The following is a 72,089-nucleotide window of genomic DNA, read 5'->3' as shown; positions in this document are numbered from 1 at the left end:
ATAATGATACTTATTAACAAAATAATGTTTAAACGAATAAAAAAAAAAAGAATAATGGAATTTTTCTAATTGAAAATTTGAATTAGGGCGTTGGATTTTTAAAGGATTAGACTTTGAATAAATAGGTAGGTATGGGATTATAATACTAATTAACGAGAATAATACTTAGGCGAATGAAGATGAGTAGTAGAATTTTGGATTGAAGTTTTAATTCAGGAATTGGAATTTTGAGGAATTGGATCTTATATAAATAAATAGATGTGGAACAAGAATCCAAATTAACAAAAATAAAATCTAGACGAATAATGAAATTTCTGGGATTGAAAAGTGAATTAAGACATAGAGTTTTCGAAAAATTGGACTTTAAATAAATAGGTAAATAGGGGAGGGTAATTCTAATGAAAATAAGATTTAAGCGAATTGTGGGATTTTTAGAGTTGAAAAATTAAGTTAGGGAGTTAGATCTTTGAGGGATTAGACTTTAAATAAGTAAATGAATATAGGATATTAATTCAATTTAAAGAAAATAACATTTAGACAAATAGTAAAATTTTAGGATTGAAAATTAAATTATGACATTGGAACTTTTAAAGGATTGAATTTTGGATAAATAAACTAATATAAGATGACAAAACGGGATAAAAAGAATAGCGGAATTTTTAGGGGTTTGAAAATTAGATTTAGAATTCAGATTTTTGAAGAATGGAAACTTTAATGATTGGAGTTTTTTTTTTTTTTTAAATGAGATGAATAAATATATATGACATAAAAATAATTATTGACAAACATAATATCTAAACATATGAAATTGAATGGTTGAATATTTGAAATTGAAAATTAATTTAGGAAGATATTGGAGTTTCGGAAATTAGATTAAAATCTTGGAATATTGAAAATTGACTTTGGAATTGGGGAGCTAAAAAAAGAACATTATGAAATAGAACTCTAAAAATTAGAAAAGGATTTTGGGAAACTAAACTTTGAAAATGAAATTTTGACAATTAGATTTGAAAGTTAAAAAGGTGAGGATTTATGATATTGAGAATGGAGAGGTTGCACAAATAAGCAAATATATATGCATGAGTGACACTCTCACTGACTGCATGCATGAAGGTAAGTGGGGCAAACGGGCTTTGGAAATGGGCTGGAGGGGGGTCCATGCAAAACAGTCTCCATAAGAGAATTCGCCTTCCTCATCGCTTAGCTGCTACGTGTTGCATATAGAAGACGACGTCGGACCACCGCCGCTGCCAGTGCCGTCGCCACCAAGAGCAACGTCGCCGACATCTGGATAAAACCCAACCTCTTTCGCAGCTCCGAACCCCATTTTATCGAACCTTGGACCAAGCTTCAGGCTGATATCATTCAGCCCAAGGAACCCATTTCAGCTGCTTTACAGCCACATCCATCTTTGAATCGGGAGCTTCATCAGCATGAACCCTCACCACACCTCTGTACACGCACCCGAATACTCCCTCTCCTATCGTCAGAGCTCTACTAAATCCTTTAGTCACCGATCCGAGCTCCGAGAAACTGAGCATCAGCAGATCATTGGCCCGCCTCTGAACCAAGAACTCGCAGAAGGGCATGGACTAGGAGAGATTCCTAGAATCAAAGTCGAACTCGGAGCGGTGGACGTCAGCACTGCTGAGAGAACGAACCTAGGGGACCTGTGTTTGGGCTTCGATCCGACTTGATGATCATCGACAGCAGCAGCAGCAGCCACCATGCGAGCTTCCAGGACCCGCAGACGCTGCTCATCCGCCTGCTGCTCGAGTGATCGGAACACGTTAGGCTTGTCCTCGGTGGTGAGCGTTCCATTGACACGAACCTTCTCAGAATTCCCAACGGAATCTAAGTTCTTGGACTGCTACTTCCGATTACGCCTGGCGTAGGTGACCTTCTGCCAACCATGGTTGCTATGAGCGTTCTGCTCGTGGCGGAGGCGTTTCGCCGCCGCCGGCGAGAACAACTTTGCTTGCTTTATTCTGTGCAAATTCTCTCTAGAAGATCTGGGTGAACAAACCTTAGCCTGGAAAGGTCAATATATTTGACATATCGGGAGCCATAAGGATCAATATATACACATGATTTGCACAATGAACGAGTCTACAGCCATCATCAACCTGGAAGTTTCTGATACACACCTAGGGCTGCTCATCTCATGAATTCATTTTTTCCAGGAGCACTCCGGTCCATGGATCACAAACTCCTTAATCAGCAATCCAAAGGATGGACAATGGACTAGAGGCAAGTCAACTAGCAGCTAATGAACAGATTGCATTCAGGGACACCCAAATACTGCTACTGATCCACACAAGGTAGAATCTGCAACTTCAACAAATTCATCAACTTAAACGGTCTGAGCAATCCCATCTGTTTTCCTTGTCCAGATATCTACCAGATACTCTGATGTTGAGCTCCTTCAGAAGCACCCCAAACCAGATTTCCTTCGACAATGCTTTACTCTTTTAGGTAGAGATGAGAAATCTGATACTCACCATGGCAGAGCACCAAGAACAGGGGAGGACAACAAGCAGAGCACGAAATAATGGGAAACAAATGAACCCCCACAAAACCTCATTTCATGTATCAATCCAGGAGCTCAGATGAAGGTGAATGAAATCAAATAAATATCCCATGGAATTGAAAACAACAACAAAACAAGATTTCCCACATGATGCATAGTGAAACTAAAAGCAGAGCTGTGTCACTCTCGAATCATTCCAAAGAAAATGAAGAAGATAGCAGCCAAACATGAATCATAAAACTAAGCACTAAGTCAGGCAATTCACAGAAAATATCAAGAAAAGAAAAGAAAAAAAAGATTATATTCCAACGGAGAAGAACAAAGCATTCATGGCAGCCATACCTTTTTCTTCTCCTTCCAGCTGCCTACAACTCGCTTTCTTTTAGTCTTGCTACCTTTCTCCCTCACTCCAGCCAACGAATCCCCCCTCCGTCTGGCTTCCTTCTCTCCCGGTTATCTCTCTCAGCCTAGCCCTCGTTTCTCCTCTTTTTCCTCTCCCTTCTCCTTCCTCTGTTGGTGTCTTCTTTAGCAAGCCATCCTCGGCTCCACTGCTCCCCTCGTCAGCAAGGATGGGGTCTCTGACCACTCGCACGGCCGGAGTCTCTGCCCCTCTATGCAGCTCGTCTCCTCTGTCGGGAAGGGGTCCTCCCACTTGCCTAGGGTGCTGCCAACTGCTAGTGATAAGAAGGCACTCTTCCAATGTTATTATTAAAAAAACCTAAAGTCCCCGGCTCTTGAAAGGGGGTCTACAGTTTGATTCCCAAGAAATTTAAGAGAAAAATATGAGAAAAAAAATAGAAAGAAAAAGTACAAGAAAAAAAAAAAAAAAATAATATATATATATATATATATTATATATATATATATATTTAAAGTTAATTAAAAATTATTTTTATATACTTCTTTAAATTTATTTTACTTATTTTTCTTCATTATATAAAAATTGAATAATTTTAAAATACAGAAATTTGCAACTCATTTTAATTATATTTAATTTTCTTTATTAATTTCTATAATAAAACCAAAAATAAAAAAATCATTTTCTCAATTTTTTTTTTCTTTTCTTACTACTTTCTAGAAACCAAAAGGATTGATGATCTTCATGATGGTTTGATTTCATGAATACCTTGGACAATGTCATATGTGAGTTTGGTGTTCTATGTTTTTGGGCCATAGATTATTGGCAATGCATTGATGTCACTAGAATCTAGGTGATTAGCAACTTATTACTAGCTTCTAAAAATTACATATTGGAAGATTAGAAAAGTGCACAGTAAAACTGTGGCAGCCTTTCCCGCTTCAAGCAAGCCCGAAGCTATGCTGACAACATATAAGACAATAATAATGACTATTGCTAGCAGCTAGCATGTTTGCTAAATTAAAATTGTATTAGTTTCTCCATAGGACTTGTTAATGGTTCACCGTCTGTCCGGAGGGTTGATTTGGTGGTGCGTTCTGTCACTTTTCAGGTGGGTAGGGTGAATTGCTGCAAGTTGAGAAAAGTCAAAAGTCCATCTGGTTTTCTTTAGCTTCTATGTGTCCAATCTAGACACAATAAGAATTTGTACAAAACTCCATAAATTTTATAACTAAAAGTTTTAATCACATAATTTCACACCAAACCTCAACATTACAAAATATATGACAAAGCATAAAATCGAGGTAATATAAAAAAAAGTGTTTTTATATTATTTATATTTTGATAATATAAATAAACTCAAATAAAGGTAAATTTATTTGAGTGTTTTTACAAACATAATTTCACACTTATGTTTTTACAAAATATAAAGGTAAATTTAAAGTGTTTTTCATCTTATTTATATTTTGTGAGGTTGACATCAAAATTGGGGAAGACTTTTCATCTACTATCCATTTTGTTACATTGAATTTACCAGGTGGCAAGGGACCTAAATTTTTCAAGATTTTTTTTTTCTTTTTCCTTTTTTTTTTTTTTTTTTTTTTTGTGTTTTGCGCTCAACCAAAAGTTGTATTCTACTATAAGATGTTCCTACTTGAATCTAACGTGAAGTATAAATTTTACTTTATATTTGTATTTGAATAATCGTCTCTGCAATATCTATGACTGTGGTTTTTTGAACAATATTTTGTTTCCACTTAATATTTTATTTGGAGTCCATTTGGGAATGATTTTAGAAAATATTTATAGTATTTTTAATATTTAAATGATAAAAAAAATTAAAAACATTTTTTAAAATCACTGTCAAATGGGCTCTTAGTATGATGGATTGATTTCTTTCGTCCACCATCGGTGCACATGATTTAGCCAAATCATCTCAAACATTGTCACTTGTTGTTTGTCTTTTTCTTTAAGAAAAAATTGACACGGCCATTCCTTGAATAATACTAGATTTGGTTTTTCTTCTATCGAAATACTAAACTATATTTGATTCCTGAGAATTTTGAGAGAAAAATATAAGAAAAAGTATAAGAAAGAGTACAAGAAAAGAATTAAAGAAAAATAAAAAATATATTTAAAATTAATAAATTATTTTTATATACTTCTTTAAACTTATTCCACTTATTTTTCTCCATTATATAAAGATTAAATAATTTTAAAATACATAAATTTTCAACTCATTTTAATTATATTTAATTTTCTTTATTAATTTCTATAATAAAACCAAAAATAAAAAAATCATTTTCTCAATTATTTTTTTCTTACTACTTTCTAGAAACCAAAAGGATTGATAATCTTCATGATGGTTTGATTTCATGAATACCTTGGACAATGTCATATGTGAGTTTGGTGTTCTATGTTTTTGGGCCATAGATTATTGGCAATGCATTGATGTCACTAGAATCTAGGTGATTAGCAACTTATTACTAGCTTCTAAAAATTACATATTGGAAGATTAGAAAAGTGCACAGTAAAACTGTGGCAGCCTTTCCCGCTTCAAGCAAGCCCGAAGCTATGCTGACAACATATAAGACAATAATGATGACTATTGCTAGCAGCTAGCGTGTTTGCTAAATTAAAATTGTATTAGTTTCTCCATAGGACTTGTTAATGGTTCACCGTCTGTCCGGAGGGTTGATTTGGTGGTGCGTACTGTCACTTTTCAGGTGGGTAGGGTGAATTGCTGCAAGTTGAGAAAAGTCAAAAGTCCATCTAGTTTTCTTTAGCTTCTATGTGTCCAATCTAGACACAATAAGAGCACTTGCAGAGTAACTTCAAAAATTGATAAGAATTTGTACAAAACTCCATAAATTTTATAACTAAAAGTTTTAATCACATAATTTCACACCAAACCTCAACATTACAAAATATATGACAAAGCATAAAATCGAGGTAATATAGAATCATATAGGCATCAATAGAACTGGTGTGTTTCTTACATGCACCTTAAAATAAAACATATTATTGAACAGACTAATAAAGGACATGCGTTATGTTATAACACATTGAAGGGACACAGCTAGCTAGTACAAACGTTGTACATTCCTATCGAAGATGCCTGGCCCATATGTGGAAATGGAAATATTAACAAGAAGGGGAAATTGCAATAATGCGAATAGGGTCACCGGAACACAGGCAAGTAAAATAATCGGGATCATAACCACTTTGGTTGAGCTTTGCTTTAGCAAAATAGCGAGGGCAGCACAGAAGGCTATCATCATGGCTGCAATAGAGATGAAAAGGGCGGAAAGGCCTATTATTAGCTTTGTGGGCAACCGCGTGAGGAATTTGTTTTCTGCATATACTGATGTCAGGATTCCCAGGAACATCAACACGGAAGTAGTAGCAGAAAAGAGTGAGATTGAATCTGATATTATAAAAACTATGAAAAAGGTATCGTCCAAGAATATGGGAGCGCCTTTGTCATTGTTACCCCCAGGAATAGTGAAGGCTGCTGCAAACATGATGGTAACAATGAGAGCAGCTACAAATGAACTAGATGTTGCTATCTCCTTCATCCATTTCTCCCCATCTTTTACCAAGTCCGCATGCTGCTGAGAGAACACCTCAATGGCCTTTTTTCCATCTGAGTTTATAAGGTCCTTGAATAGTGGTGGCACAATGCTTTCCACCTCCTATGGTAACATCATGAAAAATTTGAAAAGCATGCTACTAAGATGTAGGTGAATACTTGATAGGTTGTCTAAATTCCAGGAAAAAAAAAAGGGTAGGGGGTTGGAGGTATAAAGACATAAGTTTAGATATTCACCTTATCTTATTGGGAAAATAATTGTAGGCTACTAACATTAATATTTGTAGAAACCAACCGATTAAATATCAATGAGAAAAATAAAAAGGCGAAATCTTTCTTTCTTTTCTTTATTTTCTTTCTGTTACACCCAAAGCACACTAATAATAGAAAGAGTTCTCGAAAATTTATAGGAAGTAGGGACTAAGGCTTACATGGAACTTGCCATATTAAGGGGTAAGTTTTAGAGTAGTTCCTAAAAGGGAATGTGGAGACCACAGATGGGATCTTAGTGTTTCAAATAGAATGTATAGATAGAGAAAATATGTATTACGTTATGAGAGGTGTAGGTGAAAAGAAGCTGACCTTAAACCATTGTAGTTCTCTTTGCATCTGCAGAGCAGCACCTGAAATGGCATCAAGCTGTTCCGATGGTGCTAATATCGCAACCAAATGTAGCATGTTATTTCCAAACCTATCCAAAGGAGATATCACTTTAATCTTCTGTGCGTCAGTAAGCCCATGTAAAAGGTTGAAAATCTTTTCCTGACGGTTCAAAATTGCAACAAAAAATATGTTTCTTCCATTAATATCACGGCTCCACGCTAACTCAGGAATAGATTTAATCATCTCAGTGACAAACTCAACATTCCCTCGCTTAACAGCCTGGAAGACTGCTTGGTGCACTTGAAAACGAAGGGCATCAACTTTCATATTTTGTAGTTCAATACAAATGCTCCCAAGAAGTTTGATGGCTTGAGCATGCCTCAACTTTTGATCGTGTATGTTCTTGATTCCTGGGTCATTAATCCAAATAGACTTAATTAAGATTGAATAAGATTGAGTGATCAAGAGCAAGAAACCCAAATAAACATTTAATTGAACAATTGTATCATACCAGGAAGTTTTTGTGGATATGAAACCAGCCCATGCATTAATTGACCTAGTCCTGCAATAAAAATTAGAAATATTAGGGGCTTGATATACATAATAAAAATTTCTTAATAATCCTTTATGCTAGTTTATTATAATTTAAGTGAAACCTTAGTAAAGCCACTTACGCTAAATCGTTGTCTCTATTCACAAGGTTTTTAGTGCCTTGTGTCACCACAAATTTGCTCTACACGAATGCACCTTGGTATAGCGCAGTACCCCTTATAATGAACGCCCACCATCATAGATGCAAAGGGGAGTGCACCTATCACCTCCAAATGGAAAGGTGTTTTTAAGAAGGGTGGTGTTTTTCCTCATGCATAAGAAAGGTAGGAGCCAATATGGGTGACTCTTGCAAGGATGCTGTTAAGACACACCTCCTCCTTCAATTTTTTAGAGGGGCTCCTCCAAATATTGTATCCTCCATGACGTCTCCACTTCATAGGGTGTGAGACCTTAGCGCTACCACATTTGCCTAAGTTCAAATCGGAGTTCTAAAAGTCCTATGCAGACTTGATATACCTCAATGTTGGGCTTGGGCCTACTACTTAGGTTTTTAAAATAAGTTTAAGGCCTTGGTTTGGTGTTGGATTGAAAGCTTGTCAATCGCAACAAGATATACAGTCTATATGCATTGAACCCTCTTTAATGAATTGAGAGGGGAACATTTCCTTATAAAGGGACCTGTAACCATCTAAAGTCATGTTTCACCACAAGAATTGAGATTTAAATTGGAAGACTGACTGATATAGGTCTATGCATGGGTGCCTGCTATTGGTTGGGCTTGATTGATCAATATGATTCACCCTTTGCTCCTTTTATAGAGGGTCCAATTGTTTATCTATACACAACATCCAAAAGAGTAGGCTTGGGTCAACAATTAACTTAAGCAATTTTTAAAATATGCTTATTCACTTTATCCTGAGATCTCGCCTAGCAATGAATTTATAAAGATGGCTAATGTTACATAACATGATAATTCAGGGACCTTATCCATGAAATTATTAATAAACATTAACTCTATCCACAAAAATTTATACCTTCAAGAATCAGAGACTTTTTAAACATCTTTGTGAAGGGACTCTTGAAAATTCTTGAAGTAACCTTCAAAAACTATTCAGCTTAGTTTCATGATACTAAATTAGCATGTGGAACATAATTTATAGTTTCATGATACACCATTACGAAGGTGAGATCACAAATACAACTTTAAAATTATCAATTTGTAGTAGTGACATACCTTTTTTAGTATTATTCCTATCATCTCGTCCTTGTGCAATGTCGTCAACAACATTTATTTGAATCCAATCTGAGGCACGATCTACGTTTACAGATATGCCTTACATGAAAGATGAGCAAGTCAGTACAATTTACCATGCATGTCCCGAAAATCAAACTAATGAACAAAGATCTTTCTCACACCATGGTGATGGAGTCATTTAAAATGTTGGTAACTTAAATTAACTTGATGTAAGAAGTTTCTAAATAAAATATATATTTTATTTTGACTGGTTGGTTTAGTGTTTATATTTAAGTACTTGAATATTAGAAGACTTCTATATTTTATTATTAGAACTTTCTAGGAGTCTTTATTTTATTTTGTTAAGTGTTAGTATTTATAAATAAAATATTTTGTAATATTTGAACAAGAGTGAGGGAAAAATATATAAATTTTTAATTCTATTCAATTATTTTTCTTCCTTTATATAATTGCTGATATATTTTTTCAACCCTATACTCCAACATAAACTAGGGTGAATAATTCAAAATTTAATACGTAAAGGGAAAATGATATATATCTTGTTTTAAAAAAAAAAAAAATTGGTTTATGTTTTGAAGAATGTACCTTTTTAATTTGCTTTCCACTCCTCCAAAAATTTTATTGGCGAAATTCTATTGAGAGAATAACAATAGTACTTGTATCCATCTATATCTTTTTCAAGAAAATAAAGTTAAAGATGTACTCACATGAGTATATCCAACGCTGCCAAAACCAGAGCTGACCTCCACTCTTGAACAAAGAAGGCTTTTGACCCAATTTATACAAGGGGGAAACGCCATTCCAATCCAAAGTAACAGCCAAACTTGGGTGCTTCTCGAGGATATGCAAAGCAATATCTGTTGAATTGGAGGGTATGAGAATTATGTAGGGTAAAGATAGATTTCTCATCTCAAAAATGGTTGGAATATTTCATTCTCTCCTACCTAAGAATTTGGTAACAATACAATAACTAAGAAGCGTTGCACCATTTTTGCCTTCGCCTTTTTTTGGACCTAGCTCCTTTGGTGGAGTGTAATTGTAGAGAAGACGAGTCACTTCTTTTCTGCCTCGGTTACAAGCACGCACAACTGGGAGGCTTCCATTCTTATCTAAAATACTGGTCAATTCCGTGCTCTTTTCAATCATGCACTGCGCTATTTCTTTAAATCCATTCATTGCAGCCAAAGCAAGTGGCGTGCACCCTCCATTATTCTCTTTTTGTTTTAAGTCCTCTGGACTCAGTTTTTTCACCAACTCCTCTACAACCTTTACATGTCCAGCACCAGCAGCGATATGAAGCGCGGTCTCGTCTGTTGGTGAAATTTTTGCGCTCACTGCATCCGGATTTTTATTAAAGAAGGATTCGATATCGTTCCACCTACCACGGTTCAATGCCTTGATTAAGCCCTGCTACTGAGAGAAGTCAACGTTCCCTGCAGGCAGTTTTCTTCTTGTTAATTGCTATCAATCTGTTCAGCATTATAGAGCGAGAAATTAGTTGACAATCTAGCCAAGAATCTACTCTATTGTTTGTCTGGTACAACTGGTCAGGCCCATCTATGGCCTCAGTTGCATATTCTCAATGGATGAATGGTGGGGGAGCCTGGATACTGCGTGTTGGGCTCTGGGGGCTACTGGAAATGAAGCCCAAATGGAAGGAGGTTCTAGGGCAAAGAGTTGGTGGGTAATTTAAATAGAGGAAGTCCAAATACTTCTGAAGATTTTACAAGGTTGAAGAAGTCACTTAGAATCACAAATCAAGAAATCAAATTTAAGGGAGAATGTTCCAAAATTAAGCTTGATTTAGAAACTTTTTAAATATTAAAAGAAGATTTAATCTTTATTTTAATTTCTATATTTAATTAGTCAAATTTTAAAATGTTTCTATATTTCATATATTATCAGAATTTTTTTCTTAACTATATTTGAAAAATAAATAAAAGAGATGTAATATTTGAAAAATAAAAAGCGTGACAACGACACCTAGCCTCGTCCGCCAAAGCACGTAATCCCCACCCAATCTTGCCAGAAGTTTTCTCCCTAAGCATCGCGTTTGTATGCATAATGTCAAGGTTAATTATGTATAGAGAAATTATTATTTTTAAGTTGAGGAAGAGGGAAGGCAGTTTACCAGTTGGGGCTGAGGCAGCAGGTGACCGTTCATCTATGCCACTGACTTTTGGGTCGAAACAGAAGGTTGGTTTGGCCCGTTTTTGCAAAAAGTCCCACACGTAACTTGCACAATTTTCCTTCCTAATCTGAGAAAGCATCTCCCCACTGCATGAAATTTGAATAGCATGTAAAGCCATGGCATTCTTCTTTTCCCAAACTGAAAATGCTTCTGGATCTTGTGCTTTATTAGGAACGTTGTCTTTCGTCTGGCAAACTTCCCATAGATCTTGACCCACCAAATACCATTTTACACAAGTTCTCCAATTTTCATAGTTGCTTTCAGTAAGAACTTCACGAACTATTGTAGTTGGCACTACAGTTGGGATTATTGCTGGGGTCATACGGGGAAAACCATCACCGCTGTTATTCGGGACTATAGTTGCGGGACCAAATTGCATCATATTTGGGGCAACACCTTCAACTGCCGTACTTGCTCTGCAGCCATAAGCTTAAAATTAATTTAAAGATGCTAAAATTTCAGAGACAGGATGAGAATAGAGAAACAATGTAATGACAAAGTTTGCATTCGGGACTTCGCTCTGCCTCTTGTTCTTCTAACAGTCAAAAGGCCATGGGACAAAGATACACCATGATAGAACACAAAGGTATTGAATGTTGTCTCTGGTTAGCATTTCAAAACTATTTGATGGTTACCAAATCATCCAAAAATTACATATTTGATGAGTTTTAACTATTTTATGACATTAAAGAAGATGTTTATAGGGAAAGAGATTCCTTGAATCAAAAAGAATCAAAGGTAGGCCGCACAAGACGTCTTAAAAGACTAAAAAATGACAGAATCAATTATTTTGAATATGTTTGGAAATTATTCCCAAAAAGAGTTTAGAAAACCAATTTTTGAGAATAATATTTTAATGTTTTATAAAATAAAAATTTATTTAAGAATTTTAAATATTTTTAATTTATTTTCTATACTTCAAAAATAATTTTTAGGTATAGTGTTTTATTTTCAATCATTCAAAAAAAAAATTAAAATATTTTTTTAAAACATTATATTTTTATATATAAAAGTATTTTTATGTGATATATTTTTAGTGAAAGTGTTTTCTCATAAAATGTCTTTAGGAGAATTACCTATCAAGTGCTTTTAAAAAAAATACTATAAATTATTTTTAAAAATTTAAGAAAAAAAATCTAAATTTTGGCAAACACTTAATATTTTTTTCAAAAATATATTTTAAATTAAAAGTACTTTCTAAAATCACTATCAAACAAACTCTAAAAGTGTGTTGGACAGTATTTCTACTCAAAATATTTTTAATAGAAATGTTTTCTCTCCAAGTGTTTTTAAAACTATATTTAATTATTAAAAAATATCCAAAAAAGAAACAATTTGATTAAAAATACTTTAAATAAAAATACTAATAAATAAACTCTTAATTTAAAAAAAAAAAATCACATTTTTAGGCTAAATTTATTTTCAAAAAATAAAAAATAAATAAAAACTGCAAAACCGACGTACTCCAAATAACTTAAACGTGTATACGTGAGGAGGAGGGGAAAAAAAACCCCTGTATTTCACAAGTACTAATGCATGGAGAGTAGGACATACCAGACCTGCGCCTAGCTCAGTAACTTCAGCCCTCTGAATGGTGTGGACGGAGAGAGAATAGAGCTAATAATGGGCACACAAGGACATATATAGAGAGAGGCTGCGGCTCTGGCAAGTCTGAATGAATTTGACTGCAAAATATCTTCATTATGTGGGGTAGGGGTTCAAGATTTTTTAAAAATTATTTCAAATTATAAAATTAATTTAATAATTGAAAATGAGTAATGAGAGAGGAGGAAAAATATCATAAAAAGAATAGTAATTTGGAAGGGACTTTTAACCCATATTCCCTTTTAGAATTCAGGGATAAAATGTGGCAATTCCACACTTGGACATGACCTTGTATAAGTTAAAAAGATTAATATCTTGAGCTGACTCATCGACCTTATCCTTTCCCTCTATCACACTTTCTATGGCCGGTATGTTTTTCTAATATTATAATAAAAAGGTTAAAATGGTGTCATGATATTCAACGTACACATATTTATAATAATAATAATAATAATAATAATAATCTTCAACTTTACAGCCACTACACCTACCTCAATTTTTAAAATTATATTTAATCATTTTTCAATAATAAAAAAAAAATTATTACTCTATCAAATATTTTTTAAATATTAAATGATATTTTTAGGGTTTGTTACACTGGTAGACATAATTCTAAAATAAAAAAATTATTTGAACAGATAATTCCCCTTCCCCTCCCCCCCCTCACCCCTCATTGGCATGTTTAATTGGATAAATTTTATGAATATATGAGTAGAATAAAAAATGATTCTGATAAAAATTAAATTCTACTTATAAGTAAGATTTCAATATATCGCAAGTACATAGTATTTTGATTTATTCATTTTATAAGAAAATATAAAATAACCTAAAATTACTATTTTACACTTCAATTTCATTCATCAAGTTTTGATGTCTCTTCATATCATAATAATACTATTTTTTTTTTTTAGTCTTATTATTTAGTAACAAAAAAAACTCTCAAAATTTATTTTATTTTTAAATGAAAATAAAAATTTATTTTAAATTATGTCTAAGAGTATTTGTGGACTTCACATTTCTACTCATGTGCTTCCACTCAATGGCGAACTTGCTTTTTATTTGAAAATGATTTATTAATTCGGAAATGACTTAGAGTCGCCACTTACTTTTGTTTTATTTTTAAAGGGTAAACAAAATAAGAAAGAAAAATCCTAAGTGTGACTCCTTAATTGGAAAATGTGGTTTGTGAAAAACCAAATCTGGGCTTGAGGGTCACATTACTCATCAGGAAGGTACGGTAAGGACCATAGCACCCCTTTAAGTCCCTAAAAACGGGTCTCTACTAATAAGATGAAGCAAGTATGACAATTGATTGATTAAAGATGGGATACCAAACAGTGATCAAATGTGTAAAAGCAAGACATGCATGATAACAAATATATCAATAAACGCAATCGAGTACGAGGCGTATCTTAATCATAAGTTGAGCGCTATCATAAGAGACAAGGTTAGTGCACAAATATAGAATAATCGCATGCATGTCATAGAATGAGACAAACCAATCAAGCACAGCAATTAATCAATCAATGAGAAAATCACGTATATTTTGTCCCACCAAAACCCAATTGATCTTGCATGAGTTAATCTCACAAATTCCATTGTTTTAGAATTATGAAAAGTTCATTCTGGTTTACGTAAAATCAAGAGAAATAGAAGATTATTTGAAAACTGGAGGGGAATTAAAACTGTTCGAGAGAAAGCTGGATTTTTGAAATTTATTTGAAAATTGGAGTCTCAAAAATTATTTGAAAATTGGAGTATTAGGAATTAAATTTAAGAATTTGAATTTTGGAAATTATATTTGAAAGAAATTGGAATTATTTGAGAATTAGAGTTTTGAAAATTAAATTAAAGAATTGGAATTTTGGAAATTAAATTTAAAAGAAATTAGAATTTTAAAAATTATTTGAGAATTGGGATTATGAAAATTAAATTATGAAAGTTGGAATCTTAGAAATTATTTGAAAATGGAATTTTTTTTAAATAAATAAAATAATAATAAACAAATGTGAAAATTGGAGTTTTGAGAAATTGGAAATTAAATTTGGAAATCGGAATTTTAAAGAATTATTTAAAGATAGAATTTAAAATAAATAAATAAATAAAATTGGGTCCCACCAAAACCCAATTGATCTTGCATGAGTTAATCTCACAAATTCCATTGTTTTAGAATTATGAAAAGTTCAGGCTTATGTAAAATCAAGAGAAATAGAAGATTATTTGAAAACCGGAATGGAATTAAAACTGTTCAAGAGAAAGCTGGATTTTGAAATTTATTTGAAAATTGGAGTATTGGAAATTAAATTTAAAAATTTGAATTTTGGAAATTATATTTGAAAGAAATTGGAATTATTTGACAATTAGAGTTTTGAAAATTAAATTAAGGAATTGGAATTTTGGAAATTAAATTTAAAAGAAATTAGAATTTTAAAAATTATTTGAGAATTGGGACCATGAAAATTAAATTATGAAAATTGAAATCTTAGAAATTATTTGAAGATGGAATTTTTTACAAATAAATAAAATAATAATAAACAAATGTGAAAATTGGAGTTTGGGAAATTGGAAATTAAATTTGGAAATCAGAATTTTATAGAATTATTTAAAGATAGAATTTAAAATAAATAAATAAATAAAATTGAGTCCCACCAAAACCCAATTGATCTTGCATGAGTTAATCTCACAAATTCTATTGTTTTAGAATTATGAAAAGTTCATTCTGGCTTATGTAAAATAAAGAGAAATAGAAGATTATTTAAAAACCGGAGTGAAATTAAAACTGTTCAAGAGAAAACTAGATTTTTGAAATTTACTTGAAAATTAGAGTCTAAAAAATTATTTGAAAATTGGAGTATTAGGAATTAAATTTAAAATTTTGAATTTTGGAAATTATATTTGAAAGAAATTGGAATTATTTGAGAATTAGAGTTTTGAAAATTAAATTAAGGAATTGGAATTTTGGAAATTAAATTTAAAAGAAATTAGAATTTTAAAAATTATTTGAGAATTGGGATTATGAAAATTAAATTATGAAAATTGGAATCTTAGAAATTATTTGAAGGTGAAATTTTTTAAAAATAAATAAAATAATAATAAACAAATGTGAAAATTGGAGTTTTGGAAATTGGAAATCGGAATTTTGAAGAATTATTTAAAGATAGAATTTAAAATAAATAAATAAATAAAATAATAATAATAATGATTAAATAAATAAATGTGAAAATTGGAAATTAAATTTGAAAATTGGAATTTTGAAGAATTATTTAAAGATGGACTTTTAAAAATAAATAAATAAATAAAATAATAATAATAACAAAAATAATAATGATTAAATAAATAAATGTGAAAATTGGAAATTAAATTTGAAAATTGGAATTTTGAAGAATTATTTAAAAATGGAATTTTAAAAATAAATAAATAAATAAAATAATAATAATAACAAAAATAATAATGATTAAATAAATAAATGTGAAAATTGGAATTTGGAAATTGAAAATTAAATTTGGAAATAGGAATTTTGAATAATTATTTAAAATGAAAATTTAAAAATAAATAAAATAATAATAATAACAAAAATAATAAATGATTAAACCAAATAATCATTTCAAATCTTAAATTTTTAAGTTCATCCATATACTAAAAATATAATTACCAAACAATTAAAAATATAAATAAAATATTTATTTTTATTCTTTATTCTAGTTTACCAAACACCTGGATGAGGAATGAGAGTAGGGACATACATATTGTTTAAGAATAAAGTAATAAATAATGATAAGAATAAAATAAAAAGTGATTTAAATGGAAATAAAATCCACTTAGTGAGATTTCAATTTATTCAAATTAAAAAGTATTTTGATTATCTAGTATAAATTATTTTTAAAACTATTTTTCAAAAATTTAAAAACTAAACACTATTTTAGATAGGTTATTTTTAAAAATAATTTTTTATTTTGATTTTGTAAAAAAGACAAATTATAAATTCACTTTATATTATGTAAACTAAATTTAATTCCGTTTTGTTAGAAACAAAAATAATTTTTTAAAAAGTATAAATGAACCAAAATTTTCATTATATACATACATTTATTACTCAATTATGAATATAACATTCTTAATTATTTTATTTAATCTATAATTAATTAATCAATTTTTTGAATTTCAAATTATTCTTAAAAATTATAAGATTTATTAAATAATTTAAAACATTAACTATGTGTATTATTTTTATAGTAATTATATATATTTTTTAGTTTTAAATTATTAAATTTATTAATAAATTCAATACAAAATCTCACTTGATTTTAAATTCATTTTGTCTAATAAAAAAACAAAAACAAAAACAACAGTTTTCTATTTTACTTTGGTTTTAAAAATTGTTTTTAAGAACAACAATAAAATAGTGGTATAATTTTTTTAAAAATAATTTTGCTTTTAAATCACATATCCAATTAGGTTTTGTTTTTTTATTTAGCAAAAAATAAAAAACTCTCAAGGATTTGTTTTTAAATGAAAATAAAAAAATATTTCAAACTATGTATAACGTGAGTTTTAAAAAAAATGAAAATAAAAATTATTTTAATTCATGTGTATAAATATTATTGTCAATTTTATTTTATTTTCATTTTTATTTAATATTAAAATATAAACAAATTATCATTTCAACATTTGCATTCAAACATAAGAATTAAAATTATTAAAATTTAATTTTATTCAAAAGGAAATAGAATTAAAAACAAAATATCCATTTTGATTCGTCATTCTCATAAACACATGGGAGATTGAATTTCTCTTTGTGTAGAGAAAATATTGCATATTCAGAGAGTATGGAGCTGTACATAGCGGGAGGGGGAAATGTAAGAGCTGCAGCTCTAGCAAGGTTGTGTTGAATTTGGCTGCAAAATATCTTTACTATCTGAAGTTCCAGATTTTAAAAAATTTATTTCAATTTATAAATTTAATTTAATAATTGAAAATGACCTTTAGACGTGTGGATTAAGAATGCCTAGAGAAATATGATTTTGAAAAGATTATAATCTTTCTTTGCGAAAATAAGATGTTGTACAAAGTTTAAAAATCATTTTAAGAAGACTTAAAATAGTGATTTGTGGAATCACATTTCATAGATATCACTTTCGTTTGTTGGGTAAAATATTGTGGAAAATATTTTTCTAACCATATTCAAATACCAATGATTAAGGGGTAAGTAAAACGGAAGTTAAAAAAAAAAAAAGGATGTAAATCAATCAAGATTGATTATACGATCCCACAGTTTGATTTGAGAATTTTAAAAATCGATCTTATCTATTATATTTACAGTTTTCCAAACTAAATCAAATCATCTTCAATCAAGCTTGGTTTGATTTAGTAGGATTTTGCAGTCCCGAAAGGTTAGTAAATGGGGAATATGATAGCCTCTTTTTGTCGTTTTATAAGCGAGAAAAGTACAGTGATTAAAAGAAAGATAAATTATAAAAAATGATTAAAAATTAATGAGACAGGAGGAGGAAAAATATCAGAAGAAGAATAGTTAATTGGGAGGGACTTTGAAAATTCAGGGATAAAATGTGGCAGTTCCACACTTGAAGGACATGATCTTATATAAGTTAAAAAGATTAATATCATGAGCTTTCAATGGCCAGTACATTTTGTTGATATTATAACAAAAAGCTTAAAATGGTGTCAAGGTTTCAACGTGAAGATGTTTATGAGTTGATAATATCATGAACAGAGATAAAGAAAATAATAATAATAATAAATCTCCAACTTTACAAGCACTTTCACCTAGCTCGATCATCTGGCCCCTCATGTTGTGAACGGGGGAAGATGGAGCACGCGATGACATATTTTATTAAAGCACCTAGCCAGCTGTCAACATTTTACTTATATTTAAAATTGTATTTTAAAACACATCTTCTAATTATTTTGGAGTTATTTTAAAATATAATTATAAAATTATAAAAAAAAATAAAATAATACATATAAAAATTATTTTAAAAATATAAAAAATAAAAAAATAAAATTTCAAATTTTTAAATAAACTTTTGTTTCCCCCCTATAACTATATTTTGAATTTTATGTATTGTTTTAATGAAATTTTCAATATTTTCTTTATATTTATGTTCTTCTCAAGCAATTATGGCTTATGAGAAGACATCTTCCACTGTGATTCATGGTTGAATTTCTCTTCGTATAGAGAAAATATTGCATCTTGAGAGAGGATATTAATGACGATTGAATTATTAGGTTGTATTATTTTTCCAGATTATAAGATTTAGATTTTTCAAACTTCTTCAAAGATTAAAAGTTTTGTACACATATAATAAGATAAGGCATATTTGAAGTTATTGGACTCATTGAATATTTACAGGTTTAAATCAATGGTGACTAATTCGATTATTTATTTATGAATAAAAATTTTCTCCAAGTCTTCTAGGATAAGGATGTTTATCCTTATTAGGCTCATTGAATAGATATCTAGAGGGTTTGATTCAATGGTAATTGATTTAGCTAGATCTTGATATGAGTTAGGGTTTTCACTTTTTGAAATCAAATGTGAATATTTTTTAAAAATTAAGATCTTATTTCAGTTAAGATCTAAATTTAGAAGCATAATTATTTAGGATACTTAGTTTGCTTTTGTTTATTGTCCAGATCATTCGATTATTTTTCAAGTTTTACTTTAAGTTAGCTAGCTTCTTTTCAATTTCAACAATAGTTCATTTGTTTAAGATGGAAAACTAAATTATCAAAGCCCCAACTCCCTATGAGATTATATCTATAATTGATTTGTCCTCATCATATTTTTTTATCCGGGAAACAAAAAACCTACAACCTTAATTTACAAATATCATGTTTTGATTAAAAAAATATAAATAATGAAAAATTAGTAATGATTAATGGGAGGGGAGGGAAAAAAATAGCATAAAAGAATAGTAAGGGAGTGCTTTTAGCTATTATCCCTCCAAAAATTAAGGAACAAATGTTTTTAATGATTTACTATATTACATGGATTAAAAGGCAACATCCAATCACAAAAAGTTGGTATTTTGTCTTTAGTGGAAAAGTGAAATAGCAAGGAAGATGCCACTAGGATGCATTATTGGGGAAAACGACTAGGAATTTTGTATTTTTATTATCTAAATCAACTTTCTCTTGCTTCGATAAGATAGAGGTGGAAAAACACTACAAAAAGAAGAGATGTATGTGACTTTTAAAATGAATCACCATAAACATATAATATTGTTATAACATAACATCAACTTATCCATAGAGAGTACGGATTGTTAACGTATTTAAATGTGGTAACACAATAAATAAATTATGATGCATTTGGAAGTGATACCATAAGAATATCAGTGGTAAAGTATTTAGAAGTGACACCGTATATTTCTAGTAATACTTATTTTGCTATTAAGTTGTACAAGATATATATATGGTGTCACATTAAATGCATTATTTTTTAGTCATGGTATCATATAATTGTAAATAATCATAAAAGATATGGTTGATATTGGCTTATCAACCTATATATTTTTGTAATGTTTATGGATTAATATGTAAGATTAAATTGTGTATATTTTATCCATAAATATAATAATCATATTACATTTAACTTATATTTTTTTTAATGCTTATAGATAAACCTATAATACATTGTATTGTCTAATAATATTCGTACACCAAATGTTCATAAAAAAATAGTGCATTCAACACATTAAACTCACCAAAACTAAAATAAAAGAGTAAATTCACATTTAAATTAAACATGATTTATAAACGTTAAACATCCCAAGATTCATGTATACCTACATTTCTTATGCATAAAACCGACTAATTATAAAGTGACACAAAAGTCATATCCAAAAACCCAAAATTTTCACTTTCAATTAAAGTAACGTTTATGTCCTACAATGTATAACATAAGAGTCGCATCTAAAAGCCTAAAATCTTATTTCTTTCTTCTCTTTTCTTTTTATTCTACATACTATCCTCTTGAGAGCATATACCTATTTTTATAGTTTAATGAGTTTTAAAGTTTTTACTGAAAATAAAGTGTAGGCCCTCCATTTTGTCCTCCTAGCACATGTCCTATTAGGTTTTCGTTCGGTACTTTACAACAATTCCCTAATGGCCTATTATTACTCATGTAACTTATCTTTTCTAAGCCACCTTGGAGACTTTGGTTGAGAGGTTTATCTGACTCCTCATTATGACCTTAGCTACCCTTCGAGTTTAGATTAGGCTTCACTTGGGTGCACTTTAAGTTAGACTTAGTTAGGCCCACCTAGACTTACCCTAGGCCCGTATAGGTATTGTGGACCCGCATTTTTCACGCACGTCCCCACTCGATCGGCGAGACTCGCTTTTTATTTGTGAAAAATTAATTTTAGAAAAAGTTAGAGTTGCCACTTATTTTAATTTTTTATTTTAAAGGGAAAATAAAATAAGAAAGAAAAACTCTAAAATGTGATTCCATAATTTTTGGAAAAAGCATGTCTTTGAAAAACTTGAGTCTAGGTTCGGGGATCATGTTACTTATCGGGAAGGTACCTCTAAAAGATAGCACCCCTCTAAGCCCTAAAGAGATCTCTACTGACTAAGTTGGGGGAAATGTGACAATTAATTTATTAATTGAGGATACCAAGGTAGACTAAGGTGATTAAAAAAAAAATAAAAAAAATAAAAAAAAACATGCCAAATAAGATCACATCATAATAAAGAAGAGTTAGGGTGCAACCTAAATATATTTATGACCTATTAGAGAAATTAAAGACAACATTCTAAATGAAAAAGCTATTCACATGCCCATGTCTTCCAGTTATATGTCAAGTCTACATGATAGTACCTCTCTCATGGATACATTGGATTATCATTCCATTATTAGTACAATACTTATCACTTATGCACCAAGACATTGCCTTTGTCATCAACAAATTATCTCAATTCATGCATTGTCCATCCACATAACATTGGCCTACTATTAAATGATTACTTTGTTACCTTCGATATACTATACATCATGGTTTGTTTCTTCATTGAAAATCTCCTTCAATGTACCATTAAATTATTACTTCTTGGTTTTTCTGATGCCAGTTAGGCTAGTAAGATTGAAGATCACACCTTCACAATTGCACATGTGGTGTTTCTTGCTATAATTCTATCTCATGGAGTTCAAAGAAACAATGATCATTATCTTGTTCTTTACTAAAGCCAAATATCATGAATTTGCCTCTATAAAGGTTGAGATTACATGACTACAATAATTGTTACATGAATTGAGCATTTAATTACGTACAACATCAATAATTCATTTGGACAATATTATGCTATATATTTATGAGCAAATCTAATTTTCCACTCTCACATGAAGCATATTGGCATAGATTTTCATTTTGTTTGGGAAAAAGTGCAAAGTGGAGCCATCAAAGTCTCTCATGTTTTATATAATGGCTAGTTGGTCAATCTCGCTAAACCATTATCTCATCAATGGCTTGATACATTTCTAGTCAAGATTAGCCTCCTTCCTAAGGACACCATCTTAAGGACGTATATTAAGGAGATAATGTAGTCAACTATTGATGCGTTGTATATTTTTTATTTTGGATGTGAATATTCTACTCATAATTAGCTTATGTAGTTTAGGCTATTAGCTATAGAGAATTATTTCTTTTATTACTTAATCATATACATTGTGGATATTGTTGTTCTATCTTAATGAAAATTGGGTTAAGCCATTTCTCCTCAAACTTTATTCTTTCCTGAACTCTATATTGGGATGAAGTCACCACCTCAACAACCCTAAGCTAACCATACTAGGTAAACTAATCAACACATCTCTCCTTAAACTTGTGTAGGCACCTCTAAGCAAGCATTCCTAAGTAGGCTTATGCAAATCCACATAGCATACCTAAAACATGCATAGGCATCTAGAGCCAAACATGTACCTACCTGTACATAATCTTCAAAGGCACTCATTCCAAGGCATATAAGCTTATCCAATCCTAGCTTGTGGCACTAAAGCAAGAGGATACACCGACCCTAGGTTGCCAATCTTTCAATTGGGAAAACATTTTTTCAATTGAACTAAAAGTACATAGTCGAGATTTCATTATTGTAAAATATCTAGTGGCATAAAGACTTTTCATAGTTGAGAGACCATTGTGAGATATCTTCTAACATCTAATGGAAAACAAAGAATGAAAAGAAATGGAATATGTCATTATTTGGGGAGGATGATTGGCAAAAATTATAAGATTTTGTAGGAAGGCTTTTAGGAATGGGATGAGAGTGGTAAGAAGGTGGATTAGTTTTAGAATTGTGAAGCTCTATAATTTTTAGGGGTAAGTTAAATAGACTACCTCAACAAGCACTACAAGGAAAAAGATATATGGTGACATTTATAACGAGTCACCATAAACATAGGGTGTCACTACAACATAGCGTCACCTTCTCCACTAACACCATAGAGGGTACCAATTGGTGACGTATTTGGAAGTGACACCAAAGTAGATAAATGGTGACCCATTCGGAAGTGACACCATATATTTCTAGTGATGATAGGGTGTCGCATTAAATGCATCATCTTTGAGTTATGATGTCATATTAAATGCATCACCTTTGAGTAATGGTGTCACATCATTGTAAATTATTATGGAAGATATGATTGCTTTTAGTTATAGATTTTTGTAATGCTTAAGATTAACTTGTTTATATTTTGTCCATAAATATAATAATCATATTATATTTAACTCATTTTTCTATAATGTTTCTGGAATAACTCATAATACATTTATCATCTAATAATATTTGTTGCCTTAAAATTGCTGCTTCTCTCTGCCAAAACTAGTAGAAGTGCAATGGCACGTATAAAGGTATGGAAATATATAAGATACTTGCTACCACTATGACTAAATAGAAAAATAAATACTTTTTAAGTTCCAACCTCCATGAATTTGACATTATAGAAATAAGATAAATTCTGAATCTACATCTTTTTTATGTAATTCTGTTATCCTTTTTTATCAACAGAAAAAAAAAAAAGGGGGAAAAGGATAAGCTTCCAAAACTTAATTAATGTGAGGACAACCTGATATGATAAAGTTAGTATATTGAAACCACTTAAAGAAATGAGCCAAGCTACTAAAGTATTTGTTTTGCAGTCCAGGGCTTTTGTACTAATAACAATATATATGTTTTTTTTTTATGTGAATTTTTTGGTAATTATATTTCAAATTCCTTTTGTCAATATTCTTTAAAGATGTTTGTTGATTATAAAATTTAAATATGATCAATCAGTAGTGCAAGTTTTTGGATTTTATTTATGCATAATGGAAACTTGGCATAACAAAAACCATGTTGTACATGTTATAAACTGATCAGTAGGCGGCTCATGTTATAAACTGATTCACAGGTGAAGGAACGTGCATCATGCATATAAAGTCATTTCATGTCAATATGTAAATGTGGAAGACAATGTGGTTGGGTTTGGTTTTCATATGCAACATCCAATTCCCATATTGTTATATCATAGTGTTCACAAGCACCTTGCAATCTGCATAAACAACATAATACAAACTTTTGATGGTTTACCAGTGACTTTTCTCTTATTTCATTGTTATGACTAACATATCCTAAAATAATGGTTATACTTTTAAAATAATAATCTCTAGGGAATTTTAGTTTCACTAGAATAAAAATAAATTATTCCATAATTAAAAAAAATTATTTATCCTAATTTTTTAATAAGACTGAACCTAAATTTAATTTCATATTAATATAAATTAAATTAATAAAATAGAAAACAATACAAATTCTTTAATTCAAAATAGTTTTTTGTTTTTTATTTTTAAAATTTATTTTTTTTAAACATCTTATTAAACCCTCTTGTTTTAAAAAAAATCTAATAAAATTATTATTTTTTTCCATCTTAAAATTTGAAAAAAAAAAACACCGTCAAGGCTTATATTTTCTCAAATATATTAAAATAACTTTCTTATAAATAAAATAGTATCATTGTGGTAAATCTTGAATTAAATAAAGGCAAATATGGTCCGTTTCATCATTCCTTTTTTTTAATATGTCATATAGGTATACAAAGAATTTTATTTCGAATTTCCTAGTTGTTAGTCAGTGCAGTATAAAAATGACACAATACAACAGCTAGAGAGAGCACCACAGCCATGGAATCTGACACAACAAATGCTTTAAAATCTGGCCTGTCGCTTAAAATGGCCATGCCGTCACTATCACTATACCCTCTGGGCAGTATAAAACTGGCAGCGAAGGATACAGTGGCGATTAACAGTAACAAATTCCCTCAAAATCCTCACGCAGATTAATCCAAATAATGGATTTGAAGATTCTGTGACAACCCCAAACGACCTCTTAAATATAATGGAACAGAAAAATCATTCCAAACAGAAAAATCATTCCTTTTTTTTCTCTCTCTCTCGTTTTTTAGAATGGATGAAGATTATGTGGTAGTATATCTTAAATAAAATCTGTACCTATCGTTCTCACACAAATACATATTAAAAATCATTCCTTTTTTCTTATTTTCCACTTGTTTTTATGGAGTTGATTGTGTGTTTGGTTCAGATTAAAAAATCAATTAATCTACAGATTTTTTCTTCTATGCTAGAACTTTAAACCTAAGTTTTTGTTCCCTACAACTCAAAAAAACGCAGTTTATAAAAACCATAATACATAAATGTTGAAACAATCAATATAATGACATTAACAAAAGAAAAAAGATGATAGATCTAAGAGATTTTGGCTTACCTAGGAGTCCACAAAGAGAAGAATGTCGGTTGTGAGCGTGTTGACAATGGGTGAGAGAAAAGGTAGAAGAAGATTATGATTTTAATTATATATAGGGTTTGTATATTGAGATTTTTTGGATTGTGGGTGTCATGTGGAAACAATGGGCTTTTTATATATTGGCCTCATTATTAATTCTAAAAGTGGGCTCAAGTAGGCTCATTAAATTATAATACTTAAAAAAAATTATTATATGATGTCACTTTCCGAAAAATGACACTATTAATATAAAACTAACACCATCTAACTACATCAATTGAAGATTTTTAATATGATGTGTCACCTTTATTAATTATAAACCTTATGGTGTCATTATTTTAAAAGTGACACCATAAATAGTGACACCATAAATTATTTTTGTAGTAGTGAAGGAGTAGTTTGATTTACTTTGATTCAAAATATATTTAATGGAATTTTTTTTTTGATTCACTATTTCAATTTCTATTACAGAGTTAATTCATAGTCTAGTTTACTTTGCTACTTTTTATGCTTGATCTTTACTATTTCATTGTGTTTTAATTCACTATTTCAATTTCTATTGTAGATTTAATTCCTAGTCTAGTTTACTTTGCTACTTTTCATACTTGATCTTTATTATTTCATTATTAACTTTTCATTTCAAGAATGAGTTGTTAATTTTCCAAAGGCACCAAAGGTTGAATGAAATTGGGGTAAATCATACCTTGGTATAGCCTTTCATTGGCGATTCATCTAGAACACCTATTGTTCATACCTCCTAGGCTAAAATCATTAGATCCCTATAGGTTCAACTCAAAGGTATTACTTTAAAGGTTCTTATACTTTGAAACAATTGTTAGAGATATAATTTGAACTCAAGCAAATGTATAGAAAGTTTAGGGTATGCATTTAACAATTCTCTTTTGAATAACTTTTGTTTTGGCAACAAATTAATCAAATTCAATTTTATGCAATCATGATGATGAATGAATTTACCATAAATTAAAAAGATTGTTATCAAGAAAAAAATGAATATGACTATAGCCTTAACTACTTGAGACTATAGTCATCAAGAAAGAAGTATGTTTGGTTGCTAAAAAAATTGTGTTGTATATAGAAATTTTGAAGAATTTGCAAGTGACCTATAGTCTTAACCAATAGTGGCTAAAATCTAAAGTCATTCCAATAGATTAGAGGCAAAACATATAGCAAAGACAAGAATCTACAACCAAGTTGTAAACATAGCATACATAAATTTGATGGCTACAGTAGTGATGGAAATTCAAAAACATTTCACACAATCAAAGAAAACTTGTCCAAAAAGCTAATAAATTAGAACTTGTTATGTGAAAACGATGGAGTCTTTTACACATATTTACTCACCATCAACTCAAGAAATTTTGAAGATTTTGTTTGTGACCTATAATCTTAACCACTAGTGGCTAAAATCTAAAGTCATTCCAATAGATTAAAGGCAAAACATATAGCAAATACAAGAATCTACAACCAAGTTGTAAACATAGCATACATAAATTTGATGGTTACAGTAGTGATGGAAATTCAAAAACATTTCACACAATCAAAGAAAACTTGTCCAAAAGCTAATAAATTAGAACTTGTTATATGAAAACTATGAAGTCTTTTACACATATTTACTCACCATCAACTCAAGAAATCTGGAATTAATAATTGATAATGTCTCTAAATTTCTTTCAAGCTTTCTTTAGAGGGTCAGCCCATGCATGCTGAAAACCTGAAATATTAAAACATATGATTCAAGGCTAAGTAATAATAAATGGCTTCAAGACCATAGCTTGAGAAATGAACAAGAAATGTGTGCATATATGCATATTTAAAAGAGATAGAACAATGTGTGGAGATTTGGATGCTAAACGGATTTTAATGCATAAATTAAGTACCAAGTTCCTATTTCGTTTCCATACAGCTACACACACAAACACATGTTGGAGGACAATCCTAAATCAAAGATCTTCCTTAGGCTACATTTGGTTCAAAAAAAAATGAAGGAAAATCTAAGGGAAAGTAAAAAAGAAAATATATTTAAAGTAAAAAAATTATTTTTATATATTACTTCAAATTTATTTAATTTATTTTAACTCTTTAATATAAAGAATTGATAATTTCAAATACATAAATTTCTAATTAATTTTAATTATATTTTATTTTCTTCTTTATTTTTATATCAAAATCTAATATGAGAAAATAGTTTTACTTAATTTTTCTTTTCTTTTCTTTCGTTAATGCTTTCTAGGAATCAATCATAACCTTTCGATCTTAGGGAATTTTACCCAAGGGAACAAATCCTTACTTTGACTATTAGATCCTTGTGTATTAACCTAAGACCCAAAATGAAGCCTTATATCCATATGACAGAAAAAATGAAGTTAATAAATCAATAAGTGCAGTATCATATTGTTAATGTGCTAAAAATCAACCCAGTACAATAAATGAAGACAACAAATATAACCAAACAACTATTGTACTAATAAATCATATTAGATTGTAAATGATGTCAATCTATAATCAAAATTCAAGAATTTGGTAGATATATTGATGTACTTGTGCTTGTAGCAAATCTAAGTAAACTTCAAAACTATAAAGCAGTGGAGTATATATCACACCACATTAAACTTGAACCTACAAAATTTTAAGGTTGCTTATGTCCTACTAGCAAACTCTCTCTATAGTAGCCCTTGCAATCCTTTTGGCATTGAGTTGAGTTAAAATTTGTAGTTATGATGGTTTGGGGAATAATGTAAGAATTAATTCACGGATGTGATAAGGAATTGATTGCCTAATAAAGAAGAATCAAAAGTCTTGGATTGAATCAATATAAGACCCTACTTGGACCTCAAGATCACAAAAATACTCCAAAGCCTTATAATGGGTTCGACTCCAAAACTTCATAACAAATTGTACAAAACCATAAAGTTCACACAATTAGTGAGTTTAATCATGGAAATGTCTCATGCTAAAATCTAATTCACGTTAATAACAGATTTCATAAAATCCATACACCAAAAAACATATGCCACCTAGTGTAGATAGGTAGTCATTTTCATTTTTCCTTTTATCATTATCCTTTATTTTTAACTTATTAATTTTCTTTATTTATTATTTGCCATTATCTTAGACTTAAAAATTGTAGGCTACCTCCCTGGCCAACATGCATTCTTACTCACCTAGAATAGTTTGTAAATGAAATTAAAACTTCGCTAACAAATTTGCAGACAATTAACCACATGCTAGAAGAGGTATGTCTGTGTGAGTGTGTACATTAATTTTAGCTTATTATCAAATATGCATTTCATATATGCCATACTGAAGATACATATATATATATATATATACACATACCTAGTGCCAACGCTCTATTCTCCTGTCAAAGATGCCTGGTCCATATGTTGAAATGAAAATCTCAACAAGCAACGGAAACAACAGCAATGCGAAGAGGGTGACTGGAATACTAGCAAGTAGAATGAGAGGAAGTATAACATATTTAGTAGAAGGTTCGTTTAGCCAAATAGCAAGGGCAGCACTAAAGGATATCATCATGGCTGCAATAGAGAAGAAAAGGGCGGAAAGACCAATTATCAACTTTGTGGGCAGCCGTGTGAGAAATTTGCTTTCTGCATATTGTGATGTCATGATCCCTAGGAACATCAATACTGAAGTAGTAGCAGAAAAGAGTGATATTGCATCTGAAATTATAAACAGCATAAACAAAGGATTGTGTAGGAAGTTGGGCATTCCTGTCTCCTCATTAGTGCCTCCAGGAATAGTAAAGGCTGCGGCGAACATAATGGTAACAATGAGAGCAGCTACAAATGTACTAGAGTTGGCTATCTCCTTCATCCATTTTTCCCCATCTTTCATCAAGCTAGCATGTTGCTCAGTAAACAAGTCACATGGCTTTTTCCCATCTTTGTTCATAACATCCTTAAATGTTTGCGGCACAACACTCTCCACCTCCTACAAAGATATAAAAAAACTTCAATGCAATGCTACTAAGATTTAAGTGAAGCCTCTTAATAGTGGTACAAATAAAACATGAGAGATTTATAAATGATCACCTTAAGTTATTGAACAACTCTATATATATAACGCTTATATTTCCAAATTCACAGTTAGCCATCATGAATTTGACATTAGATTATTATGTTGACCTCAGATAGATCAGAATAGACAGATCATGTGGCTAAGGTGAATTATAATTCACATAGTTGAGAACAAAAGTGCGAATTGTATTTTTCTATTCATATTAATAAATTGGCTCAGATTCTCTATTTTGATCTACAATACAACATCACAAATTATAATTCTAGCTTGGTTATAAGCAAAATTAATCAAAATATCAACCAAGATTTCAATTATCGATGAGAAGGTAATGAAATTAAGAAGGTAAAGTCAGCTTAGTCGATTTTTCTGCAAAAAGTGGTGAAAAATTCAATGATATTTTGAAAATCACATAACAATCGATGCAGGATAGAATTGGATGACTGATATAGAGTATCAGACGTTTTTTCAAAAAATCAATGCATGTCTCTTTTCCCCATTCACTAGCTAGAATTTCATTCCTCGTGTGATCCAACAACTTACTTAGCTCATCTGTATCACATTTCATCCATAATTAGTTTAAAATCTTTCTTAATCTCATATTACTCAAAATTTTATTGTATTTTTTTTCAAAATTTCAAAATTTTATTGGTATAGATGTTTATAAATCTAATATTGAAGTTGAAGGATTTTTTGAAGTTCAAAGTGAGTGTCACAATAGAGATGGAGCATATCAATTTGAGTAGGTAATACAATCACTAACATAACTTCCTCATGTTAGTATTCACTCCATAAGTAATGGCCAAAGTAGTGGTGTTCCAGTCTTTAATTCCGGTTATGCTATCTCAAGAGGAGAGGGAGACAATGATAATATTTGCAATGATGGAAGAGATGTTAAACAATATAACCAAAGTTTACATTTGTTAAGCCCACTCATTGGAGAAAGTAATTTCACTTACTACACATGTGATGAAGATCATGGCTGTAGAAGAGTTAATTAAAACTAGGGATTTATTATAAAGTTGTCTAGATGGAGGAGAAAACAAAGGATAACAAGATTTGATGATGACACAATTTCAACCACATTTAAGTCCATGAGTATTGGGACTTAAAATAGTGACTCATTAAATGAGGTTAGCATTTGTCTTCCTTATGTTTATAGTTATGACGACTTCATTCAATAGATGAGATGAGTTCTAGTTCAACTTCTGATGACTATGGTATGTTTAATATCCTTTTGTACAAATGTCATACAGTTTTCTAAATTGAATGCTAGGAGAATTTCAACCAAACACATGAGTGAACTAGGAACTTCTCATTCCTGGAGAGGCAATGACAAGGAGCCAAGACACCTAGGCATAACACATTCACAATTATAATCAATATTATTCAAACTCCATGTTATGTCCATTATTTATATCAAGATAGTCTTCTTACCTCAACTATCATAGAACCATATTGGTCTCCATTTCATATTAAATTAAAGCATTAGAATGTCAATAAGTAAATTGTATAAACTAATTGACATTTATTGAAATCAAATATTTACAACCACTTCAGTATATTGAGTATACACTTTCAAATTAAAATTTTCTTATTAGTTCACATTATATTATTGCCTAACATTAAAAAATTTATCTCAAATTTTATCTATTATTTTCTTATATAAAACAATTTTAATGTGTATTACTTACTTTTTTAATCATTTCTTAGAATTTTACATTTTAAACTATTGATATATATATATTTTTTTTTTTGAGAATTTTCTTATAATTCTATAACATTCAATCATCAATATTTTATCATTTTCCTATAATTTAATCCTCAATTATAAATCTTTCATGTTAAAGGAAGAACAACTATTAGAAAAATTATTTTTTTTCCCCATTTTTTGGAGTCTCTATCATTTTTAATTAACTTTTAAGCTTTCATTTACATGAATAACTTAATCACTTAACCCCAATATTTGTACCTACCATCATTAATTGAGTTTGTAATGACTAAGAATGTAAAAATCACCCTCAAACTCAACTCAATTGTAAACTTTGATTTGAAGGTTTGATTTCTGCCTCTAAAACCAAAATGCTATTACATAGAAACATGACTAAGATCAATTTCCAACAAAGATTTCTATATTTAATTCATGTAAAAATTGAAATGAATTTTGATTTGACAAAAACTTTGAAAGCCATGGATCATCTTTGTCTATTGAAGAAACATTTGAACACCAAAGCACAAGAATGATCAATAGTTCTCTTGTTATAGTAGAGAATTGGGAATGGAAACAACTTAGAATGATCATGACAATGAATGTATGAATGTTCTCCCAACCTATAATCATACCCATTCATGGAAAAATAATCAAATGTTCAAGTCTAAGTTTCTTAATCACTTGATGTATAAAGAAGATAACAATCAAGTGCATAGTGGAAAATGATTTATCATTGCTGAAATCCATGATCATCCTATTCAACTTAGTAAATGATCATTTAGACATAAAGGAAAAATGTTCTATCATTGAAATGAGGCTTAATCTTCCTGGGAGCAAGCCATTACAACACCATTAATAAGTAGTTTCAAACAATCCACTTGCATTCTCCATAAGTTTCTAGTATAAATACAAATGACTCACATAGCAAGGGACACCTATTAACCATATGCAAAGGACACTGAGTAGCTAGTTAAGACAAACAGTAGCTTACCATATCTATCATTGCCTTAACTGATTTATAAAATATAGAAATTTATCACCTTAAGGAGGACAAGCTCCCTTATTTTTTGTACCTTATATTTAAATAAGAGGCATAATCCTTAGGTGAGAGCCACCCAAAAGGTAGTATGTCGTGAGTACTAGGAAAGGTGTGCTCTTATGTTTTAATGGAGGGCATGCTCCTAATTGGGTGAGAGCCTCTAAAAAGGCAACAGCTTGTGAGCATCAGAAAATGCTTGCTCTTGTGTTTTAATAGGGAGAACTAACCCTAGGTGAGAGCCTCTTAAAGAAATAAGAAATTGATGAAAATAAATACAAATGAATTGTTGGTTCTAAGAAATCATAAAGGCATGTTTTGTTCTTTAATAAAGGATAACAATCCTTATGTGATTGCCCTTAAAAGAAGCTAAGCAATGCGACCTTCATGTGAAAGGCCTTAAAGCTTTGTAATAGAGGGCATAGAGTCATGTTATTTGGTACAAATCCTTAAATATAAGTTTGTGCAACCATGGTTAAAAGTGATATGTCAATTCAAAACATGTAAAAAATGGATGGTTATTAGTAAGGTAGGTCATTATTACATACAATATTTCATTTTTTTTTTTTTTTTTTTTTTGTGCACCTTGAATCTTTATATCTCCTTAAATGTTTTGATATGTGTTGCTACTTCTTTTAGGTAAACTCTACTATCCCAAACTTTGTTCAACATAACCTTTAGAATATAAAAGTATTCTAATGAGACTTATTAGTTCATTTGGTTATCTATTTTTCAGAATTATTTGTTATGGTATCTTATGGGAAAAGTGCAAATTGTGAAGTTGGAAAACCACCTCCAAAAATATGTGTAGTAAAACCTAAAGTTAATTTTGATTTATGTTATGGGTATGATAAAGTGAACACAATGATGTACATAGATCCAAAAAGTTGTATGAAAGCCTCATGTGATTGTATATATGAATTGTGACATTAATCATTAAAGTTCTTTGACTATAATATAAGAAAGGAAAGAAAAGTGTGAGTGTTTAATTGTCTATATTGTGAAGCATAATGATTAATCATGTTGGGAAGGATGGAAAGGGGTTTAACTCTTATTGTTTGAAATTTGGTTGAAAATGTTTAATTGTGATGCAAGGAAATCATGTATCTCAGGGATGATTTCTTGATTGTCCTTTCCTTTAGCTACTATCTTAACATTCTATTTTTTATTATTTAATAGTTAAATCTGAAAAGATCATATATTTGTATGCAAGATGATTAATGATTTATTTTAAAAATGAATTGATTGTTCCATCCAACACATGATTATCCTATATAAAATCTTGGCATAGCATATGCAAGAGAGCATGATCAACATTTGGGGAATAAAGCTTTAATCTCTTATCACATGATTTATTTATTTGAATTATGAAATAATTTAAGCATTCTTTATTAAGAATATTTTTATTTTTATTCACATGTTGAATTTTAAAATCATGGGTTGCATTTTTTGAGTTTATGCTAATTCATGATTTTGAAATTCGAGGTGTGGCAAATTAGTAACAGAACTCTTGGTTTTTAGATCCAAGAGGATGTGTAATCTTGCCTTAATATATGATTATGTGTTGTTAAGTTGTGATTCAAAGGGGGTTTAGGAGGTTATTTGGGAATTTAAAATCTAGTATATGCACTTTTTTTCCTCAAGTATATTTGTTTAAAATTTTAGGGAATTTTTTATTTTTATTTTTAAGGGGGGATGTAATGACTAGGAATGTAAAAATCGCCTTTGTGCTCAACTCATGTGTAAACTTCAATTTGAAAGTTCTATTTCTACTTCAAGGTACAAAATGTAGTTTCAAAGAAAACCTAAATTCTATTTCCAACTTTGATTCCTTACACAAATAAAAAATGGATTTTGATTTGTCAAAAGCTTTAAAACTATCACAAATATATTTAATCATCTTAAAGCCATGCAATTGTCTATGTCTATTAAAGAAAAGAACAGAACATCCAAGAATAGGAACAATCAATTGTTCCCTTGTTCCTATAGAAAATTAGGAATCAAAATGATGTAGAACAATCATGACAACGATTGATCATTCTCCTAAGCTATGATCATCCTTATTCAAGTTAAAATGATTGAATGTTGAATCCATTTTTCTCAATCACCCTATGTTCAAAGAAGGCAATGAAAAGATGCATAGTGGAAAATGATTTATCATCCTTACTAAGCTCCATAATCATCCAATGTAACTCAAAAAACAATCATTGATCCTTAATTGAACAACATTCAATTGTTTTATAAATGCTTAATCCTCCTATAAGAAAGCTGCTGCAATACAATTAATGTGTGGCTAGAAATAGTCCACTTGCCTTTACCATAATCTAGACACATAATTTTTTTTTCTACAAATACAAATTACTCACATAGGACGGCGCAAGGGACGTTTATCAATCACATGCAAAGGACACCTAGTAGCTTCTTAAGTCAAACACTAGCTTACTATATTTGTCACTACCTTATTTGATCTAGAAAAGATTGAAATTTATCACCTTTAGGAAAAGGAGCTCCCTTGCTTTTGGACTCTTGTGTTTGAATGGGGGCACGATCCCTAGGTGAGTGCCCTTAAAAGGATAGCATATTATGAGCATTGAGGAAGGTGTGATTTTGCCTTTTAATAGAAGGTATAATTCCTAGGTGAGAACCTCCAAAAAGCCAACATATTGCAAGCACTAGGAAAGGTTTGCTCTTATGTTTTAATGGGGAACACGATACTTAGTTGAGAGCCCCTATAAGAAAGCATAACTAATGACAATTAAATCTAAATAAATTGCTACTTTTGAGTAATGATAAAATTGTACTCTTGTGCTTTAATAAGGATTAATGGTCCTAGGTGATAGCCCCTAAAAGAAATCAGGCATTGTGTACCTAGGATGGTACCTTAAAACTTTATGTTATCATGATTCAATGTGATGAAAATTTAGAACATGGAAAAATTGATGGTTCAATGTAAGGTAGGTCACTATTACTTATAATGGTTCTTTATTTTGTGTATCTAATACCTTTATAGCTCCTTAAATGTGATGATATGCGGTGTTACCAACTTTAGATAAACTCTATATTTCACATTTTATTCAATTTAACTTTTGGAATAGAAAAAAAAAATATTCTACTGGGCCTTGTTAGATCCTTTTGTTACCTGTCTTTAAGAATGATTAGTTATGGTTCCTTGTAGAGAAAGTGCAAATTGTGTGGTTGGAAAACCTCTTTTAATTATGTGTTAAAACTTGTAGGTAATCTTAATGTATATTATAGGTATGAGAAGCTGAACATGTCACTATGAGTCATAGATAACTTGTGTTACATGTCACTATTATGTTGTGTGAAAGCCTTATGTAGATGTATATATGAATTGTAATATTACTCACTAAAAGTGGTTTGACAATAATATGAGAAAGGAAGGAAAAGTTTAAGCATTTAATTGTTTATATTGTGAAGTATAACAATTAATCATTTTGCGAAGGACATAAGGTAGTTTCACTATTGCATTTAAAATATAAATGAAAAATGTTTAATCATGCTATTTTAAAGCATTTTATCGCCTATTCCACAAGTCTGCATGATCACATACCTTAAGGATTATTGGTCATTGTAAAGGAGTGCTTTTATGCTTTAGGAGTAGGGGGGCAAGGGAAGATAACGGTCCGTAGGTGACAGCCCCTAAATTAAGTCTAGCATTGTGTCCCTTGGATGAAAGTTCCTAAAGCTTTGTAATTAGGGATATAGATGTAAGTTATTGGGTGCAAGTCCATAACAATAAGTTTATGTCATCATGGTTTACTATGATATGAAAATTCATAAAATGGAAAAATTATTGTTGTTGATCCCAACAATAAAGCCATTTAGGAAGAATCCAATCTCGCATGAGTCAGCTGATGTAGGTTGCCTAGCTCATTATAAGTTTTTCTTTATATCTGGAACAAACAAAACTCTTCATTTCTATTTTGGCAAATTAGTTTTTTGCGTTTGCTTCTCCAATATGTGGAATATTTAAGCTTTCCACGTTCCTAACACAAATAGCATAATTGCTATTATATGACATTACTTTGAACATCTTACCTCAATCATTAGTCATGTCCATTGTGGCACCTAAATCAACATAGAAAGTGGTATCATTCTCTCTCCATTGGGATTCATTACAGCTAGCACCAGGGAATATTTTTTTTATTGATATGAGAAGTCAAACATGTTCTAAGAATCTATAGCAGAATGACTCATCTTATTGCAAATTTGACAATGAATAGTATCTCTTGATTTTGAAGATTGTAATTTTTGTCGCTACCATTGATGTCTACTTCGATTATGTTTCTATTTTTGATATCCTCTACAATTATTTGGTTTTTGGTTTTGACTAGCATTATAATTTTTGCTAAATCTTCCAACAGGGGCAAACCTATTACCTATGGCATGAAAATGATCTCCATGATTTCTTCCTCTTCCTCATTGACTTAGGAAGACTTGTTCATAGTTCATTTGGTTCCTTTTCTCTTTAGCTTCACTCATGAGCATCTGTTCATGCCCTTGCAGTGCTAGGACAAACTGGTTGTAAGATAGACATGGCAGCCCAAAAATTTTAATATTTTGGTCCAAGCCCTTAAGCAAGTTGGAACACTTCGTACAAATCCTTCATCAATGTTTTGAATATTGCCAAATTGATACATATACCTTTGAACTTATTAAGACAATCATCTAAGGACAGAGCGCTTCTCTGGTGTTAGAAGACTATTAGTGAAAAAGAATTTCCTTATCTTTTGTCACAAGGAGTAATTGTTCCTCCAAAGAACACTACATCCAATGAGTTGCCTCCTCTATGATGATCATTTCTAAAACCTCTTCTGTCATGAGATCGAGAAGCCAAGAGATTAGGAGCCTATCATTGTTGAGACACACACCAAGCTATAGGGATTTGTGTTTTTCTTGGCACTCTCAATTTCTTCTAATGGCTTAATATCTTTAGTAAGATGATGCAATATTCTAAAGCTATGAACTAGAGCTAAGAGTTGAGATCTCCATAAAAGAAAATTTTGAGGTGTTGATCTTGATTAAGACAAGACTTGTGCATTAGTGGAAAGATCAGATGCTAAGGATTGATTCTTGCGTGGCCATGGAAGTTGGTCTCATGAAAATAATTTAAAATTTGTTATAAAGCTTCAGCCCAGTAACATTGATGCAGATTACATCTCTGTACATATGCATGAGACCAACCAAGAAAGAACAACCAAAAGGAGAAATAGTTGACTGATCCATTAGTTTAGGCAATTAATGCATGGATCAGTGCATGAAAAAGCTTGATTTTGAGTGATTTGTGGAGCTATTTGTATGCAAGAAAATCTATTAGAACTAAACTCAATCAAATTTCCTTGTAAGGGTTTGATAGTTGACTTGGGCTTTGATACTTTATCAATACACACGCAAACACTTAGTTTTTGGTTAGAGACGATCAGAAAAGGAATGTCATGCGAAACCAGATGAGATCTTTGTGTTTCAATATGCAGAGATATATATATAGAAGAACAAATGTTTGTCATTTCATGAGAAGCATAAAGTGAGAGATGCTGACCTTAAACCATTGCAATTCTCTTTGCATCTGCAGAGCTGCACCTGATATACCATCAAGCTGATGGGGGGGTGCTAGCATTCCAGCCAAATGTAACATGTTATTTTCAAACATATCTACACGAGATATCATTTGTATTCTCCTCAAATTATCTAGGCGATGTAGAAGGCCGAAAATCTTTTCTTGTCGATGTAAAATAGCAGTGAGAAATATGTTTCTTTTACTGAAATCTTCACTGGCCAATAAATCAGGATTAGAATCAATTATCTCAGTGATGAACTCAACGATCCCATGCTTGACAGCCTGGATGATTGCCTGGTACACCAGAGACTCATCAAGCTGCTCGACCTTTAAGTTTTTTATTGTACAAGAAATGCACTGTAGCAGCTTGATGGCTTGACGATTCCTCAACTTTTTAGCATGCATATTCTTGATTCCTAGGTCAATAGCCAATGCAAGCTTAAAAGATTTAAGAATATAGACAAGGAGGAAGGAAGAAGGAACCAAAATAAGCATTTAGTTGAGCAGATGCACCATACCTAGAAAGTCTAGGAGATGTGAAACCATTCCATGCAATTGATTTAGTACTGCAATAAACACTAGAAGCATTAGATTGGGTTAATATTGGGTGTTAAAAACACATACTTGGAATCATCAGCAATAGAAAAACCCTCTTCTTTAGTTACTTTAAGTCGACTTAGGATGGTTAAGCCCTGGGCTTCTCCATGTATTGATTTTTGTCATTTCATCTCTCCAAGATAAATCTAGCTAGCAAGGGCAGAAGTTTAAGTTGAACATTCTCTGGTGCTTTAACATTGTTCATTTATTAGAATAATTTTTTTGAAACTTCTCTTTCATTTTTTCTAAAACTATCAAGTACATAAAACTTCAGTGATGGTGGATTCAATGATGGACTGCTCACTCCTTGGTTGTTAGAAATAATCATACAAGATGTCCTTAGTATAACTCAAAGAACATATATGACCAAGAACTAAAGAAGAAGAAATTGGTCTGAAAGATTGTTGTCTTCAAAAAATGGATTCTGTCTCATCACTTCCTGTAGCAGCCATAAATAAACAAATGGCAGATGTTGAAAAAGAAAAATTATTAGCATGAGGTATTGGACCCAAATACCAAGATTTTCATCCATCAATTCTTATAAAACTTCCTTATCCTTCTCTTAATCAATTTGTTTTATCTTTGAAAAATCATGAGCAGTTGCTTTAACCTCAAAAGGACAAGAAAATTAATTTGCAGATCATGCACGATCTTTTGAGGGACAGAGGATGTGGAGGGCATCATGTTGGAAGACCAACCTTAAGAGTCAATTAAGGGGTTTTAGTCCAACAAAAAGATAATACGATCAGTGTATCTCCAATTCAAAGACAAACAACAATCAATGGAGCAATGACAAAAATTAGAGGAATGACAAAAACAGTTAGTGGAATAACCAATGGAAACTTTCAGCAGCTCAAAAGATAAATTCTGAAGTATAGTTCACTGTTAAATCCGTAAAAAGGCTAACCATTTTACAATAGGTTGCTGCAATAACAGGCATGATTATTCTTACCAAGAAGAAAATGCTCTAAGACTTAGCTGAAGTCAACATCAATGTCATTAGAGATCAAAATTTCTATATGTGGATACAGGAGAATCCACCCATATGAATAACTCCAGTATCCATGTTAGAATGGAAATAAACTACCAATATCACATACTAGAGAGGCCCTCTTAACTATATCTGCTGGAACTTTGAAACTACAAAGATGTTCTGATAGTTCCAACAATAAAAATGAATTTATTGTCTTTCAGGATGCATTTAATAATCATTGTGCCTTTGAATTCACATTTTTAGTGATTAAGGACCAACACAAAGAATAATTGTGAAGGGCAATAGGAAAAGACAATTTTATTCACTTGAAGAAGAAAGTCATGATGTGTTAGAGTTCAGTAAAATATAGCTCAACAGCCTCACGTATTTAACATTAGAGAACAGGGCATCATACTTTAAACTTTTGAAAATACTTGGCAGACAAATAAACCCTCCATTTGTACTAGTAGACAGATGAAAAAAAAGGTTGTAAGGTTTCATAATTTTAGTAGTTCTAATAAATTTCCAACATTTCCTCTTGAAAAGATCAACTAACTACCTATGGGTACCAGCTCAAATGTTTTTCCTTAAATTTCATTATTCTGCTATGATTGTACTCTATTCACATAGCCTGACCCCTTAAAGAGACTTTTTTTTATTGTTTTTTGAAATTTCACGAACTAGTAGAGAATCAATTTAAAAAGGAAAAAGAAAATGTTCCCAAGTGATGGAGGGGTGTGTTTAAAAGAAAGGGGATTTCCTTCTTCTAACAAACTTTCTTGTTGTAATTCTAAATCTAAGACGTCACTTACATCGACATAAATTCCTAAGCTAAAATGAATGCATTTAAGAAGAAATGCAATCACAAAACTAATCAACATAAACTGGTGTTGTCCCTATTCCCTCACAGAAAACCTTCAGTAATTTCTATCAAGAATTAAAATCAACTCATAATAATACCATATATAACTTAAATTAAGAATTTGACAACACTTTAACCACCATACTGAAGTTCATGGTCCATAAGGCTTAAAGGGAGAATCATTTGTTGAACTTTAACCACAATATTTGCAATAGAGAGCAAATACCAGCAAGTTGGGATGTCTTTTACTGTTTACAACTAGACGGTAGAAATATTTATCCCACAATAACTAGAAGAAAGCTGCATAATAACCCTTCATTGGCTACCTAATTAGTTCTTCATAAAATTCCATCCTCTACACTTGGAGAACTAAAAACCTTGAGGATAGCTCTCAAGCATTCAAATTGGAATGTCACAATGTAGTTTAAGTTTTCAGCTTTACATGCATGATAGCAACACATGGATTCTAGTCTCATGAACTGTTCTTGCCAATGTTGTAGGAATCTCTCGGAGAAAAAGTGGATTGTAAATCAGCCTGCTTAAGATCATAGAGCTCCCTTTCCCCTTTGAATAATAATAAGGGCGTTAAGCCCAAGCTCCTTCCTTCAACTGGGTGAGCCCTACAACCATCTCACTTATTCCTTTAACTACAATTACTTTAAACTAGAAAATAAAGCATTAGATGTTAAGATCAAATGTGTTTCTCCATGATTTTCTTAAGGAACTAGTTTACATAGAACCCCTAGGTTTTGTTGATTCCACTTATACTTGGCAAGTTTGTTTACTAAATAGATTTCTTTACGGTTGGAAACAAGAACCATGTGCTTAAATTGATAGATTGTCACAGTCCTTGCTTTACTTAGTTTTCTCTTCTGGCAAGTTAGACACATCCTTACTAATTGATAGGGATAAATGATAAGTTGACAACAGTGCCATCTCAAACAAACTTTTATCAACAAACCAAGCACGGAATTCCCAGTGGAAAACACTTTATTACCATTTTGAAGTAGAAGTTTGATTATTCACTAGTTGTACATTTTTACTCTAGCAAAATACACAGGGATTTGGAACAAAATGCTTGAATACCCCTAAGTATCTACACTAGTCGCCAACAAGAAAAGTTTGTCAAATTACTTCAGTAGGCTTGATGTTACTAAATATGGAAGCACAGAGCAAGTAGTGCAGTTTCTCACACTTACCAGACCCGATATTCCTGATCATGTCATTAGAAAAGTATACCAACACTTTTAAAATCCTAATGAACCCGATCTACTATCAGTTTACTACGGTCTTCAACTGCTTTCATAGGGTGCTTTCACACTGTTTGGTTTCTATGATGTAGATTGGGATGAATTTATTGACACAAGGCAAGGCACTACTAGTTGACTGAATATAGAGCAGAGTTGACATACATTTCCTACGCCAGAAAGGGGGACCACCCTCTAAGCCTATCTTCTGCGTGACCTTGGCATTCCTCTTAAACCACCTCTTCGACTTTTATTTGATAACAGTACAAATGAATCACTTTCTTAATGTTAAAACATAATCCTGTCTATCATCCCTCAAACAGGATACTTGGAAGATTTATTTCAGAAAACGAATGTGTGTCTCTAACTATCCAACTGTATACAAAATGAACATGTAGAAATATATATATATAAAAGGAAAAAAAAATAATCAATGGCCAAGTCCGTCACTGACATTAATGAGATTTTAAGTCATTAATATTTTAAGAGACCATAAAACCAATAATACCAGAACTTTAGACTGATCAGATTTAGTAACAACATACCATTCACAATAATGTTGTCTGATTGACGTGACTGTTGGCTGCTGTTTTCACCAATGTATGTAGGAATCTGATCATGGGCACGACGTAATCGCACATTTGTACCTTACATGGAAAGGAGCAAAGTGAATAATACTTTACCATATCCTGGAAATGAAATACGTAAATAAGAGTCCATATATAAGGGATGGCAAGGTTCTCTTTCTATATCAAACAAATGGTGCCATGTGTACAAGTAGGGTTACTTTGTTTTGTATTTTAGTCTCAATCCTTTGTACCTCATATGTGGTCCTAACACTATTTTGTATGTTGATATCATTTTTTTCTAGCTTTATTCCATTTGTTTTATTCATTGCATGTATTTGTTCCCTCATTTAATCAAGTTTTCAACGGTTCCAGATTAAAAGTTGAGGAGGTATCAATTTGGCATTGTAAATTTTTCTAATAAATAAAGAAATTTTCTTAGGATTAATGATAACAAAGATGTTAAGGTTGAAGTCACCCCACATCGAAAAAAAGACAAAAAGGGGGAGCTTCCATTACCTATGAAAGGAGGCCTCCACCCTTCATACTATTCATCGCAAAAAAGGCCTTTATTCTCTTATAAGCTTTTATATTCTCTCCTTTTAATTAAAAGAGGTTGTAATTTTGTCTTTATATAGTAAATATTTTTTTGTCTTGCCCTATAAAGGTTTCCCTTTTAATTAAGAAAATTTTACCAAGTACTTTTGCCTATTATTTTATTTATTACTCTATTTTTCCTTTTTACTATTCTACCTTCAAATTATCGTTGTGAGTATAATTTCATAATAAAAGATACATGTAATGAAAGTATATTAATGGGAAAATGATTTGTAATCCTAGTTAAATTTCTCATCAATTTACATTTATTTGTAAATTTTTTTAATATGTAATGTTATATCACCATAAATAATGTTATTCATATTTAAACAAGAAGTAAATAATGCTATTCATATTCAAGCAAGAAGAGGAAAAGAACTTGTCTTCAAACATAGGCAAATTTAAGTGTGGTTGGACTTGGCACCTCAAAAGAATGTAAGATTTTGAGTTTTAAAATTTTCAAAATATATATTTCATTTAATAAGGATTACAAAAAAAGTTATATTTCTAAAATTTAATTGAAGATCGAGTTCCAAGCTATTTAATTTGACTACCATAAAAATGACTCTTACATGATTTTCCCTCTTTTTATTAACTATTTGTTTTTTCGTTTCTGATACAAAGTTGCTAATATGGTAGTACTATCACTGCTCTTCTGTATATATATAAGATGGAAAAAAAGAAAGCTGAAGAGGTAACTTACAGTAGTATATCCAACGTTGCCAAAACCAAAGGCGGCCTCCACTTGGGAATAACCTAGGCATTTGAGCCAATACATAGATGGGGGTGAAATTGTCCTTGCCAGAAGAAATGGCCAAACGTGGGTACCTCTCCAGGATATCCAAAGCAATATCTGTTGTATACAAGCAAGTGTATGTGTAAACAAAGAAAAAGCAGTTGATAAAAGTTTTAAGTGCTTCTGAAATGGCTTATTGAAATGATGCCCTCTTACCCAACATTTGTTTAACAATACAAGTACTAACAAGAGTTGCACCATTAGGGCCTTTTTCTGGAGCTAGCTCTTCAGATGGAGTGACAGAGTAAAGGAAACGTGTCATATCCTTTTTCCCTCGCATAGCAGCAAGTAAAACTGGGAGATTGCCATCCTCATTGACAATGCAAACCAATCTTGGGTTCTTATGAATCATACACTGTGCTATCTCAATGAATCCGTCCAAGCAAGCCAGAGCAAGTGGTGTGAATTGTGCCAGTTCCTCTTTCAGTTCCAAGTCCTCTTTATCCATTTTCTCCACCAACTTCTCCACAATCTTTACATTTCCAGATTGAGTTGCAATATGAAGAGCCGTCTGGCCTGTGCTTGAAATTTTTTCCCTTAATATATCTGGGCAGGCCCGAATGAGGGTTTCTATAACATACCAATTTCCATGTTCCAAAGCCTTAATTAGGCTCTCATACTGATAGTAGCTCGTGTTTTCTGCATGCAACCAGGTAAAAAAAAAAAATATTGTTATTTTTCTTTTTAAACATGAAATTCCTCAATTTTGTGATTGGAAAATAATTAGTTAACAATGCACAAATGAATCATCAGCTTCTTTTCTTAAATTGATATATGTAGTGTTGAAAGTGGACAAGGATGCTTAGTCCTAAAGGAATATTTGTGACTTCTTTTAGAAAATTGAAGCAATCATACTCAGCCATCTATTGGGGTTTGAATTATCTTTCAACCCTTTAAATCCTGGTGCAAAGCACTACATGTACTATAGGTGTGTGGGTGAGTTTTCTAAGGGTTTGGGTGGGATATCTTGGTAGAAAGGTTGTTGGGAAGTCCCAAATTATATATGTATTTCTATTTTTCTTATTACAGTTTATGGTAGAGGTGGTTTCATAATCTTGCTGAGGATTTAGGAGCTGATAATCGGATTCTTAGGATATATGGCCATTATTCAAGGACAATATAAAAAGGCATTTAATTCTAAATAACCCTTAAAAGTTATGTTGAGTCTCTTCAGTATGAAAGATGTTAAAACAATTAGGGATCCATATATATATATATATATATATATATATATGTTTTTGGTTGGTTTTCCGTGATATGCAAGCTATAAACTAATTATTGTTTTTTTGTTATATTTTTAAAATAAAAAATATTAGTAATTTTTACAAGGCAAATATGTCTCTAGTATCATATTTATCAAAAACAGAGGAGCTTTACTATGTACCATCTCAAGTATCATATTTGTGTGGTGGACTCAGGGGTTGATCTAAAATGAAGGCCACTGACGAAATGTCAATGTTCATTATTTCTTCATACCCATCCTTGACCATGTCCTAATGACATAACTACTAAGTTACAGAGAAAAAAGAAAAAAGAAAAAAAAAATTTGAGAAGCTTTGTTAGCAAGTAGAAAGGCTGTAAAATTATTTTACGACAATAATGTTGCAATTGCCAGATGCCATTGTGGTTAAGCAAAGCTTCAATAACAAATCAAGGATAAGTAGAATGACATACAAGGATTTAACAAGTAACAAGGGTTGGGTTGAGAAAAAGATCGAGTTTTCCCGAATTGTTGTTTTGAGGATATTCTATGACTTTCTGAACCAGTTCATAGTGCATTAATTCTTGAAATGGAAATCTAACACTTAATTTAAACAAGTTCATAGTGCATAAAATGAAAGAGAAGTGGTTTTGAAAAAAATACAATAATTTTAAAAAACATTTTTTTAATATATGGCTATTCAAAAAATATTTTCAAATGTATGATGGCCGGAAGGAATCTAATTAAAAGATATTTTCAATATTTAAACCGAAGTTACCATTTCAAAAGACCACTTTTAATTAATGTCTTGAAAAAAATTCGGTACATTTAGAAATCATTTTGGAACTACCATACTTTAATAAATAGTTAACAAAATGATATTTTTGTTAAAATCCTATAGTCTGATTGACATTGTGCATAAGTGACAGACACACACACATTTTAGCATGAACAAAGAGGGAACATTTACCTGAGCTATGCTTTGAAATATTATGTGAGCTAACTCCTCTGCTCAATGACGGGTTGTGCATTTTGGCCAGGAAATCCCAAGCTTCCTTGGCTATTGAGAAATCCCTAATATGAGAAAGCATGTTTGGACTGCATGAAATTTGAATAGCATGTAAACTCTTGGCATTCTTCTTTTTCCAAGATAAATATGTTTCTGGATCTTCATTTTTGCTAGGTTTAGTACTGATGTTTTTCACCACGTCCCAAAGATCTTGAGCCACCAAATACCGTTTTACACAAGTTCTCCAATTTTCATAGTTGCCTTCCCTAAGGGCTTCAGGCACGATTGTGTTCGGTGCTACACTTCCAGCTGCCATACTTGCTCTGTATTATAATTAAGCTCATAATTAACACATAAGTTGAGGGGACAATGTCATAAGCACAACATGAAAACAAAGCAAGACTATCTATTGTCTATTATTCTGTTTTTTTTCTCTCTCTCTATCTATATATATATATAGGGAGAGAAAGTGAGAGAGGTAAAATAATTTTTATTTTATCTTAATCATTGTGTCTCTTAACATGATCATAAAGAAAATTATAAAAAAAAATTACTATTTTCCTTGTATGGTCTGATTTAATCAAGCATAGAGGTAAGATCAAATTAAACAACATCCCAAGACAGAGTTCCATGCTAGATTCCAAATGTTTTTAGGTCGATTGTATTTTAGAGAATTTCTTATTTCCCACAATGTCTTATAGTTTAGTGTCAAAGCAACTCCTAATTTTGCATGGATGTATAATATTTATCATTCTTCAAGGCTCAAGTATCTTGAATGTTCTAGAACCTTGAAGTGCTTAAAGCACTTGGATCAACTTCAAGCAATTTTTGAGATACTTACTGGGAGCAATATTAAGTGCTTGGAGGAGTGCTTGACTTGCTTGGATGTTGAACAAGTTTATTCAAATCCTATTTTAGAAACATTCAAAAAAAAAAAGGGTCGTCCATTGTATATCTAATAAGGGGACCTTTAACTCATCATGATAACCATCTCGAGAAGTTAAGAAAATTCTTGCATAGTAAAGCTTCCTAGTGTTATTATGCTTGCTTTCTTCAAACATTCTATCCCTATATGTTAGCTTAATTTTGCCTTCATGATGTTCTCTTAGGCTAACTTGGGTGTTTAGAGTTTTGAGGTACCTAGGGGCCTCACAAATTAAAATTCATATATGCGACAATGATATCAAAGTTGAGGTTATGAATGGTTCATTAGTAGGGAAGAAAGTAACCTTATAGTAGAAAATTTATCACCACTAGGGGTAAAAAGAGACAAATGACTCAAGATAAGCTTGTGGCCACTAAGCACATCACGTTAAGATAGAGGTGCCATTGGTTGGCACCAAGGAATGACTCAATCTAATGGAGCAAGGCTTAAGCATGGCATTGATGACCATGGAAAAACAACTTTGGGAGCTTAACAAGAGCATGCATAAGTCAACACAAATTCTGGAGCATAAGGTATATGAAGAATTGTTTTCTTCTCAGGTTAGTATGTTGGAGATGCTTGCTAGTACTTTTGAGGCTTGTGTTGAGGTGCTTCGCCAAGTTGTCTCTATTTGTAGGAAAGCCATAGTCAAGAAGGGTTATGGTCACTCAACATGAAAGACATAAGGTGGAGGTGCCTAAGCACGCATATTCAACACAAAAAGGAATGCCAAGGAGCTTCACAACTATTTTTGGCATATGGAGTGCTACTTCAAGGTAACAACTCTCGCAAATGAGTAAAAATACTCTTTATTTTTTTCAATACTACTACACTATTTGTAGAAGTAATGCTAACATGGAGAAAGATATGAGCATCATAAGTGCTTGGGATCATTTTAAAAAAGAAACTATGAAGTAGTTCTACATTATGGGGCATGGTTATCTAGATTGGAAGAGAATTAAAATAATGCAACATATTAAGTGAATTTAGGATTACACAAAGGAGTTCTCCACACTCAATCTATGGATTTTGTGCACGTCAAAGAAAGAGATTCTCTTTAATTTCACAAATAACCCACAAGGATGGATTGAACAAGAATTATGACTAATAAACTTGAGTGATTATGCTAGGCCATGGTAGTGGTTGACGCTTGAGTCCTTGGTGTATTACACGAGGAGTTACTTTCCAAAGATGAAGATTGACAATGTTTGCAATTTAGGAGGAGGAGAGAAATTCCATGCCTAACAATAAATGCTGCTCATGTGATGGGCCCTACTAGGTTAGGGATTTCTTAAGAGAAAGGTCCTCATTGCCTTGATAGAAGAAAGAAAAGATGAGGAAGAAAGAGTTGGATCTCTTCAATTGATGGACCCTCAGAATGCAAAGGTGGTAGCCAAAGTTACTAAAGACAATGGATTAATATTTGAGGAAACGGTCAGCAGCTAAAAGACCATTAGTAGCATGCTTTACATTGGTGCCACTCACAACTTTGGCTGGGTGGAAGAAACAAAATCACTAGGTTTGAATATGAACAAAGAATTAAGTTAGCTTAAGGTTGTTGATTCAAATGTAAGATCCATGCATGGTGTGTAACTCAAGATTGAGAGTTGTGTATGGTTGATTCCTAGTTGGTACTTAACCTAGACTTCTTATGGAAATGTAAAGTGATGTCAACTACTTCTACAAACAATGACTTGCATCGTGCATCTATAGTTTCTATGGTGATATGAAGAATGATTGCTAAACCATCTCCAGCATGTAATTGAGGGAAGGCATTAGTAAAGGACTGACGTACCCTATTGCACTTCAGGGTAAGAGGGCTATCTACACTTCAATATTGAAGCACATACCTAAGGCTTATCAAAGAAAGAGTGGGACTTGGAGGTGAGCCAATGGCCAAGACTATTAGAGACATAGGTAAGTGCTTTAGAGCATCAAACCTTGTGAGGGGGTGATAAATTAGCATAAGGTAAAAGTAAATGAACTCTAGAAAATATCTTAAAAACAAAACAACATGATGCACAAAGTTCAATTTAGAAGACATGTTAACACAACAAATAGAAAGGTCTTTTAGAAAACAGAGCTAGTTGGAGCCAATTAAAATATTGTAGCAACAACATGAGCAAAGCTTTAACACAAAAGCATTGACAAAGGCATGAATAAACTAGGTAGGAGTAAGAGTGTCACAATTTGTCTTGAATTTCACATTTGTATATAATTGTGTCATTCTTTAAGGTCAAATCAACTTCAAAATGTGTAAGAACCTTGAAGTGTTTGGATGTGCTCGAGGTAAAGGTGGTTAAAAGAGCTTATATACTAATTTTTAGGTGCTTAAAGGTTCTTAGACCATCCTAAAGGTGCTTAGATGTGCTTAATATGCTTAGACGTGGTTGACATACTTGACAAGCTCATTCAAATCTTACATTTGAGTCATGTAAAAAATAAAGGACCTCTAACTTATTGTAACCATCTCAAGGAGTTGAGAAATCCCTTTTTATAGTAAAGCTTCCAAGAGTTATGAAGTGGTGAGCCCTTTTTATGCTCATCCTTTGCAAAGAGCTATGAAAGGATGGTTAGAATCTTTGCATTCTAACATAGTTTGGTTCCTATAGAAGCACCTAAAGAGATAAAACCCATAGTTATAAGTTGGTTTACAAGAGGAACATAGGAGTATATGGATAAGTTGAGACTTATGTAGCTAAGACTATAGCAAAAGGTTATAGTTTGAAACTTTGTTTCAACTATGAAAAACCTTTTCAATAGTAGTCACACTCAAATCCATTAGAGCATTCCCATTTATTACGGTGCAACTCATTTATGAGATATAGCAATCAAACTTTTTTTTATAGAAAAGGGCATTATGAGTATAAGAAGGCATAAGGCGGCGTGGTGATGCTTTCAAATCTAATAGATAGATTACAATCTACTCATTAAATATGATGTAGGGATATTATCATCAGTGAAAATCTAGCAGTCTACTTAGTTCTAGAAAAAAAATTAGAAGGAAGCATAATATATATTCTTCTGGTTAAGGTACTTTGGGACTACAAGAATATGAAAATTGTGCCTATGTCTCCTACACTGATGAGCATTTAGTCAAATGCATGCTACAATACTCAATAAAGGGTTTGTGACTCTTTAATTAGAGTTGTCTTTCTTCGGATTAGTGTCCTTCAACATCTAAGAAGAGAGATTGCATTAAGGTGGTATCCTATGCCTCCATAATGGATAGCCTTAAGTATGCAAAGCTATGTATTAGATTAGATATTTACTTTGTTGTAAAAATAGTATTGAACAAATATTAGTCCATTTTAGGATTAGAATTTTGGGAAAATGTCAGGCATATGCTTGAGTATCTTAAAGAATGAGGGATTATATGCTTATGAGTTTTTGCAATGAGTTGGTACTTCTTTTGTATTGGGACTTAGACTTTTAATCTAATGAGGACTCGTGCAGGTCTACCTCTAGGTATGTGCATACTCTAAATGGTTTTTGTCGCTTCTGTAACAACTAAGGAAACCTTTTGGTTTATGGGTAGTTCCCTTGGCTATATCGTCTAAGATATTGTTATCTGATAACAGTAAAACAGTGGCATAATCTAAAGAACTAAAGTACCACTAGAAAAAGAAAAACATAGAGAGGAAATGTTACCTTGTTGTAAGATAGTATAGAGAAGTGATGTGACTATAAAGCAAATTCTTTCTGTAGCCTAGTCTACTTTTGGGACTAGTGGGAGTTTTTTGGGATTAAGCCCCTAAAAACAAGACATGATGTAACTAAGTCGGACTTAACTATCTCCTTGTTATCTCTTTTATGAATTGATATTGATTTCAGCATTCAACTCATATATCTTTCATTGTACATGACATGGGTACATGAAGAGTTGCATAGAATATACAAGTCATGGGTCTCTTATAAGTAGCTAAGTTGTCCACAGTCAATTCATGGATTTAGGCAATCTAATATAGACTATAGTGCACCACCCCCTAATTGAAGGGATAACTTGTCATGGTCATTAGAATGAGTTTCCTATGGTAAGTGCATTAGTGTATGTGATGCATATTGGATATGGTGAATCATTACGTAAGGCTATCAATTGTCATGATTCACCAAGCTACTATACTAAGATTCTCAACCTTGAGAGAATATTAAGTCTGTGTCAAAATCAACAAGAAGCTTTGACCTATGGATGAGACCCTAAAGCGGTCATATATCATTATGGATTGGGTCAATGTTGATGGAGGCTAGTAGCCACAGATATTCTTAATAGAGACACTATGATATCTTATGGATTGAGACAATGTGTCTTTCCTTGGGTGATATAAAGGACATGTAATCATGAAATTTGTGGTCATAGTAATTCCTTTAATGGAATTTAACATACGTTCATTGGAGCTAGGGTATGTTAGTTGATTGCATAATAAGTGAGATCTATAACTTAAGGATTGGAGAGGTAACCTTGATAGGTGATAATACTACCTTGTTAAATTATAGACACCAATTCATGATGACATGGTTTATGGGAGTTAGATTCGATCTAAGTCACTTAAGCCTAGTGGGCAACCCTATAACTACCCCCTTAAAGATTAGGGTTTTTTAACGCCTTTAGTTATCGTCTTCCACCTCTAGAGAGAGAGAGAAAGAGAGTCAAGGTTTCCACATTTCCAAAGCCTACATTTTTTAGTGTCATGATCATGGTTCGAATCATCGAGTGAAAGATCTTGGGTGTACGAAACCTCGAAATTATTCAAACATGTTCTTCACCATGAGGAATTGATTTGGGAACATTGAGATCCAAGTATGAGTACTATATTTATATATCTATAGTTAATAATTGTTTTTATTATCATTTTATTCCATTGCGATAGATTTAGGGACCTTAGGGATAGATGTGTGCACCTTATGATATCTACGGCATAGGAACAAAGTAATCGGAGGTTCCCAACAAAGGTAGCAATAGCTAATGCTAAGGAGTGGCTTGAATTCAAAGTAAGGTTTAAAGTATGGCATTAATGTGCTTAAAAAGTAGTCCTAAGAACTTAAGGAAGAAATGCGGAGGTCAACCCATATCCTATCACATGAGGTATGCAAAGAATTGTCTTCTTTTCAAGCTAGGATATATATTATAAATTTTTAATAGTTTTGAGGCTTCCTTTACCAAGCTCTACCAAGATGTGGCTATGCTGAAAGGAGAAGGGGGAGAAAGAGGGTGTACAACCAATGAAGAGGGAGCACCTAAGGTAGAAGTACCCAAATCACATGTTTTCAATTACAAAAGGGATACCAAGGAATTAAATAACTACTTATAGAATATAATGCACTACTTTGGAGGTAGTGAGGCTCATAGGTGACCAAGCTAAAGTATAAATTACTCACCTTATCTTTGTGATACTACTATATAGTAGTGTAAGGCATGATAATGTGGAGAAGGTATATAAACTATAGACGCTTAGGTTGATTTGAAAAAAGATGAATGAAAAGGAAATTCTACCAAGAGAAAGTAATCTCTTTAGCTTAAAAGTGCATGAAAAGGTTAGACCATACTAGGTCCCTTCAAGATTATGTGGAGGAGTATTGTCTTCTTATGCTGGAGATCTCAAGCGTGTGAAAGGAAAAGCTTCCTTTCAAATTCATAGACAAACTACAAAGTGGGATTGAGTAAGAACTATATTTATGCGATATAAAGGGTCTTGGCAAGGCCAAAATAGCGTTCTAGTCCTTAGCAAACCATAAGAGGGAGGACTCTCTTAAACTAAAGACATTTGGCAAGGCTGTGATGTATATAGGAAGAACAAAGGTTTTAGACCCTATATAAGGCATTAGAAAAACCCTTACAAGAAACAAAAGCAAGTGTAAAGACATGAGAAAAAGTCCATGTCCAAGGAAAAATGTTTCCAATGTGACAATCCCAACTATGCTAAAGATTATCATGAAAGAAATGTTCTCAATGACTTAACAAAGAAAAGAAATGATGATGAAGTAGAAGTTGGATTTCTTTAATTTTGAAGTACTCCATTAAAGAAGAAAAACAAGGCTAAAAATGATTAATGATCTAGAAGAGGTTAAGAACACTAACTTAGAGATAAGACCCTTGCATGTTGCAGCTCGAGTAGTAGAATTATGCCTCGGATCATGGATCGAGAAGGTTGACATAACCATTACTCCTAGGGATGAATACCATGTAATTAATGTGTAGCCTGAACTTCTAATGGAAGGCTAAAGTAGTACCAATACCATAATTTTCTATGCACAATAGCCATCTTAAAGGAGAATCCACCATCATGATGGTGATAGGAACTAAGATTGGTATTGGATTAATCTTTTACATGCAACTAAGGAAGGTTGTTATGGAAGAAGTGACATATTTAGTTGCATTGAAGGGTGAGAGAATTGTCTACACTTCAGGAAATAGAGGTAGGTAGTTTAGAGTGTTAAAACTTTTAAAAAGGCATTTACATCAAATTACGTACTGAGGGGAAAAACTAGAAAACTTTAGAAAGGAAACTATAAGAGACATGTGACGTGTTACAAGCCCAAAGAGAAAGATATGTATCACACCCTAAGCAAAAGATATGCTGGCACAACACATCACTCTATAACTAGGAATTGTATGGTTAAATGGGAAGGAGATCTCGAAAGTAGATCCATAGAACCAGTAGAAACATTGTGGGAGAACCAATATAAATATTCCACATAGAGGGATCAATTAGGCTATTGATGAACTAGCTAGGTAGGACAGAGTGTTATAGTTTGCCCCTAATTTCACATAGATCTGTAATTTTCCCATTTTCAAATGGTTTGGACTACTCCAAATGTTCTCAAATCTTGAAATACTTTAGTTTCTTATAGCTACTTGAAGTAGATTTTTGGGCACTAATTTGAGGTGCGCCTTCAGCAATATAAAGGTGCTTGGATGAGTTTGGATAGGATCGACATGCTTGACAAGCTTCTCCAAATATCAAATTAGAAATAGAATGAAAATGGGACCCCTAGGAGCCTCATATTGTTTAATCATCTCATGAAATAAAAAAATGTTATAGTATAATAAATCTTTCAAAATTCAATAGAATGGAGGAGAGAGAGAGAGAGGTAGAGAGCATGAGAGAGAGCGAAAGCGACAGAGGAGTGCGAGGTTTCCCGAGAGCGATCGAGAATGCAGAGGACGAGGTCCTTGCAGGGCCTTGGAAGAGATTCAGGAAGGGGGGATTCGGAGTGGAGTCGAAGTCGTTTGAGGTTGAGGCGGATGAGAAGAAAGGCAGATTGCAAGCTACGATTATGGAGAGGAAAAGAGGAATTTCCTCGTGGATTAGGCTGGGACCGGCGAGTCTTGGGCTATTCCTCAATTGTTTAGTCCTCTGTATTAAGGATGTGAGAACGGTAAAATGGGTAAGAAAGTGGAAGGAAAATGGGAGGGCTTACTCTCTGGTTCGAGATCAAAATAAAGGGGGGTGTTTTCTCTGATTAGATGTTGTGGATCTAGAGAACAAAAGGTTTAGCATATTCATCCCTAAAGGAAGAGGAACAAAGGGTGGTTGGGTTTCAATGGTGGAGACGCTACGACGCTTGGGCTGTGCTAATGGAGGAATGATAAGCCAAAAAGAAGAAGAGTTATGTTTGAAGCCAAGTATGGTGAAAACCTTTGCGAAAGTGGTCAAAATGTCGAGGGGTAAAGATAGAGCAATAATCAAGGTGGAGGTCACAAAGAAAGAGCTATGCCAGAACTTAAACAAACTGGCTCATTGTGTGGTTGGGATATGGAACCCTAGCGCAGCAAAGGGTGATGATCTACGAAGTTGGGAGACCCATCTGGCTAAAAGCTGGAGTCTGAAGGGCAACCTAGGGTTAGAAAAACTGGATAGGGGCAAGGTATTGATGGAATTTGAGTTCTTGATAAAAGCAAAGCAAGCCATTAACTTTGGAAGCATCTCGGTTGGGGGGATCTTTCTTCACTTGGAGAAATGGAGGTCGGAGACAAGATGTTTGAGGGAAGGGGAGAATAAAAGTGAAGCTTGGGTGCGGGTTCTAGGCTTACCCGTCTCCTTATGAGAGCGGGACATTCTGAGAAAGATAGGGGAAGAGTGCGGGGGTTTTCTCGCAGTCGACTCCCAAACGGAGAAGATGGAGGAATTATAGTGGGTCCGGCTATTGGTGAAGCGTAACGGCGAGGAACTCCCCAATGTGGTGGAGGTTTGGGTTGAAGAGATGTGCTACTCGCTAACTCTCTGGTGGGAGGTCAGGCCAGTAATGAGAGCGGCGACGACAAGAAAGAGAGGGAAGAATGTCGCAACAGGAGAGGAGGTTGGGGGTGAGGCTTGTACACGCACGGGCGAGCGCGTGTTGGAGGCAAAGGACGGTTCGAGGCTCAAGGCCTTGCTGCTCCCTGCCAATGGGACATGGGGCCAATCAAATGGGTCGGGGCAAGATATGAATCCTTTCCGAAGCTTTGATGGGTCGTCGGGTGGGTCTCAAGGATCGGGCGGGCTTACCTTGCTGGGCTGAGCATAGCCCTCTTGGTGTTCTAAGGAAGCAGAGCCCATTGGGCTTGCTCATTTCTTGGACTTCCCTTATGAAAATGGGTCATCTCTTCTTGGGCTGCCGTCTAGGAAGATTTTTGGGCGGGCCAAGACTTTGGAGCTTACTGTGATGCTTGGGCTGGACAACTAAGGCCCGCCCGCCTATGCCATTAGCTGTGGTTAGAGCCCAGTTGGGGGAGGCCCGTCCCTCCATGGTTATTGGCCAAAGCCTAATGGGGGGTCTAGACGCTGGTATTTCCCCTTTTTGGGTGAAAAACAGCCTATGAAGGCCTTCTGAGGAGGAGTTACAGTCTGAGGGGAGATCTAAGACCGACTGTGCCTTGTTGGAGGAAGATGCAAGGTATGAAAACGACCCTATCTCATTTGGATCGATGGTTTCTGGTTCTCTTTTTTCTCCCTCTCCTATTTATGGTCAAACTCTATTGGGAGAGTATTATGACCTTTCTAGGGCTGGCTTGGACTTAACCCAGGGGGTTACACCTCGATTGTGTAATGTCTCTGGGTCTACAGAGCAGAAGATAGTTAAGCGTTGGGAGTTGATAGAGGTTACTTTTGACAGTATTGAAGAGAGCAGAGAGGAATTGTGCTTAGTTCGATCTATGCCACAAGAAAGTAGAGGATGGGAGGAAGCAAGCTGGGAGGAAAGCGATCTAACTAGGTTTAGCAAGTTTTTGGGATTTTCGATAGAGGGATTGGAGAAAGATATTTTAGAGTTTCTGGTCAAAATTAGAAGGAAGATGGAAAGAGTTCATAGCAAAACTCCTCTGGAGAAATCGAGATTTGAAAGGTAATTGAAAAGGTTTGAATGCCCCATCAATTATGAGGGAGATAAGAAGAATAAGAAGTGTGTTGTGCAAGTAAGAGGATGCCAGATTATGGAAGTCCAATGAAGATAAGGCTATTGATCTGGAATGTGTGTGGGGCTAACGATAGTTCTAAAAGAAATGTGATTAAGGCTATGATTAGGAGCCAGAAAGTGGACTTGTTTTGTATCCAGGAGACGAAAATTCAGTTAATGTCAGAGGGTTTGGTGAGGAGTTTGGGCTCTAGGAGGTTTCTAGATTGGGGTGCCATGGGTGCTCAAGGAGCTGCAAGAGGGATTTTGATATGTTGGGATAAAAGGACCCTGGAGGTTCTTGAGATGGAGATGGGGCAGTTCTCAATTTCTTGTAGGATTAGGAATGTAGAAGATGGGATTGTTTGTATCTTAAGAGGAGTGTACGGGTCATTTTTTAAAAAAGAAAGAGAGATTCTATGGGAAGAGCTCGGGGCAATAAGGGGCATCTAAGATGGCCCTTGGTGTTTAGGGGGCAACTTCAATGTTACCATCTACCAAAAGGAAATGAGCAATCAGGAAAGGTTGACTGGTGCAATGAGAAGATTTGCTCAGGTTGTTGATGAGCTAGAGCTCCTAGATCTCCCTCTGCAAGGGGGTGTGTTCTCATGGAGCGGGGGGTAGGAACAATCAATCTTGGGCTAGACTAGATCGGTTCTTAGTGAGCTAGAACTGGCTTGATCACTTTAGTGGGGTTGTCCAGTGTAGGTTACCTGGACCCACCTTCGATCACTTTCCCATCTTGCTGAAGGGTGGTGGGTTAAGACGAGGCCCTTTCTCGTTTAGGTTTGAAAACATGTGGCTCAAAGTTGATGGGTTCAAGGATCTTCTTCGGGACTGGTGGCAGGGGTGGGGGTGAGGGAGGGCTAGTTTTAGATTGGCTACTAAGATGAAGGTCATGAAAGAAAAAATCAAAGAATGGAACAGGGATGTGTTTGGTAGGCTGGAAGTTAATAAAAACTCAGCCCTTCAACAAGTCGCATTCTAGAATGGGGTGGAGAGTGAAAGGAGTTTGACAGAAGGTGAGATGGAGCTAAAAAAAGAAGCTAAGGAAACCTTTAAAAAGTGGGTGTTATTGGAAGAAACTCATTGGAGACAAGTGTCAAGGGAGTTGTGGCTTAAGGAAGGGGACTAGAACACAGGTTTCTTTCACCGGATGGCCAATGCCCGCCGAATAAATAACTCCTTGGATAAAATTAAGATCAATGGAGGGTGGTTAGCTGAGGAACAGAAGGTGAGAGAAGGGATTGTGAATGCTTTTAAACAGCTACTTTCAGAGGAGCCAGGCTGGAGAGCTGATATTGAGGGGTTGAACCTTCAAAGTCTAAACCATAATGAAGTTGAAGTCTTGGAGCTGCCCTTCACTGATGAAGAAATTCATTCTGCTTTGATGGAAATGAATGGAGATAAGGCTCCAGACCCGGATGGGTTCACAATGGCCTTCTGGCAATATTGTTGGGACTTTGTGAAAGAGAAGATTATGAACCTGTTTAAGGAGTTTGTTGATAAAAAAATCTTTTGCTAAGAGGCTCAATACTACCTTCCTAGTCCTCATTCCAAAGAAATGTGAGGCTGAGGACCTTGGGGACTTCAGGCCCATCAACCTTCTAGGGGATTGTATAAGTTTTTGGCCAAAGTGCTGGCCAATAAGCTGAAGAAGGTTTAAATAAGGTGGTCTCTACAGACCAAAATACTTTTGTGAGGGAAAGACAGATCTTGGATGCCTCACTCATAGCTAATGAGGTGATTTTGGCATAACGTAAAGAGAAAGGGGTGATTTGTAAACTGGATATTGAAAAAGCTATGACAGCATTAATTGGAATTTCCTCATGAAGGTCTTGCACAATATGGGCTTTGGATCTCATTGGATGGAGTGGATTTGGTGGTGCATTTCAATTGCAAAATTTTCTGTTCTGGTTAATGGGGTGCCAACAAGGTACTTCTCCAACTCCAGGGGGCTGCGTCAAGGAGATCCCCTTTCTCCTTCCCTTTTTTTTTTTAGGTATGGAAGTACTAAGTGTACTTATAAGAAGGGTTGTTGATGGGGGATTCATTTCAGGTTGTAGTCTTCGAGGGAGGGAGGTAATGGAGATGAATGTGTCTCATTTTCTCTTTGCTGATGACACAATTATTTTCTGCGAAGCAAGGAAAGAACACCTAACCTCTCTAAGTTGGATTTTGGCTTAGTTTGAGGCAACCTCTGGTCTAAGAATAAACCTAGCTAAAAGCGAAGTAATTCCGGTTGGGGAGGTTGAAGACATTGACTAATTGGCAGTGGAGTTAGGATGTAGAGTGGGGTCTCTTCCTATTGTCTATTTGGGCTTGCCCCTTGGAGCCAACCACAAGGCCTCGTCTATGTGGGATGGGGTGGAAGAAAGAATGAGAAGAAGGTTAGCCCTTTGGAAAAGATAATATTTGTCAAAGGGTGGGAGAATTACCCTCATTAAAAGTACTTTGGCCAGCATACCTGTTTACCAATTGTCCCTCTTTCGAATGCCCAAGTTAGTAGCAAAAAGGCTCGAAAAATTACAAAGGGACTTTCTTTGGGGAGGGGGAAGCTTGGAAAGGAAAATTCATTTAATCAATTGGGAGGTGGTGTGCACTCAAAAGGAGAAAGGGGGTCTAGGTATTCGGAAGATTGATCTCTTGAACAAGGCCTTGTTGGGCAAATGGATTTGGAGATTTGCCTTTGAAAAAGAAATCCTTTGGAAGAAGGTGATCGGGGTGAAGTATGGTCATGAGGGTTTTGGTTGGCGAACTAATGAAGCTCATGGAACGTTTGAAGTGAGGGTTTGGAAGGAGATTTTGAAGGAGGCGAACTAATGTTGGGATAACATAGGGTTCAAGGTGGGAGAGGGAACCAAGGTCAACTTCTAGACTGATCAGTGGTGTGGTATTGGGGTGTTGTCCCAAACTTTTCCCTAGCTTTTTGCCTTGGCGGTCCATAGGAACACTACGGTCAATGAAATATGAGATTCAAGCCTTGGTCAAAGAGGTTGGAACATTAGACTCTCCAGAGATTCTAATGATTGGGAGCAGGATGTTATAGGAGAGTTGTTTCATTTGTTGAGGGACTTGAGGATTTCTTCAGAAGAGGACTCAGTGATATGGAAATGAGGGGGTCACAATTCTTTTCGGATTAGGGATGCTTATAAGCTGTTGGCAGCTCCTAGTGCCATCACCTTCCTGAAAAAAAAAGCATTTGGGTGGATAAGGTTCTAACCAAAGTTGCTTTTTTTGCTTGGGAGGCCACGTGGGAGAAGATCCTAACTTTGGATAGGATTCAAAGATGGGACTGGCACCTTCCTAATCGTTGTTTTTTGTGTGGTTGTGAAGAGGAAAATGTAAATCACATTCTTTTACGTTGTATAGTGGTCAGGGTCCTTTGGGAGATCGTCTTTGCCTTGTTTGGGGCTCATTTGGTGTTCCCAGAGACAGTTAAAGGGTTATTACTTAGTTGATGGGGCCCCTTTGTGGGGAAAAAGAGGAAAAAGATTTTAAACTCCTTCCCGTTGTGCATTTTTTGGACTATATAAAAGAAAAGAAATAGACTAGCTTTTAGGGGAAGCTCTTTAGCTATACAAAAATTGAAAAGTTCTTTTGTATGTAATTTGTGGAGTTGGGCTATATGGGAGAGGAGTCCTCTTCGCTTTTAGGTTTTTTGGAATGACTTGTGGTTCCTTAAGGGCTGGTGAGGTTTTTTGTTCTTGTGTTTTTTGTTTTTAGGCTACTATGTATACTCCCTATATGTTTTGTGACTTTTCGCCATTTAATATATTTGTGCTCATTTATCAAAAAAAAATAATAAATCTTTCAAATATTATTACGTTATTTTCATATATCAAACAATCTCTTCCAATTAGCTAGTTTATCTTAGCTATCACCTGACTTGGACGTCCCTTGGTGCTCAAAGTTTAAAGTTGCCCAACTGCTACACGAATTTTTAGGGGAGAGCCCAAGCCGCTCATCAGGGTTTAAAGCTGAAAGGCTGATAAGAGTTATGTCTAGCTACTCTATTTATTCAATATTAGAAGTTAATTTTCGAAAGTTTTATCTTCCCATGAACATAACTAATCTTATGGAATTAGCTAAACATCTACAACATATAGCCTTCTATAACCACATAAAAACTTGGTAGAGTACACTCAAAATTGGTAGCTATATTTCGAAAAATTCCTTATGTTACATGAAATTACAGGAGTTCCCCTTCGACTTGAAGTAGGATACTAATCTCTTCAAAGTTCCATAACTTAACACCAGCTCCCCTGCCTAGTATCAATGACTCAGCGGTACTGTTAGTGCTCTCCAGTAAATTTGTTATTTTAGCCTATTGCAAGTTAAATAAGCAATTAAAAACTTTAATACTCCACCACCTATTCTAGAAATAAATAAATATTTTTATATTCATGATTTAGAATACATAAGTGTTAGATATAGCTTATATTATTTTATTACAATGATAAAATATGTATTTTAGAAATAGAAATATTTATTAATTCCCTTGGGAAAAACTTTAACCAACTTTTGGGTAGCTAGTGTGAAGTTGACACAACAGCTTTGCTTTTATTTAAATACATTTCTATATCTCTCTCAAATTCACAGTATTTATAATTAAAGGCTTCTCGTGGTCCCCGGCCCACTCCAATTTTAGACCATTCCAATATATATATATATATATATAATTTATAATTAAATTAATCAGGTTATGCGGGAATTTTTATCAATAATGATTTTTTAGTTTTATTTTACATGTGATTTTTAAAATGAAAAAGCATGCATATTTTTTTTGAAAGAGATTTTAAAAATATAAGAGTAATTAAAAATAAATTATTATGAATAAAAGTTATTTTTAAAATATATTTAAAAATATAAAAAATATGCGAGAATATGGCAAATTCCAATCAGAATTTTCCTTTACAAATTATTAAATAATAGTTTTTTAAAAACGGTTTCAAAACAACTAGAACTATTTTGAAAAATACTTCCAAAACGAAACCTAAGATTTTAAAAACACTTCTACCCAGATTAAACCATCCTAAAACCATCGGACTTGCGGCAGTTACCATGACTGCTACCTAATAGAAAGACAAAAGAAAATCCTTATCGAGTCTTCCTCTAATTAACTTCTCAGAGGAGAGAGAAAGAAAAAGAAGTGTTCATGGCTGGATTAACCAACTTCCTATGTGAAGCTTAGTTCAGTAGCTTCTCAGAAGAAAGAGAAATCCCCAGCATGAGTCATCTAACTTCTTAGGACTGAGAGAAAGAGATTAAGAGAGAGACGGTTCAGTAACTTAGAAAAGAGAAAGACTAACTATTACTAGAAGGAGGTAGAGACTGCAGGTTCATGAATCTCGACATCAAAGCACAAACACCTTGTACCAGATCCAGGGACACATATTATGATCATTGTACTGTACTAGTACTTTTGCTTTTAATTATTTTCAAGTCTGGAAATTGTGGCTCATCTGTCATAGTAAAAGTCCGGGAAAAAAGACAATAGAACTTCCATATAAAATAATAAAAAAAACACTGTGATAACTTCAATTATTTTTTTTTGGGGGGGAGTATTTGTTTTTTCCTTCTCATCCTTTTCCTCAATCATGTTACCAAACTTTACTTTTGCTTTCTAACTTGTTTCCCAAATATAAGTAATATACAGCCCAAATAAGTTAACAGCATACACCAGAAAAAAGTAAAAAATAAAAAGATGGAAGTGAATGGAAAGTAAAACATACCAGGCTTTTAGCTGTGACGAATCCCAACTTCTTCTGCTTCTCAATGGTGAGGATGGAGAGAATATGAAGGAAACAAGCTCATACAGTGATGGTGGGAAGGGGGGTGGGGGAGGGAGAGGAGAGGGTGGGAGAGATTTAAATGCTGGAGAAAAGCTAGTCACCCTTATTATTTCTTTATTGCGCGAAAGGGAGGACAGCGGGTCCCTCGAGAGAGGGTAAGATGAGACCTCCATACATCATTACACCATGTCAGCAAGTACGTATATATGCTTGTTTTCTAGATAATATGATATTTACAATTTCTTTGACCGTCAGATGCAATAATTGAGATCATCTAACGGCAGGGGGCCTTCCAAGTTCCAAGGGACTATGTATATTATTATTCTTTTTTTTATTTCTTTTAATCTAAGGATAGGACTATATATATCATATTGCAACGTGACGATTGCATTCAATTATTGTTGTTTAGGTTTTATGTTAGGATATTTATATTAACATAAAGAATAGTCGAATCTTGACGTGGAAAGTCTTTATCAGTCAAAATCTGAAAATAGGAGAGAGCATCTTGCTTTTCTTTTTGACACTCTTTTCCACCACTTTTCCCTTAAAGCAATCACTTGCATTTTTTTAATAATATCTTCTCCTTTATGTTTTTTTCTCCGTTTTACACTTTCTGATCATATATAGTATATACCCATGCTCAATTGTTCCCTTGGGACAAGTCTCACAATTTTAGGAGTTGTTTGAGCATGTGATTTAAAAACAAGTTTTTATTTTTTAAAAAAAATTAAAATTTACAATATTATTATTCTCTGAAAATAATTTTTAAAAATAAAATGAAATAAAAAATATTTTTTAAAAAATAAATAGGAATTGTTTTTATAATTTTTAAAAATCAAAATAATATATGGCTTTGTTAGATCATGTTTTCAAAAACTTGTTTTTAAAAATTATTTTTTATTTTTTAAGTTAAAAACAAGTTTTAGAAAATATGGTAAAATAGACCCTTAACTTTATAATTTTTTTTTCCTACAAATTAAATTATTTTCTTGTAAGTATTTAAATGGTTCATTGAAAAAAAAAATTCCTTTCTCCTTTTTGGAAAGCGATAAAAATAGTTCTTTTAGGTAAGTACATAAATGTCCAACTTTTATTATAAAGCAAAAATAGTATTTCAAGTGGAAAAAAACAGCAAAATTGTACGTGAGAGAGGAAATTATTAAGAAAAAATATTTGTTAATGAAAGCAGGCAAATATTTGTATTTTCCATAAAATACTCTTAATGATTTGATTATGGTTGTCGGCAGAAATAGTGTTGATCTTATTTTCAGTTCTTGATCGTCTTTGTAATTATTCTGATTGAATTAGGTTAGGTAGGAGTTTAGACGATAGCATGAATGCAAATTCCGGGAAGGGAGTCGAGCCTAAAGAGTAGGAATTGATAAAGAAAGAGCGAGATGTGACTTGGAAATGTCCTTTGGCCAATGTTATTTCGCTGGACAATATTGAAGGCCCACTAATAATTCATAAAGCAGTACCCGAATTTCCACGCTGATGTGACCGCATGAACACGGACGAAGTAATGCATTAGGAAAATAGAGTGGGCAATGAGTAGCTATCCAAATCCTCACATGGAATCTTCATGGTTGTAACTCCTTTAGACATCAACCCCTGCAAAAAACTGTAGTGTCTGGATATCCCAAAATCCAATCACTCACATACAAGTTTTTCAAATATCTCGTGAAGAGTTGTACTTAAACAACTCAAATCAGTCGAGATGTATATTCATATGATTCCCACAAACATGTGGGCTTGACTACTGTACCGAAATCTACTTGTCCGTACCATACCCACCTTTTTAGGCCAATAAGGTTAGGACACATGGCAGGGCAATGAAAACAAAAAACAGCCTTCAAGTTCAGCACTGTTACCAACCGTTTGCCACAGGAGTTAATCCCATGCACCACACATGGCTAAGAACTTTTACGGTTTCCAATTATATAAAATCCCACAAGAAATGAAAAAGAAATTCCTCGCACTCTTCTCACATTTCCCGTACCCTACTCACATTCATTGTACCTCCACCAATTTTTAAATATTTTAATTTCATATATTTTTTTCCAATATTATTTGGTTCAACTCTTAATCTATTTAGTAATCTTATAGATTATTATCATCCAGTAAAAGTGAATTTATATATATATATATATATATATATATATATATATATATATATTAATTTAGGGGTACAAGGAATGTGATTGTGATACAAGGATTGTGGGGACAGGGAGGGCTACAAGGAATGTAAGGAAGGTACAAGAATTGTAAAGATACAAGAAATGAAAGAAATTTCTAGTACCCTTCTCGCATACTTCGTGCATTAACCAAATTTTGAATATTTTAATCTTTTAATTTTATTACACATTATTTAATTCAATTTTTTTACACAACATTACCCTCTAGTGAAGTGAAAAAAAATATTATAAAAATTAAAAATTTCATAAAATTTAGGAGTACAAGAAATGTGAGTATGATATAAGGAATGTGATGAGGACATAAGGAACGTGACGATGGTACACAAGGGTAGGAAAAACGTGAATGTACAAGAAATGAAACAAAATTTCTTGTACTCTTCTCATATTTCTTGTACCCACCTCACATTCTTTGTGTCTTGACCTATTTTTGAATATTTTAATGTTTTAATTTTTTTCGAATATTATTAGCTTTAATTTTAAGTCTATTTAGTAATTTTACACAAAATTATCGTCCATTAAAGTGACAAAAAAAGTAAGAAAATTAAAGAGTATAAAAATTATAGGGGTACAAGAAATATGAAGATGGTACAAGTAATGTGTTGTGGGTACAAGGAAAGTGATGATGGTACATGAGGGTAGGAGAAATGTAAATGTACAAGAAATGAAACACAATTTTTCATGCTTTTCTCATATTTCTCGTACCCCTCATATTTTTCGTACGTTGACCTATTTTTTAATATTTTAATGTTTTAATATTTTTTTTAACATTATAAGCTTTAATTTCAAGTCTATTTTGTATTTTACACAAAATTATTGTCTAGTGAAGTGACAAAAAATTAAGGGAAACTTGTCTTTGAAGCTGATAATATCAAAATATTAGGAGATCGGAAACCCAACTTTTGATTTTTTTTTAATATAACTATTTTAATCCCAAAAATGATATGGGTTTTATACACTTTGGGCTGAGCTGTTTTTTAATGCCCAATATGCCCTACTCTTTCTACCAGGTCAACCTCCACATGTGGAAAGAAAAAAACAAACAAAAACCAAAAATAAAAAGAACAACTTAATAGCATAGCCTTCTTCGTTCAGTTTCTGTGTCTAAACCCTTTGGGACTCTATTCACTTTCTCATCTTCTTTATTTTGGCCCTCCCTTTGTACCTGTCTAGCTAGTATAAATCCTAACGAAAAGCCTCTTCTTCATTTTTCCTCTTCATCCCTACAATACAAACCCTAATTAACAACCACAACTATGAGGCTAATGAAAAAAACAAGATTAGCATCAGCGGTTCTTCAATTCCTTGGCCTTCAAGTTTTTCTCGATTTTAAAATTCGGGTTTTTTTTTTTCTCGATTCCACTTCTTTCTATTTGTTGTTTCTAATTTTCATATTTTAAGTTTGAAGAAAAACCTTGCATTTGCAACTGAAAATGGATTATTTCTATGTTTTGAAGAATAGGAGAAATTGATGCCTTTGTTTGGCTTTGTAGAATGATTTCTTGTGGGTTGGGTTATTTGTGCAATGTGTGGCTGAAATCAACACTTATTTATAGCAACTTTCACTTATATAGCAACTTCAAAGAGTGCACCATGGGCGAGTGTGACTTTTCTGCTAAGGTTTCTTAATTTTCATCCTACCTTTTAAAGACACCTTTATACTAAAGGATATGAATTAGAGTTAGGGCTACAAATATGTTGGTTTTTACAAATATATCACTATTTTACCGATAACTCAAGGTATATTGGAAAATATTAATAAAATTTTGATAAAAAATTTCAATAGGCCGAAAATTAATTAAAATTTATAGAAATGTTGAAAAAAATTTAAGAAATGATAAAATAAGAAATAATATAAATATTAAAATTATTTTATTGAAGATATATATATATATATATATGTGTGTGTGTGTGTGTGTGATAAAATTTGTAACATTCAACAATAATTTGTTGAATTTGAAAATACATTTAATACTAAAATAGTGAGCTATTTAATTTATTTATATTCAATAATATAAAAAAAAATGATAATATATGTATGTTTTTTTTAAAATATTTATATTTCTTTTATATTTAATTGATATTCAGAAGATATAAAGAAAGATTTGTTAAAAAATTATTATGATCTGTAGTTTTATATTCCTAACATTCAGTCAAGATATATACATATTTTAAAGCTAAAGCTTAGGAGTACAATATGTTCATATATGTCTTAAAGGGCCAAGTTGCCCAGTTGGTCAGAAACTCATTGTTCACATGGTAGACTAGATTGTAGTAGCAATTGTGGTGATAAAATTGCTAAAAATCGTGATAATTTCGGAATTATACCAAAATATATGTCACTAGAAATATCTTGTGCATATATGGTGTCCATGGTGGTGATGAAATTATTGAACATCCTAATAATTTTCATTATACTGAATATCACTATCTCGATCTCTATTTATTATCCCATTGAAATAATTTTTCTATTTGCCCTAAAGCACATCCTTAGCTCCGTCACTACAAGAAGGATTAAAAAGTTGGAATTTGGATCAATACAAATTTGATTTTAGTATTCTTAGAGCCTATTTATTGAGATTAATTGGGTTTTGGTTCCTTTGTCAATATGGACATCTTTTGGCTACTTTTGATAGATCGTGAGACGTTTATGGTTGTGGTTTGGATGTAGAAAGTCAAGCTAGAAGTACTTGGTTGGAGCATGAGGTATTAGATCTACACTGGTATTGTCCTTCTTCTTTGCTTAACTCAAATACAACCATACCCACGACCACTTCTACGTCTCATCTGTTGTTTGAATGTCATTATGACTTCGTGGTCTTTGTCATGTATCCAAATTTTGACTTATTGTGCTTCATTTTCTGAGGGTACCATATGTACGGTGATTAGGAGAGATGTCTATGTCTACCATTTATGATGACATGTGTCACAGTTTTAAAACAAGGGAACATCACCTAATATACATTGACCTTTTCTTTCAAGTAGAACAATGAATCTGGATCTTAAGACTCAAATAATGTCTCCATTGAGCATGACTCTACTATGTGGCAAAGATCTTGAAACCATTGACCTACGTACGGGGTGTGGCAAAGAGAAAGAGAAACCCAAATAGGAGCTTCTTAATCTTATTACGAGCAAGTTGAGTTTATGCCCAACAACAATAACCTAATTCCTACAAAACAATCATAATCCTAATTCCTACAAAAATCATAATAGCCAAAGCTTTTATCCGTAGGATATTTTTTAAGAGACCAAATAATAAGTATAATAGAAATTGTGTTTTTCTCCCTTAACCCTTTCATTTTTCTCTTAGCATTATTGATGGAATAAAATGCTTATTTACATGGTGGAGAGAGGATCAGTTTCCTTACAGAATTAGAAGTGCAATTAATTTTCATCGAAGTATCTTTAATTTAGGAAACTAACTTTCCGTAAACTGAACAAAAGCATTTTAATTTTATTATTTATTAAATCATAGTACTTAATTTGATATTTAAATAAATATTACATAATAATTTATAGGAGGCCATATTTTGTATGATCCTTTCAATCTGATTGTATCACCTCTTGCCATCACTTATGGGTCCAACTGTAGCATTGTTAATGACCACCTTTTATTCTTGTACCTTTATTGCGCACATGTTTTTGCTGGAACACCTCTCTCTTATTGATGGAAATTTCCTTTACAGCTGGTCTTACATTTTTTTTTTCTCCAACATCTCATTTAATGGTTTAGCCAGGCCAATTATGACAACTTTTTTCCCACTCCGTTCTTCTTGCATAGGGTTTGTTTTAATACCACACTGTCAAAAGCTTCCAGCACTAATTGTTGTGCTACCACGTGGAATGAAGCCAACTCTAGCCTGCACATTTGTAGTCTTTTAATCACTATAACACTAACTAAAAATCACCTTGCAAAATCATGATTTTCTCCTTCAGTTCATGACCAACTTGATTATTGGAACAAGCTAGGAATATCAATTTGGAAATAGTAACAATATTTGCTGCCCATCAATCTAGTTAATTACTGATATACCAACTCCAAAAGGCTCTTCAATCCTAGATCCATCTAAGTACAATATTACCCTTAACCATCTCCGCCAGGTTGTCTAACTATAAAAATCAATTTGTACCTAAATGTCTATATCCTTTTGTAGCATGTATTAGGAGTTTAGAACTTGAACTCCATTTTCCTGATCTGCATCTTAGAGAATGTCCGATAGCATGTATTTCAAGAAGTTTGTTTCTAGTTAACAATTCCATGATTTACAATAGGTAAGTGGCATTTGTTACGATGAAAATAAGGAATAATAATAAATATTTTATTTTCATTCCATTTCCCCTTCGACAACAATGAATTTGGTGATTTTAATTTTTATATTGGGATATATATAAGAATGTAAACTTGGAATGATTATTATTTTCATTTCAATGTTATGTAAAAATGAGAATTAGAATGAAAAAAGAAATAAGTTAATAATAATATTTGTATATATAATTTTAAATAATTTTTTATTTTTATTAAAAAAACTCTTTTAAAATAATTTTTTATTTTCACTAAAAAACATTTTTGAGAGTTTTTTTTTTTGCTAAATAATAAAAACTTATTTGCACATATAATTTAAAAATAAAATTATTTTTAAAAATTTATACCATTGTTTGGTTGTTATTCTTTAAAAATATTTTTTAAAAACAAAGTAAAATTGAGTACTGTTTTTTCGATTTTTTTCATTAGAGAAATATATTTCAAAATAAGTGAAACTTTGTATTAAATTTATCAATAAGCTTAATAATTTTTAAAAATAATTTGAAACTCAAAAAATTTGCACTATAAAAAAAATGATAAACATAATTAATACTTTAAATTCTTTAATAAATCATCTAATTTTTAAGAATAGTTTGAAATTAAAAAAATGATTAACTAATTATAGGTCAAATAAAAAATTTTCTAATATCATGCCGATAATTAAATATTAAATATATGCATGTAATGAAAATTTTCACTCATTTATGCCTTAAAAAAATTAAACTTCATTTGTTTTTTAGTTCATTTAACATAAAATGGTATTTGCAATTATTAATTTTGAATTATTATTTATTTTTAATAATATAAATCGATTATGATTTCTAAGATGTTAATAACCACATTTTTATAATATTTATAAAATATATAACTTATGATTTTATTATAATATTACTATTTATATTTTATTAAAAAATATTTTATTTTTAATTTATTTCTTATTACAAAATTAATTTTTAATAAGATTTGAATTAAATTTAGTTTATAATTAAGATTTGTTTTTTATAAAATCAAAATAAAAAAATTATTTTTAAAACAACTTATTTGAAAAAGTTTTTGATTTTTTAATTTTTGAAAAGTGTTTTAAAAAATGACTTATACTATAAAATCAAAATACCTTCTACTAACGATGAATTGAAATGCTAATTAAAAGTGAGATTTCATTTCTTTTTAAATCATTATTGATATTATTTTGTTTGAGTTATGAAAACATCAATGAGAAAAAAATATATATATATATTTCCATTCCCACTACTTCTGCAAACCAAACATGGCTGCCCTCCTTTCGCGTACCAAACACGGCGGTAAGGTGTACACTTTGTAAGCTATAAATACATTACTGAGAAGTATCTCCATTCAATCTCTGTTAACATTCAACTCAAAAGCTATAACTTTTTCTGCCAATTTGAATATCAAATCAACTTTATTGGTGTGAAACATGAATATCTGCTCCCGTCCTCCCTGGTCACATCTCGTGCTCTGTGCTTGTCTTCAAAGTTGGCGGATTCAAGAGTGGGGCACATGTGTCCTTTTTCGACGTTTCTTTTTGGCCCACCTTTAGCTCGTCCTCCTCTCCCGCCTCAACTTCTTTTTCTACCTAACGTCTTTTTAAAATCTAGTGATGAACTATTCTACAATTTCATCACATTTTTGTTTTTAAGCAAGAGAAGTCTGCCCTTGATGCCTCTAGCTAGAGCTGTAGATTTGATTGTGGAGAGTTTCTTTCTTTTATCTACTAGCAAGTGCTAATACAATTTGCTGGCAAGGAAATATATCATGAGAAGGCCTTACCTGTTAAAAAATTGGCAAGCAATCTTTTCTTTACGAAACTGTAGGGACTGTCCTCCCCACATTGCATAGTGAAGCTCACTATATGCGACACAATCCTCATGTGAATATCTGTGAAATTTGGAGTACTGAAATCTATAAAAATGGTGCCACGGTACTAACAAATCAAGAAAGGGTTCCACCAGACGTGCCAAAAATAGTGTAGGAACAAGTAATGCCAACAAACCCCTTCCTGACATGAGGTCTAGATTGCATTGGGTGTCGGTGTTTCCACTCAATCTATTGGTCTATCTTAGATGAAGCGAAATTTTGGGTTGATTCTTGGAGTTAGCCCATTCTAATTTTGGCAAGCAGCCATATATACCTGTTGGTCGAGGACCACCTAACAGACGCTAGGTCCTTTTAAACGTCTCATTACCGACACTAGGTCCTTTTAAATGCCTCCTTTAAGGACTTCATATTCCTTTGTTTCAACTTTGTGAAATGTCGAAGTTCCGAAAATAAAAATTGACTTTGGTAGAGTCTTGGCCAACATTACTAATACTAGGTCCTTAATTTTAAATGCCATATTACCGACACTAGGTCCTCTTAGATGCCTCATTAAGCAGTTCATATTTCTTTCTTTGCTTGAACTTTGTGAAATGTCAAGATTCTAACAATAAAAATTGACTATGGTAGAGTCTTGACCAACATTACCGACACTAGGTCCTTTTAAATGCCTCGTTTAGGACTTCATATTCCTTTCTTTGCTTCAACTTTACTATGAAATGTCGAAATTCTAGCAATAAAAATTATGACTATGGTAGAGTCTTTGACTAATGTTACCTACATTAGGTCATTTTAAATGCCTCGTTACCAACACTAAGCCCTTTTAAACGCCTTATTAAGGATTTCACATTCCTTTCTTTGCTTCAACTTCACTATGAAATGTCAAGATTCTAACAATAAACACTAATTACTATGGTAGAGCATATTATGCCCGCCCAAACACCTACATTATATTTTGTATGTGGGAATGAGAGATGAGAATAGACATCTTATTATTATTTTTTCTTTTTTCACATTTGTTTTCATTCCAATCGAAATGGAACCACACTGATAAGTTAGCCTTTAATTGATCTCTAAAAGGAGACATTTTGATTCCCTCTTATGCAAATTGTTTTTAAAAATACTTTTCAAAAAATAAAAAGCCAAATTGGATAAGTTATTTTTAAAAATATTCATTTCATTTTGACTTTGTAAAAAGATTATATATTCAATTTATATAATATAAACCACATTAAATTCAAATACTTACAAATAAATAATTTTCAATAAATTATGAATATTAATATTATAATAAAATTATAAATTATATATATTTTTTCATAAGCATCATAAAAATGTGGATATTATCGTCCTCATAAAATAAAATCATAATTGATTTATTTTATTAAAAATAAATAATAATAATTTAAAATTAAGAATTGTTAATACTATTTTATTTTACATGATAATAAAAATAAACTTTAAAATTTTAAGATATGAATGTTAGGAGTTAGTAATATATTTTGTTACTATATTAGGATTATATATTTAGTTACTATATATTTCTTTAATTATTATACATTCAATTACTATAAATTTATTTATTTAGTAGTAAACTATATCTTTTATTTAGTTAGTGTATTAGAATTATTTTCTTTTTTTTTTTAGAAGTAAGAGTAAATTAGTCTTTATTTTTTATTAGGTCTATTTAAATTCTAATTGTATTGTACCTAATTTCAAGAGAATTTATAATAAAAAAATCCAAAATTTTCTGTTCTCTCTTTTTGCTTTGAATATTTTTTAGATTTCAACATGATATCAAAGCAAAATTGATCTTTAATAGGACTTTTGATTTGTGATCTCATGGAAGAGAGTTTAATTTTATACACACCTTCATATTTGTTTGATCATGTAATTCTTTTTTTTTTTTTCTTTTTTCCTTGTTGTGTTTCATCATGGGATGTCATAGTGGGT

At 32.4% G+C, this 72,089-nt stretch overlaps 2 protein-coding genes across 2 annotated transcripts; both read right to left on the bottom strand.

Moving 5' to 3' along the window:
• Positions 1 to 5,743: 5,743 nt before the first annotated feature.
• On the bottom strand, positions 5,744 to 12,668 carry LOC117927969 (ankyrin repeat-containing protein NPR4-like). Its single transcript, XM_034847707.1, has 8 exons — positions 12,636 to 12,668; positions 11,022 to 11,497; positions 9,835 to 10,359; positions 9,598 to 9,747; positions 8,870 to 8,968; positions 7,595 to 7,645; positions 7,063 to 7,493; positions 5,744 to 6,583 (listed from the first exon to the last, which is right to left on the bottom strand). Exons 3-8 carry the CDS (start codon positions 10,064 to 10,066, stop codon positions 5,972 to 5,974), a joined length of 1,575 nt encoding a protein of 524 aa, XP_034703598.1. The 5' UTR covers positions 10,067 to 10,359; positions 11,022 to 11,497; positions 12,636 to 12,668; the 3' UTR covers positions 5,744 to 5,971.
• A 14,262-nt stretch (positions 12,669 to 26,930) lies between these two features.
• On the bottom strand, positions 26,931 to 61,859 carry LOC117928850 (ankyrin repeat-containing protein ITN1-like). The gene is made up of 9 exons (XM_034848918.1): positions 61,746 to 61,859; positions 45,678 to 46,039; positions 43,663 to 44,145; positions 43,414 to 43,563; positions 42,093 to 42,194; positions 38,387 to 38,434; positions 37,851 to 38,284; positions 28,845 to 29,459; positions 26,931 to 27,219 (listed from the first exon to the last, which is right to left on the bottom strand). Exons 2-8 carry the CDS (start codon positions 46,030 to 46,032, stop codon positions 28,845 to 28,847), a joined length of 2,187 nt encoding a protein of 728 aa, XP_034704809.1. The 5' UTR covers positions 46,033 to 46,039; positions 61,746 to 61,859; the 3' UTR covers positions 26,931 to 27,219.
• Between the last annotated feature and the right edge of the window lie 10,230 nt (positions 61,860 to 72,089).

This window comes from Vitis riparia, chromosome 13 (genome assembly GCF_004353265.1).
Source record: "Vitis riparia cultivar Riparia Gloire de Montpellier isolate 1030 chromosome 13, EGFV_Vit.rip_1.0, whole genome shotgun sequence".
Classification (NCBI taxonomy): domain Eukaryota; kingdom Viridiplantae; phylum Streptophyta; class Magnoliopsida; order Vitales; family Vitaceae; genus Vitis; species Vitis riparia.
This window is presented reverse-complemented; position numbering and strand designations above follow the sequence as displayed.

Excerpts from the sequence above, each read along its gene's own strand:
- LOC117927969 (XM_034847707.1), bottom strand. The coding sequence starts at position 10,066 with ATGAATGGATTTAAAGAAATAGCGCAGTGCATGATTGAAAAGAGCACG. Across the intron at positions 8,969-9,597 it reads GCAGCGTTGGATATACTCAT|GCATATCTGTAAACGTAGAT; the intron begins GTGAGTACATCT and ends CTTTCATGTAAG. Across the intron at positions 7,646-8,869 it reads TAGGAATAATACTAAAAAAG|GACTAGGTCAATTAATGCAT; the intron begins GTATGTCACTAC and ends TTTTTATTGCAG.
- LOC117928850 (XM_034848918.1), bottom strand. The coding sequence starts at position 46,032 with ATGGCAGCTGGAAGTGTAGCACCGAACACAATCGTGCCTGAAGCCCTT. Across the intron at positions 43,564-43,662 it reads TATTGTTAAACAAATGTTGG|ATATTGCTTTGGATATCCTG; the intron begins GTAAGAGGGCAT and ends TGTATACAACAG. Across the intron at positions 38,285-38,386 it reads ACATCTCCTAGACTTTCTAG|GAATCAAGAATATGCATGCT; the intron begins GTATGGTGCATC and ends CTATTGACCTAG.